This window comes from Lytechinus variegatus, chromosome 9, assembly GCF_018143015.1.
Source record: "Lytechinus variegatus isolate NC3 chromosome 9, Lvar_3.0, whole genome shotgun sequence".
Lineage (NCBI taxonomy): Eukaryota > Metazoa > Echinodermata > Echinoidea > Temnopleuroida > Toxopneustidae > Lytechinus > Lytechinus variegatus.
In genome coordinates this window covers 26,697,377-26,769,465 of record NC_054748.1, presented here as the reverse complement: position 1 = coordinate 26,769,465, position 72,089 = coordinate 26,697,377, and the positions used below count along the sequence as shown (strand labels likewise).

Sequence of the window (72,089 nt, the reverse complement as noted above, 5' to 3'; positions counted from 1 at the left end):
ATATCCCGACATTCCCCTTTTATTTTCTGCTAAATAAGTACACATTATAGTCTGCTTGTGAAACGAATGTATGAAGTTTTTTACTCTAAATTCATATTTGAGTCATATGATTCTCATTCAGAATCATAGAAGATCGGGACTGCATTTTAATATAAATGTTGTGCATCGGGGAAAGGGAGGGAAGCCTCTCGTGAGTGATTGTTGCATGTTGGACCGCATTTCGTTATCCCAATTCAGCTGCAGAGTGGAGCGGGATCTTGCGTGACTGTTCTGCCGCGCGCGTCGGCCTGGACTCGTAAGCGCTGTGCGCTGCAGCTTCAACTTTCTGGCCTATGTCGATGCAGCAAGCAAGGCGTCTCAGCTCAGCTGGCGCTGGTCGTCGCTTAGCCATATGCTCCTTGTCTTGACTTGAGTCTTGACTAGCTTTGTAGCTTTACTTCGACCTATTTCTCTTTTTAGTTTTTGTTTCTTAAACTATTGTTCTTGCGGACTTTGTGAATGAATGCTACATTTTTGTTGATATGAATTTAGAGTAAAATTTAAAACTTCAACATCATAAAAGTTAGTAGGCCTACCGGTATTTTATAATATAAAAGAAATTGACTAAAAGTTTCTGTTGTTTTTTTTCCAAGACTTTCAGAGGCCATGACAAGGCATGTGGATCCGGGGGGGGGGGGGGTCACTCAGTATATAATGCAGAGAGCGTGGGCACATGTATGTGCCATGGAGGGGACCCCCATTTTTACACTCAAATTTCTGTTCCAATCCAAGGCATAGCATTTTTGTCTTATTGAGAAAAAGAACAAAGAAAGCCGCTCCAAAGCATGTCATTTTCTTATCAAGAAAAAAGAAGAAAGAAATCCGCTCCGAAGCTTCGCATATTTTTCGTTACGCCGTTCCGGTCCGCATTGATCTGCTATAATGAGCTGCAATTTGGTGAAAAGTGGCAGCGGCAGAGCGCTGTCCGACCATCGCCTCTGCGCTAGTGCATCCGGTGGAGGCCGCGCTAGCTACATCATGCACGCAAGACCGTTTTGCATACGCACTCACACGCTGGCAAACAGGTGATCCTTTCCAAGGACCCCCGTTTTCACAAACATTTGTTCCGAAGTCCGTTCCAAGGACCCTCTTTTTTACAATAAGTCGCTCCAAGGCCCCCGTTTTTTGTCTCGTCTGCGGCACACCCCTACCACTTTTTTGGTTGAGTGCCCCCCCCCCCCCCTCCGGGTGGATATCCAATCGGCAAATCAGGTTTAAAACTAAATCACGGGTTAATTTCAATGGACCACTTTAGGGGGGGGGAGCTAGGGGCTGGGTACCGGTAATTGAAGTTTGTCTTTTTCCTAATGTAAACCTTAATTTATCAAGGTCAGGAGCCATAGTTAGGGCAGCTGCCGTAATTTAGGGGGCTTGAAATAAAAACCTGCAAGAGAGAAAAAAATAAGTAAAATTGGATAAACTTCAATCCCCCTTCCCCCCCCCGGTTTTAATGTGAATTTAATGCATCAAAACTACATATCTTCAGGCTGATTGAAAGGGCATTTATTTATAATTTCTAATCTCTGGTAAAATTTATATCAATAACTCATAAGTAATTTAATCTGACAAACCAAATGAAATAAAAAGAAGTGCAAACAACAAAATTTTTAGGTCTTACTATTGATAACAAGCTTACATGGAATGCTCATATCAACAATACTTGCAAAACTGTGTCAAGAAATATTGGAGTCATCAATAAGCTTAAATACGTTCTTCCAGCACAGGCGCTATCCATGTTGTATTGTGCCTTAATTCTACCATATCTTAATTATGGAATTCTGGCATGGGGTAATGCCTCTCAAACGAGCCTAAATAAAGTCTTGCTACTTCAGAAAAAAGTACTGAGAATAATATGCAATATGTCCTTTAGAGCTCATACGGATGAATTGTTTCGTCAGAAACGTATCCTTAAAATCAATGACCTGTACCGCTTGCAACTATTCCAATTCATGTATCAGCTAGATAGAAATAGTGTACCTAATGTCCTACAAAAGAAATTTATGAGAAACAATAGTTTACATTCATATAATACGAGACAATCAAATGACTATCACCTAAAAGTAAAACAGTATTTTCTAGCAAAACTGTATTTTTCACAGGACCAAAACTCTGGAATTCTCTGGACAGAGAAATGAAAGAGACAGCTAATCTTATACGATTTAAATTACTCATCAAAAATTTCTACTGAATTCTTATTGATTCAATCAAATATTTGTGAACTTCATACTTATCCACGGTAGTATTGATTATTTTTTGAAGTCAATATTTAATTTTGTATATAGTGTAAATACATTTGTGTTACAGTGTTTATATCTATATAATTTTATAGAATTTTGCTGATTATTTTACTCTATTTGTGTTTTGATAGGGGGTCTACATTTTACAAGCTCTGCTTTTTAGTAGGCCCCTCCACTTTTTTTTCATTTCATTGCTACGTTTCAATCCTGCATATGTTATGCATTTTTTCATTGTAAACATGATTATGAAATGTACTTTGATGATTGTGGAATATGAACATATCAATAAATAAATAAATAAATAAATAAAAAGAGGGAACATTTATTATACAGAATGCAGCACCTAACTACCAATGAAATATTAATCAATCTCCAATCATTTCTATGTTTATCAGTAATCTCGGGTAAAATGGAAGCCGAACTCGACATCGACAAGGGGCAGATGGAGTCGGAGGTCACCCCTAACCAGGAAGTGATGGGGATGCTCCTGTCACAAGCATCAGATGGAGAAGATGGTCAGCTTCAGATTCAACCTGATCCTATTGGACAAACAGTAAGTCAGATCTTTATCTCAACTTAATTTTTTTTGTTACCCACGACTAAAATCCAGTTGAAACCAATTGGAGCAAAACCAATTGAAACCAGTTGGCAACTGCCGTGGTTCTAATAAGGAAATTGGAACAACTAGTTCCAGTTGAAATCCAGAAAGAACTGCAACTGGATCCGGTCACAATTCCCAACTGGTTCCAGTTGAAACCAATTGAGAGGTAACTGGTTCCAGTTGAAACGATTTGGACACAGCCAACTGGTTCCAGTTAAAACCAATTAGATGTAACTGGATCCAATTGAAACCAATTGGATATACAGCCAACTGCATGGTAACAAGTCATTAACTTTCATTAAAAAAAATCATATGAATCTCAAATCATAGAATAATAAATGAATCAGTATCAAAATGAAAAGAGAGAGTGACACATAACCCAGCTAGCCAGCATGATAGTATTACCAGTTACTTGTAGAATGAAATAAATTTCAAATTAAAGAAAACCAAAATTCTATTTTAAAGGGAAAGGCCGGTACTGGTAGTGGACAAGAAATCCCAAGGATTATGGATCACACATTCTTGCAGGAGGACTAAAGTATCAAATGGGATCAGAAAAGTGATATTTTACGTATGTAGTATATTTGGAATAATTCTAGAGGAAAATCAACCACAATCTTGTATCCTTCCTGAGATGAGAAATCTAGAGCATCTTGAATGTGGCAGTCACTCTGCTTTACATAACAATAAGGTATTTTTTATGAGCAAAACTATGTCAAAGTAATTCATACAATAATTTCATATATAAATAGGACAATGGGCCCATTCAAAATTCAAATTCAGTAGGTGCTTGGGGGTTTCGTTCGCCCTCTTGAAGCAACAACATCACAAGCTTCATACTATTTTAACAAATTCCAGCCTCAGGATGAAGAAGGAGGTGTAGCTGTCGGAGAAGCTGGCAGAGTGGATACTGTAGGAGTACATGTAGCTGGAGAAGCAGGTGAGGGAGACGCTGGAGCTCCCGGACAAGTAGGTGAAGTAGTTGTGGGAGTTGCAGGAGAAGTAGGCGGAGCTGGCGATGCAGGAGAAGATGATAACGAAGGTGGATCCATCCTAGAGGGGACCAAGTTGAACCTGATGGACGACACCTCTAGTCTTCAGGCGGTACAACTTGCAGATGGCACCACGGCTATCATACAACAAAAAGGTAAAGTATGTGTAAGTTAGCATGAAAAAGGGGGGGGGGTCTCAAGTTAAAACATGAAGTTTGTTAACATTCCATAAAATATAGATTCATTCAATATTGTGTTGTATATACTACAGAGTAAGTTGGCCCGAAGTCTCGTCTAATTAAAGAGCAAAATATATCCATTTTAAACATAAAACCACATGTTGTTATGATGGAGTTTGACCAAGCCTGTCTTTGTGTATTTTTGTGGACACAAGATTGCCATTGCACACTAACTACTTATGGCCGGCATATATGTAAGCTATCGCACTTCATCTCAATGTATATAAAGGATATTTTATTTCTATACAACTTATTTATTCTTCTAGCAAATGGGCCTGAAAGGATTTTGTAAAATTGTAGAAAAAAAGTCAACAGCTTTTTCATGATGTGTTAAGATGGATTGAACTTTGGCAGATAAAAAAAATATGATGAATCCACCATCAATGGCTAATTATTTTGCATTTGTTTTACACATAGGAAACGGGAGTATTTTAGAAGGCCAGGCTGTACAGTTGGAAGATGGAAGCACAGCATTTCTTCATAATTTGAGTGAGAAGGGTGAGTATCAAAATATTTTCCTCCAAAGTCTTATTTGTTTTTCCACCTTAGACAATTTACCATATAGCAGGGGTTCTCAAACTTTTTCTTTGAAGGGCCAGATTAGACTCCAAGTAAACCTGAAAGGGCCAGGGTGAAGTGGATACTTAGAAAAAAAAATGTGTGGAAGCACAAAGAACCTTGCGGTCGGGTTCCTAGATGCTCTCTTGTGCAATCTTGCCCTTATTTTGGGAGCATTTAATCCAACAAATTTATAACAGTTTCATATGTTTTGACTTTCATTACTTTTATTCGGTTAGGTCTAACATGGATACACAATGTAATCATATTGAGCTATGTTTCATATTGTGACTTAAAAATGATTTTAAAAACCCAGCAGAGTCTCGTGGGCCGGATCGAGAAGTTCCAAGGGCCGGATCCGGCCCGCGGCCGTAGTTTGAGAACCCCTGCCATATAGGTTTATACACTTGGCATAATCATAAAGTTCTCGTGGCCTGAAGTCTCTAGAGTCTGGACTATGAACTACAAGATCTAGGGTTCAAAACCCAGCATAGCACATGTGTACTTTGGTAAGATGGTTTGCTATCAATAGCATGTCTCCTTAAAATGCAAACTCCATGAAGTAAATATCAATTGATTTCAAACTAATGTGGTTCTTTGACTTAAACCAACCAAAATTATATATTTATTTAAGAAACTATGTGGCCCTTGAATTAATACCTGTCAAAATTAGATATTTATTTGATTATTTTATAAATGAACATTTTCATTTCCAGTTGAGTATATCAAATTATTTGGTGAATTAGATGATGATCCCCACACTTTTGCCATGCTCCATTTTCCTCAATTTTTAATCACATTAAAATAAACAAAAATCATTTTCTTGAAACAATCAAATGGCAAAGGTTCACTCTATTCAGAATTCATTTTACAAATGTAGGTAATGGTTTCTTTCACTTTGAAATTCTTAGTGAAATTGGATATTATACCATATTTTGTGTATTCACCAATTGTTTTAATTATAAAATGAATCGAATTATCTAATATGTCCTGATATTATTGAAGGATTTTTCTCAAGGAAATGAATGGAATGTTTGATTTTTTTCATTTTCAAAGGATTTGGAGAAGGTCAAACAGTTCAACTTGAGGATGGATCAGCAGCATACATCATAAGAACAAATGCAAAAGGTACCAATTTATTTACTTTTTTCCTCCACCCCCCCCATGTTTTAAGTGAGAGTTCACCCTGACAGTAGTAAAATTAGTATTAATTCAAGAAAAATTAGTGAAAATATTTATGAAGGCTTGATGAAAAGAAATCAAAGAAAACCAGAGTTATGAATTTTTAAATTGTTTGAATTTGTTACTTTAACCCTTTTTCAACCGTGCTATTTCAAACCAGGGCTCCGTAACACAAAAGTTTGCGATGAATCGCAAAATTAAAGGTACCGCACTGATCGGTCGCTGGTCAGTATTTCAAACCAAATGGGCGTGTAACATTGATATTGATTGGTCAGTTCATTTAGCGATTAATCACTAATCTTTGTGTTACGGAGCCCAGGATATACTGGGGAGGGGAGGGGGGTCAAATTGACCCCCTCCCCATTTAGATATGGGTTAAATGCGAGCTGCTTTTCGCATATATTATGTCACATAAATTGTACGAAAGTCCATTATTTTAATGGAATGTGATTAATAAAGGATGTATGAAATGATATTTTTCATATACATGTATCCATCGCAAAAAAAAAATCGCTTTCAATTTTTCTTTTGAGAAAAGGGCAATTTGGAAAATCATATCACATGACATGGATGATCTGCTTGTCTGTGACTTCACAAAATTGAAACTTTAATTTGCAAAGGTTGTGACTTTGCTCTGCCAGGGTTTTGATGTTTACCCTAAATTAGTGAGTACACTCTAGACTAGAGTGAAATAGAGATATCTCAATATGAGTTCTTTTTTATGTTCTCTTTTAAAGTTGACAATGATGGAATGCAGGCAGTACAGCTAGAAGATGGTACCACAGCTCTGATACAGACGAATGTCACAGACTTTGATCAGTCACATAGTGAGTTGATGCATAGATAATTTGATTCAAGGCTAAGTTGATGGATGGGTAGATGGATGATAGCCATTCTTGGTCATGTGTGTGACCTAAATTTTATTAGTTATAAATAAAAAAAATATAGAGATTTATAAATAGATATGATGATTTTGAAAATAAATAGATAAAATGAGGATTGATCCATTAAATAGATAGATTGGTAAACTGATGGATTGATAGATAGGTAGGATAAATGGATAGATGGATCAATAAGTAGGAGGTTAAAAAATATATGAAGTTATAGATAAGACGATTGATGGATAGATGAATGAATCTATACATAAATAGAAAATGTATAGAATAAGATAGATCGATTAATAAATGGACGTATACATTGTAAATAGATGGATGGATAGATAGATGGATCTATAGATAGATGGATACTGTAGATATATGTTTTTCTTATTGGAGGCGTCTCTGGATTTTGGACCAAAGTGTCTGGATTTGAAATCATACCACAGCCCTGGCAAGGTATTTGCCACTCTCCCCCCAGGTGTAGTAAATAGGTAACTGTTAGGAAGGAATTCCTTGAATGCTTAAGGATCTTAGTAAAAATCATTGTTTTATTAAGCTTGGGTGAAAGTATGCAACACTTCTAAACATTGCATAAAGTGTGATATAAATGTTGCATATCATTATTGTTGTCATTTCATTTTGATGTGATTTTTTGTTCAGGTGCCTTTTCCTCAGAGGATCCAATTGATGCCCATTCTCTAAATGTGCTAGATCAATATGCAGCTCAGGTAGAGTCTATGGCCGTATTCTTAAGTCTGGTTTAAAGTTGTTGTTTAGCTATGGATAGCCAATAGTGGAATAATCATCTAACAGAAGAATTTCAAATGTATCAGCTCATTTTTCTCTAAAATCATTCTTAACTGTTTCGGAAGGATAAATAAGATAGCTTTCATCACCATTCACAAATTAAAAAGAGCACAGAAAACATAAAAAACATACAATGTAAGTAAAATTTTGAAATTTTTGGCTTTCCATAATTTTAGCACAGAGTTAGCCCATGGCCTAATTTAAACCTAGTTCAGAATACAGGCCTTTTAGTATATTATATACAATAGTGATATGGCTCCTAATTAAATGATTGGCTGAAATCTATCAAGTCATTTATTTTAGCTAACAGGTAAATTTGTTAATGACCAGTCATGTTAACTTTACCATTCAATGGTAACACTGATCATCAGCCAATTAAAATCAAGGATTCCATGCAAGTTACCATAATGGTGACTTTTATTCAACGGGTGCCATGGTTTTTAGGCGAGGCTGGCTCATCAAATAACAAGAATCTATATAAATATCTTATAAAATACGTCATCCACATGATTTTTCTCAGGCATTAGAAAAATTACCCACACATGTCATCTTTGAAAGAGTCCAAATTCACTTCAGTGGCTTCCTTTGAAACAAAGGAATATGTTCAAATTACAATTGACCATATACAAAACACTGAATAAACAGTCTCTGGAGTATTTAAAGGTCAAGTCCACCTCAGAAAAATGTTAATTTGAATCAATAGAGAAAAATCAGACAAGCACAATGCTGAAGATTTCATCAAAATCGGATGTAAAATAAGAAAGTTATGACATTTCAAAGTTTCGCTTATTTTTAACAAAATAGTTATATGAACGAGCCAGTTACATCCAAATGAGAGAGTTGATGATGTCACTCAGTCACTATTTCTTTTGTTTTTTATTGTTTGAATTATACAATATTTCAATTTTTACGAATTTGACGATTAGGACCTCCTTGCCTGAAGCACAAAATGTTAAAATAATGGAATTCCACGTGTTCAGGGAGGAATGAAACTTCATTTCACATGACAATGACGAGAAAATAAACATATTTCATATAATAAAATACAAAAGAAATAGTGAGTGAGTGACATCATTAACTCTCTCATTTGGATGTAACTGGCTCGTTCATATAACTATTTTGTTGAAAATAAGCGAAACTTTAAAATGCCATAACTTTCTTATTTTACATCCGATTTTGATGAAATTTTCAGTGTTATGCTTGTTGAATTTTTCTCTTTTTATTCAAATCAAGTTTTTGTTGGGGTGGACTTGTCCTTTAAGAAACTCTATACACCTACTAAAGCACTTAGGTTGGCCAGTGACCCTCTTCATCTCACATATACATTAACTTTTACATCAAGAAGTGATCAAGTGATCAAACTTTTACGGTGTCAGTTTCAAAATACCGGAATGATTTGCTACAGATAATCACTAGCAATTTTCAGAAAGGCATTAAAAACCCTTCTCTTTTGTAATTTAAAGGTTTTACGATTATATGATTCCATTTACTTAATTCATCGTAAGTGCTTCGGGCCTAGTGGGAAAGCGCAGTTTTAAAGGGGAAGTTCACCCTGAAGAAAACTTTGTTGTAAAAATAGCAAAAAAAATAGTAAAAAATATTGGTGAAGGTTTCAGGAAAATCTGTTAAAAAGTAAGAAAGTTATTAGAGTTCAAAGTTTTGGATTTGTGACGTCATAGACGAGCAGCTGCCCCATGTGTTATGTAATATAAAATACATGAATTTCAAATTTTGTATGGTTCCTGATGACTTAATTTTGTTTTCTATTCATGATCGGGTGTGAAATGATTTGTCTATTGATATACAAAAGGTACAGTGAAAACCATGTTCAATTTTTTAGAAAATGACATTTATTTGATTTTTTACCATTCGCTATGTATGAATGCTGCTCGCATATGACGTCACAAATCAAATAATTGAAATTCTAATAACTTTTTAATTATTTGATGAATTTTTCTCAAACCTTCGGCAATATTTTTTATTATTTTTTCTGCTATTTTTACAATAAACTTTTTGTCAGGGTGAACTTCCCCTTTAAGTAATAAGTAATAGTATTCATGTAACACTTTGTTGGTAATTGTCATCTGAGCAACTCCTACTGGAGTTGTGATGCTTTGCATTGTCTTTAATGGTCACTAGAGCACTGTTTGTTCAATTATATTTTTTTGTCACTTTGTAGAGTTCTGGTGAACAAGCAGGTTCTCTACAACTAACAACAGGAGGTCATGATTTTGCTTCGGTAAGGATCAAAACAACCTTTCTTTATATTCAATATAGAATCCAATCCAATCCAAATTTTTTAATTTTGGTTTGACCCTGTGAATGGAGATGGCAGGGTCCACCTCAAACTTGCTGTGACTGCCTTTTTTCTATAAAAATTTCTACGAAGGAGTTTTGTCTACTGATGTTCAACTATTGTTCTTCACAAGGCACAAAGAATCAATCAATGCTGGACTCGACTTGTTGAATTTTTTTTTTTTTTTGCTTTATTCAGTTAATCTCCAACACTGGTGACAAGCTTCACTTGTACTTTCAGTTATACTTTGATGCACCTTCAGTGTACCTTTAGATAACAATCTGTAATGATAATGAATAGACAAACAATGATAAACAAATGTTTCATCTTAAAATCATGTCAGTAACTAAATCTAAGTTAGTGTAACGACTAAGCCAATCTCACACTAATATCTTACACATGTACGAATATACTTTATAACACTAACCTAAATTAATTGATTATAAAATATACAAGGAATAAAGTTGATATATTGTAATAAATAAAAAACTGTATAAATAAATTCCTTAATTTTTATTTTAAATTTTCAAGTTATTCAACCAATCATTAGAAAAAGAATGTAGAGTTCCACAAGGTTCTCCTTTGGGGCCTCTTCTGTTCTTGTTATAATTATGTTGATGATGTCTTAAATATGTTTCCTTCTCAGCGTATGCAGGTTACGGTAGGTTCTGTGGGAACTACAATGCCAACCAAAGTTGAAGGGATGTCAAGCAAAACCTTTCAATGTCCGCACGAAGGTTGTGGGAGAATGTACACTGCTTCACATCATCTTAAGGTACGTAATAAGACTGAAGTAAAAGTAGATTATTAGATGGGTGGTATTCTGATAGCTGTGGTTTAGTGAAGCCTGGGTTGACTTAGACCACACTTTCATGGAATGCCAGTTGTTAATCCATTCACCAATTAAAAGATGATTCTTCTGCTGCACAAAAATTGTCGAAAAATTAATTGACTCGTGAATGGGAAGAAAAGGAAAATACAAATATAGTATGGATATGGATGATTGTAATTGTAACAAATTTGTAATTCAAAGAAATATTATGAAGCCCAGCACTCCATAGAAATTTGGTTTAAATTTCCAGTTTATACTAGGCTTGAACCTTGATTTAGTTATCAGAAAACAACTCGATGAGTTTTACCCATGTGGGATGGTGAAAACTATCTGAGTAGGATTTACACCAAGCGTTTATTAACCAAGCAAATATAAACCCTCTTGATGATATACCAATACCTAATGTCTCTTCCTATCTGTGCTTTATACCATCTTCTAGGTTCATGAACGTACTCACAGTGGTGTGAAACCGTACCGGTGTGAACACCCTGGCTGTGAGAAGGCATTTGCAACAGGCTATGGCCTTAAGAGTCACACTCGTGTTCACACTGGTGAAAAACCGTACCAGTGCGTCCAGGAAGGTTGCAACAAAGCATTCAAAACATCGGGAGATCTGCAGAAGCACACAAGAACGCATACAGGTATGTTGTTCTTTTCACCCCTAGAGGAATGCTGCTGTCATTAGGTCAAGATTGATTTGGGTTTGCTACTGCTCCTTGAATTGGCAACAATCATTGATTTTCTATTCATTTTCATACTTTGAAAAAATGTAATATGCATGTAACATGCTTTGAAATGAAATATGGCACAATTTTAAGAAGTTGCCAATTTGCATTTTTACGCATTGATATTTATTTTATTTATTTATTTATTTATTCATGCATACATTCATTCATTTATCTTCATTTCCAGCTTTATATCAACAGGCCAGCCTCTTCAGTTGACAAACTGCTATCCCTGAGGAACCTGCTTATTTTCTTTGTTTTCATTACATTGCCAACTTAGTCTGTTTACTGATTAGTCAATGTGTTTATTCAGTAGCAACACCAAATACTTCACTGGAAATGGTCTAATCTTTAATTAGAATTATCTTTCTTATCACATTTCATGTGCGATTGCCTGTACATTGGTTTTAGAATAGCTTCTTTAAAAGCCTTTGCATCAATGTTTTTGGTGTAATACCTTTTACTTTCTATTCTTCTCAGTTGATCCACCTTTGAAATATCCCCTTGAAGGTTGCAAGAATTATTTTTCCCCCAACATCAAACAATGTTTTCTTTTCTTTTCAGGTGAGCGGCCATTCAAATGTCCCTTTGAAGGCTGCGACAAAGCTTTTACCACGTCAAACATCCGCAAAGTTCACATCCGAACCCACACCGGGGAAAGACCGTACATCTGTCCGAACGAAGGATGCGGTAGAGCCTTTGCCAGCGCCACTAATTACAAGAACCATATGAGAATACATACAGGTAATTATTCAACATAAACATCAACAAGACCGAAGTACTTCTGACTCTCGCCTTGTAATCAGAGGGTCGTGTGTTCGAATCTCACCATGTCCTAGCGTCCTTTGGCAAGGCGTTAATCCACACTTTGCCACTCTCCACCCAGGTGTTAAATGGGGACCCGGTAGGATGTGAAAGCCTATATGTAGTATGCCTAGCAATTGAGTCTTGGAACTCTTGTTGGAATGCTCCCCAGGGAGTGTAGAAGGTGCATACATTGTATGCGGGCATGCAAGGATCCGATGACCGGGGTAATGATATGTCTGTAAAGCGCTTAGAGATGTTGTTCCGATGTATAAGGCACTATATAAATGCGGAATAATGCGGAATATTATTATAAAGTTCAAGTCCAATTATGAACACATGTTTTGATAATCATTTTACAACAATAATGACATGGATGGTTTGGGACCTGGCCAAGTAATAATCTGATCCACCGACACAGTATTGATATCAACATCCGTTATTGGCAAATTACAAAAACCATATGAGAAAGCATACAGGAAATATATTTCATAAATGCCAAATGTGAAGTTCAATCTCATTGTTTGAACCAATAGATCGTATATAAACAACCGTTTTAACAAATTTTGTCAGTATTTCACAGGTGTTATAAACAGTTGAACATCTGTGCTTCTTAACCAGTCACAACAGGAAAGTTGTCAGATATGAGATCTTGTAAGATGGCGACCTTAATGAAAAGATCCCCAGATGTATTAAGCTCTTTCTGTGTTTAAGACCTCTGTTACACCGGATTTCCTATGTAGTCTTGGGGCGCCCGAGACCAGTCTCGGCCAGGTTCCAGTGTAAACATACAAACCTATCTGAGACCCCTTCTGAGCAAACTCGGACCACCTTGCGATGTGTTCCGAGTCCAGTCTCGGGGTGCCTCGAGACTGCTTTGGATTCGGTGTTAATGCAAACCTGCCCGAGACGGGTTCGCTCGATGCACAATAAGTGGAACGATTATCCAAACAACACATACAGCGCGCGCTTGGCGCCCTGCCAAACCTATCTCGGAGAGCTTTAGTAATTTGGTGTAAATGTACAGAAAGCTGTCTCGGGGGGCGCCCCGAGACTCGTTACAATTCTGGTGTAATAGGGGGTCAAAAATTTAGGTCAACTCTTTGGAAACCAGTCTCGGGGCACCCCGAGACTGGTTTCCAAAGAGTAAAGAATAAATCTGGTGTAACTGGGGTCTTCGTGGCAACCTTTATTGAAGGAACACCTGTCTATAAAGGCCATAAATTTGGTTCCCTTTAATTGTATTCTGAATCAAAACATGTACTCTAGGGACCTGTCTACATAAAAGATTACCTGCTCATGAAGATTGCTATTCTTGAATCCCTTGGGCAGTCTGACCGTTTGACTGTCAAATTAGTGGCAGCTCAAGCTAGCGGTAACAAAATTTGTGCTTTGTATCCCCTGGAAAAGATGCTCTATTAATCCAGCTATTAATTTTATTATAATGTGGGAATAATCTTCTTTTATTGATACAATTGCAGGAGAAAAGCCTTACGTCTGCACTGTTGTCGGCTGCGGCAAGCGTTTCACAGAGTACTCGAGCCTCTACAAGCACCACGTGGTACACACGCACTCCAAGCCTTACATGTGTTCGTCCTGCGGGAAGAACTATCGTCAGATCTCCACGCTTGCCATGCACAAGAGACAGGCCCATGGAGAAGATCCTCTGATTGAGGGACTGGAAATAGCCATCGCACAAGGTGAGTTTGAGTTTGCGATTGATCCGATCACTCGCAACTATGGAAAGCCCGCAAGATCAACATTCAGAATGCATACATCCATTTAAATTGTTTTCTGAATGTGATGTACAAGACTCATTTGTGCTCCATTATAAATCTTCTATGCATTATTGTTGATATTCCTCGGCCCTGTGTCACAAAGGGTTGCGATCACAAACTATGGAAAGCAGCAACATCGACATCTAGATCAATATTTCAATTCATTAATAAAAAAAAATTGTTTATCTATTTCTTTATTTCAAAATTTATTTCACAATGTACGGTATGAAAACATGAAAACAATATAGCGGATTGGACAGATAAAGTGGAAAAGTAAAAAATAATTTCTTGAATATAGTGATGTATATATGCATTTTTTGTTTTATGTAGGAGATCGTCCAGACATAGTATCGTTACTAGGAGCGCCTCCGGCCAAGAAGGCCAAATCAGAATACCACATCGGTACAGTGAACTTCCAATCTCAGGATAACGCCAATGATAGCAATTCTCATGATCTTTCAGACACACTCAATGCAGCAGGAATGGTAGGAAAATCTATGAGTGGTGGTGATGGTGGTGATGGTAATGATGATGATGATGGTAATGATAATGATGATGATGACGATGATGAAGATGATGACGATGATGATGGTAATGATGATGATGATGGTAATGATGATGATGACGATGATGATGATGATGACGATGATAATGATGATGATGATGATGGTAATGATGATGGTGATGGTGGTGTTGTTGGTTGTGATGATGAGAAGACAATGCCAACATTGATTAAAATGACAGTGATACATACATTATTACTATAATAATCATGAACACAATAACCATCAAAGTGTAGAATAAAATAATCTCTTATCCTTCTTCTTCCAACCTCAGAATCAGTCAAAGACTATCATCCTACGCGATGCTAACGGACAGACACGCCAAGTGACCATGGTCTCCGCTCTCAACCGTGAATCTGCCGTTGCTGCTATGAAGGCTGCCGTTGGCAACCATGCCATGTTCCAGTTTGTATCCGATGGTTCTCTGGCTAATCTCACAGATATGGTAAGCTCAGCCATCAACATGGGCGGAAATCCCAGTGAGACGGGGGACATGTCCCCCAACCCAATATCAAATGTCCCCCTACTATTTTTGGTCTTTTATGATGGAAAGAAATTTTTCATTCAAAATCGAAATAAAACATGTATTTTGGACGAAATGACCTTACATTTGGTGAGAACCTTTATTTTTTTAGCTTGCCAAATTTATTCTGGTCAAAGTGACCTTACATTTGGGGTGATAGCCTTTTTTTTTGGGGGGGGCTTGTCAAATTTTCCAGCCCCTGGTCCCCCCCTACCTTTGGGGAGAGATTTCCGCAAATGGACATCAAAATTAATCCAGTACCCCTATTTATTTAGTTTGGCTTTACCCGTGCTTGGGTAGGGGGAAGCAAACTGAATCAATGGTACGATGTAACTGTCAGGAATGTGCAGGTGGACCACTGCAATAGGCATTCCCACTTGTATACGAATACTGCATTGTGTTCCTAACTCTCTTCTATATGAAGTCTCCATTTAACGTCCTATCGCATAATGTCAACACTGAATTTTTAGTGTAACAATATTTTGATGATATTGTCATATGTACAGCCCCGTATGAAATACAATCTTGTTAAATTTTCCATTATTTCTTATAATACTGTATCCATCTTGGGAGTTCAAGCCCTACTGCATCAGGCCTAAAGACATTAATAGGTGGGAGTTGCTGCTACCCAGTTTGATCAACGATTTGACGGGGAGAGCAGTGTTGATCTGGTGCTGCTCGGTGGCTGCCGGGCCCACGATTAATTAGTTAATTAGTTTTCTGAGGATTTCTATAACAGATATCTATTTCGAACGATAAAATATTGATTTTTTTCTCCCCCTAATTTTTAATCTTAAGCAGCAACTCCAAGAGGTGATGGCTGTCAGTGGAGCGCTAGGAGAAGAGGATGAGGAGGGAGGGAAGCAGGAGGAATGCACAGCAGCAACACAACTCTCTGCAGAAAACACAGAAGCAGATCTTGTTGGCCTTCATTCATGATAATTAGCAATACAGGGTCTGGGAGGGAGGGGGGATGGGAGTATAATGTAATTGCTTCTCAAATAATACATGTTATACATGCTTCTATGTGACGTATCTGATGAAGAGGGGGCGGGGGTACAAAATTTTTGGTATGGGAGCTTTTGTTCTTGTTTCTGTTGTAAGAAATAATGTTTATACTGACCCAATTTTCTGGGGGGAAACAATGTTTTTTTCAAATTTATGTTATGGAGTTTCCTGTTTCTTTATGAAAAAAAATAAAGGCAAAAATTTTGCATAAATGGGCTTTGCATACTTGCTGCAGAGTGAAAGGTATGGTATTGACAAAGCATCTCTTTAATGATTATTTTTCAGACACCCATGGCTCGTATTCTGAGCTTAGCTACCAAAATCCTTGCTTTTGACTGGCTCAGCGCATAGTTGTCAATGAAATTCACTTTTTGTTTCACAAAGCATTACATGTATATCGACAATATTAATTATTTGTAAATAGTTGTATATAAAACTAAACTATTTTGCCTTGTAAATGATTTCGAAAGGAGTTTAAATCCTATATGAATATAATTTGTAAATGATGGAAACAGAAATCATTAAATATTGATATTCTTTCCTACATTGATGTTTCTTGTGAAGTTATTTTCTTAAGAAATTTGATTATATCAATTGAATTAGGTTGTGTGGAAGAGCCATGGTGTAGTGGTTCTGACTCTCGCCTTGTAAACAGAGGGTCGTGTGTTCGAATCCCACCGCGGTCTAGCGTCCTTTGGCAAGGCGTTAATCCACACTTTGCCACTCTCGACCCATGTGCTAAATGGGTACCCGGTAGGATGCGAAAGATATTGTATGTTTGACTTTGCCAGCACCATAATGTGGCTGCGACGAATGCAAGGAATGCTCCCCAGGGAGTGGAAATTGTGCACTTCGTGCTTGATTGAAATGAATCCAATGACCGGGGTAATAATATTCTGTAACACGCTTTGGGCCATTCTGGGAATAGCACTTTATAAAAATTGGCTATTATTATTGTTTATGAGGATAAACTAGACATAAATATGGATGGAGAGAAGTTTAAGGTGAGGAGTGAGGAGAGGGGGATGGGAAAGGGGAAAAGATGAGAAAGTTTTATAAAAATTATGAGTAAAGGATTGAGAAGGGGGAGAGTGGGATAGAGAAAGAGATTGATGGTGATAACCGGGGAGGGGAAGAGAGAGGGGGGGGGGGATAAAATAATTAGAGTGGGAGAGGGGGAAAGGCAAAAGATCAAGGAGTGTTTCATCAACATTTTTTTCGAACAAGTTGTCAGATCTAACAACTTTCCTTGATTCTGATTGGCTAAGAGGGCACTGTACCATGGAAACTGTCAGATAAAATTGAATAACATGAAACACTGCCCAGGTCTCCCGTCACAAACACCCTACACGTCAACATCCACTACAACAACCTCCTCAAAACCTCATACACCCACAGATAAACCTCACACCTCTGTCCTAGATATTGCCCGCTCACCCACAATAACAACCCACACATCCTAGACACCCTCAAACTTCACACCCTCGTAACACACACCCATCCTTTAATCCCACACATTAACGGGGAATGAAACCTTTGGAACGAGTAGCCTTATGTCAAAGCAGAAAAATTCAAGAATAAGATCAAAGAAAGTTTGAGAAAAATCAGACAAATAATGAGAAAGTTATGAGCATTTGAATATTGCAATGCTATGGCGATCCTCCCATTGGCAATGCGACAAGGATGTGTGATGTCACATGTGAACAACTTTCCCTTTGATAGACTATAAAATACCCCCAAAATGTCTCTGCTTTTTCTTACAGTGATACAAACTTTTTATCAACGATGTATTCTTTAAAAATCTGTATTACTCGCCCTCCTATAGAAAGAACACATGATCTATTGATAGATGTGATAAAAGAGGTATTTTAACTGAAATATACGGTATATACTAAAGTAATGGGGAGAGTTGTTCACAAGTTACATTAGACATCTTTGTCGCATCGCCAATTTGAAGATCTCCATAGCATTAGTGATCACAATATTCAAATGCTCATAACTTTCTCACTATTTGTCCGATTTTTCTCGAACTTTCGTTGATCTGTTTCTTTGATTTTTCTGTTTTCACACAAGCTATCTTGTTCCAAAGGGTTCATTCTCCCTAAACAATGATCCCATAGACCTTCCTCAACCACCTCTCACCTCACTCTTCCACACCTCCTTATACCTAACACACCCACCAATACACCCCCACACACACCCATACTATCCTACACATCAGAACTACAATCCCCCACACTTCACATCCTCGTACAAGACACCCATCCTCACAATCCCACACATAATGATAACAATGATTCCATACCGCATACATTGGTAATTCCGAAGCTTCGTTATTGCAAAGGTTCGGATATTCTGAAGGTTCTTTATTCCGAAGGTTCGTAAGTCAGAAAACGAAATGAGGTTCATAATTGCGAAGGTTTGTTAGTCCAAAAACGTAATGATTAACAAACCTTATTTCGTTTTTGGACTAACGAACCTTCGGAACAACGAACCTTATTTCGTTTTTTGATTAACGAACCTTCGGAACAACAAACCTTTTTTCGTTTTCGAACTAACGAACCTTCAGAACATCGAACCTTATTTCCTTTTCGGATTATCAATCCTTCGGAATAACAAACCTTCAGAATAACGCCAGAAATGTTCGGATTAACAAACCCTTTTACGTTTTCGGATTAACGAACATCGAGGTATAGGCAATTTACGTGTTTCGGAATTACGAACCTTCAGAATGACAAAGTGTAACCATTCCATACACCCTCCTCAACTGCCTCTAACCTAACACACTTCCATACCCCCTTATACCCTAAACACCCACCCATACTAACCTACACATCTGAACTATCATCCCTCACACCCTCGTAACACACACCTATCTTCACACTCCCACACATATCAACAGTGATCCCACTTCAACGGCCTCTAACCTCACACACTTCCAGAACCCCTTATACCCTAAACACCCACCCCACAAACACACATACTATCCCACACATTTGAACTATCATCCCCCACACATTTCACAACCTCGTACCACACACCCATCCTTAGCTTACAATCCAGCACATATTAACAATGATCCAGCATACCCTCAACTGCCTCTAACCTAACACACTTCCATACCCCCTTATACCCTAAACACCCACCCATACTATCCCACACACCCTCGTAATACACACCTATCTTCACACTCCCACACATATCAACATTGATCCCACACTCCCACTTTAACTGCCTCTAACCTCACACACTTCCATACCCCCTTATTTTTTTTTTCATACTGTTTTATTCTGATTCCATGAACAAAAATATAACATTTCAATTTAACATTTCAAAACACATAAAATAATATTTCACATTTCATATTTTGACTTTTTTCACTAACTTAATACTTAAAGGAGAAACAATGAAATCAATTATAAAAATGGTCGAAAACACCACTCCCCCCCCCCCCCCGCCCCAAACAAAAAGTCTTCCCTTGCTCATTTGTGGAGGGCGATTTATACATGGAATACAAAGAAAGAACAAAGGAGACCCAAATCCAAAACAAACCAATAAACAAATAGATATACTGACACTAGGATCCCCTTAAAAAATACATATAATATGCCTAACACTTTTCCTTTCATGTATCAAATATTCAACAATGATTTAAAACTATATGAAATTACTTGGCTTGCACTCATCAAAAACAAAGCAAATCAAAAAAATAGACGAGTAAAAAACAAACAAAAAAAACATCCCAAAGAATCACCCATCCCAAAGGAAAACTTCATTTTCCCTCCCCCCAAATCACACATACACCCACCCTCACATACACACATACACCCTCACACACACCTACACAGTCACTTTCTCCCAAATCACACCTGGATATCGCCCTCAGTCCTGCCATTTCGGTACATTCTCTCCCATTTTAATAAATGCTTGTCTAACTTGTTCCTTTTAATAGCTATTGCTTTTTCTTCATTTCGATATTCTACGACTCTCTGAATACTCTCGTCTTGAGTAGGAACTCTACCTTCTGACCTTGATCTAAAAATGATATATTTCATTAAAAAGATTACCGTGTTACAAAATTTCACTTCAAGATCGGATCCATTAATTCCCACATGTATATCTTTCCACTCTGCATTTTGAAGCTTTATCAAACTAAGTTTTTCAATGACCCTCTGCCATAAAGCTTTAACATCATTACAAAGCCAGAATAAATGTTCATAAGATTCCGGGTTATGCTTACAGAATGAACAGATATTAGTATCTATAAAACCAAATTTGAACAAATGTTCGTTGGTGTATATTGCACCATGAAGTAATTTATATTGAAATTCTCTTACTTTTGGTAAGATTATTGTGATTCTAGGTCTTACAAATATTCCTGAGATTTCTTTTTTTGGGACATCAAAATTATTGTGGCAATCCCTTATTTGTAAAGTATAGAGATGTTGTAAATTTATTACAAAATTTTCATAAACCTTCCAAGAAGGTACATCTTTATAGAAGGTACACCCTTATACCCTAAACACCCACCCATGCTACCCCACACATCTGAACTTTCATCCCTCACACCCTCGTAACACACACCTATCTTCACACTCTCACACATCAAAATTGATCCCACACTCCCACTTCAACTGCCTCTAACCTCACATACTTCCATACCCCCTTATACCCTAAACACCCACCCATACTAACCCACACATCTGAACTTTCATCCCAGGCAAGGAGGTCCTAATTGTCAAATTCTAAAAAATTGAAATATTGTATAATTCAAACAATAAAAAACAAAAGAAATAGTGAGTGACATCATCAACTCTCTCATTTTGATGTAACTGGCTCGTTCATATAACTATTTTGTTAAAAATAAGCAAAATTTTGAAATGTCATAACTTTCTTATTTTACACCCGATTTTGATGAAATCTTCAGCATTGTGCTTGTCTGATTTTTCTCTGTTGATTCAAATCAACATTTTTCTGAGGTGGACTTGACCTTTAACAATGATCCAACACACACTCGTCAACTGCCTCAAACATCACACACTTCCATCCCCTTACACCCTAAACACCCACACATACATCCAACACACACCCATCATCTCTCACACCCTCTACCACCTCAAACCTCCAACCCACATACACCCACACCCTCACATCCACCTCACACATAATCACACCCACACTTTAACAATTACATGTACTGTCAGAGACATTCAAACTGTCCACCATACAAAATGTGATTACCAACTTATTTCTCTTTTCATAGAATATTTTATTACAATTAGGAAAAGAATATATACAACTTTGTCAGTGTTTTATACATTGAAAGCACAGGCATAATTATAGTCATCTGACTACCGGTAATACACAAACAACCATACATGTACATTCTTTTGAAAACTCAAGTTGCTGAAATCAAGAAAAATATAGCCAATATGATTCTATTTCAATAGTGAAAAGAACTTCACTTTTCCAAAGTGTATAAAGATCTGGACAGAACAGCGGAAAAAAATAGTTATTCGACATTGTTACCACCAACAACATAAACATACAAATAAAATTAAAGTACAAATTAAGCCTCCATTATTCTAATCTAAGAAATAAAAATATAGGTAGAGTTAAAGTGAAAATTAAGCATCGATTATTCTAAACAAAAACGGGAAATATGTGTACAATTAAAGTGAAAATTAAGCCTCCATTATTTGAAACAAAAAGAAATATTACAATAAAAGTGAAAATTAGGCATAGATGATTCTAAAAGATGTCTAACAAATCTTATTAAAATCAAAACAAAACCAAAAATCCTATCAACAAAAATCAGAGTGAAAATTAAGCCTGCATTATTTGAAACAAAAGAAATACGATTAGAATTAAAATTGGGCATAAATTAATCTATAAGATTTCTAACTAAATTAGTAAACTTTTGTAAAAATCAAAACAACAATGTCACCAATAAGAATTTCTTTCATAGAATAGAAAAAAAATATATTATGTACTACAGTATTTCACGATTCTGTTCACCAAATAAATTTACACAAAACGTCATGTGAAACAAAAATAAAACCAATTAAAAAAGGTCAGGAATGAATAGCAAATTGCTAATGACACAGATCAAATAACATCTTCAACACCACTATTCTCATTCTAAACAAAATCAATAAAAGAATCAGTTATCATCAATAAATAATGAAAAGTAATTTAGAAAATAATAAATTCATCATCAATGTAAGGATATACAAACAGATATACAAACACGTACTGTATTTTCACCATCCAGCAAGATTTATTTTTTTTAAATATGTTTATCAGAATTCTTTGATACTGTAACAATTTAACAAATAATGAGAAAAACAAATAACAATTTGCAACACTTCTATATGTTTCATACAGTGATTCAAAGTGCTTCATACTTGTCATCCTGACTTTAGCAGGTGGGTGTTTCATAAAGCAGTTCGTAAGTTAAGAGCGACTTTAAGAACAACAGGTGATCCTTTCTTATGTGCTAAATAATTACCAATGAACATTTAATGGGGAATATCAATTACCACAAGAAAGGATCACAGTCATTGTTAAAGTCACTCTTAACTTATGAGCAGCTTTATGAAACAGACTCTGGGTCTACCCTAATGTCTACATATACTACATTTCAAAACTTGGTATGTAGTATTCAAGTGCAGTAGCATATAATTGTGTATTTATTGTGTATATATTCAATCACACGTTTGGTAGTCACATTTATTCCCTTGAAATTTCAGCTAGGCAATCATTCATACATGGGGTTTTCCCCAAATGACATCACTGAAGCAACACCAGTGAATCATGTGACTAACCACCTGACTTGATCATGAAAACTATGCAGCCCAAAGAGATTTGCTTGACACATATCCCCCTATATTTCGAATAGCCTTCTAGGGCTTAACAAGAAATTTGCAATAAATTGCTAGCATTTTTTTATTATCCCAAAATAAAATCATAACAATGGCAATCAATTGCTTATCCATACTTGATTACTGGTCTGCTTCTCGCAACAAGAAGCAAAAATTAATTTTGTGATCGATATAATAGTCACAATCGATATATCAGATATTAGCAATCGATTGAAAATATTTTTCTTGTAACACCCACTTGTGCTGATAGAACTGTATCCACAGAAGGCCAATCATGTCATATTCCTAAAAAGATCCAGCTGCATCCTGTGCCCCATTGGGTGATTTCAAGTTCGGTGTTGACCTTTTGGTGTTGGTGTTGGGTCAATTTTTACACAAGTATAAATGAAACCAAACATAAAGTGGAGATGGTCCTGAAAAGTCACTTACTTGAGGCCTTGAGCTGGCAATATTGTTATAATCTGTGTAAACTTAGAATAGGTTTTGGAGCTGGGAAGAGGAATCCAAATTGTGCTTCCAACACCCACTCCAGACTTGAAATCACCCATTGTAAAGAAACCAGTTGGGGAATGCCACTTTGCAAACTGCATGAATAACATTCACAACATGATCTCCCCATTCCTTAACCAACACATACACATACTTCAAAATAATAATACACAATAGTAAGACAGTAAATACAGTACTCCGTAGCATAAACACACACAGTACTACCCTTTTCTTTTGATATCATTCAGAGTACATTTAGACATCACAAAAACTTATCACATTTCGTCAACCTTTACCTCATAAAGATAAGACGAAACAGGTGATTCTGTGCTATGTCAACTTTGTCGAGGGAACGGGTTGATTCAGAGTTTGGCGTTAACAGGGCTTGGTATTTGGCCAGATTTTGCACCAGCCCTATTACAAAAGTACATGTAAATATATGTATAATACAGATTTGATGTTCTTTGAATGTTTCTATGATGGATAAGAAAGTCATTCATATCATCTTGAACCATGGTAATTCTGAATTAGCTTGTTTCTTCTTTTATACGAAGGAAAAAAAAACGAAAGAAATGACACTCTCCTTAAATATGTCAAATAACTTTCTCTAAGAACTTCCATTCTGATGTGCTCTTCTTACTCTGATTTACATGGTAAAGTTTAATAATTGCATGTATATCAATCACCCACTACTTCACCATCTCTCAATGTTGCACGTCATTATTAACACTACAACTAGTTTTGAAAACTGTTCAATTTGGTGGATTCATGATATGGTGCATCACTTATCCGTTGCAGCGAACAGGCAGAAATTCGCAGTGCTTCATGGGAAAAAGTCGAAAATAACCAAAATTAATCTCTGTGGCGCACAATTATGCTGCACTAGCCGGTGCGGCTCGAGCTGTTCCTTCAAGCTCTTCTTTATTCTTTCATTCACTTAAGACAGTATGCCATGATTAGTTAAATATAGTTTTAGTTTGTCAACCTGCATTCATAAAAAAAACCCAGCTTGGTCCACCATCAGTCATATTACAATACATGTACATCAACACTGTGCACTGCCTACGTGCAATGTCAACCCGAAGTTAGAATGTGACCCCTCTTTTTTTCCCTATGACTAGCTTTGAAGACTACTTACCCAAACTAATGGGAGTACTTTATTACCATTGCACCGTACACACACGTACACACTATTTCATTGCTTAAATGTACATTGTCATGCGTCATCAAACGTACATCTCGATATTGCTGCATGAAATATACAAACACCAAAATAACCAAAAGCTACAAAATTCCACTGATTCAATTATCCATAATCCAATACAAATTCATAAGAAAAGTGAAAAAATATGTATATCATCAACAGAACACCACCCTAAATGTGTAGGCCTAAAGATCACAAATAACTCGATAATTTCTTTTACTATTTCATCCATGTTCATTTTTTTTTTTAAGTTAATTTTCTTTTGCCCAAAAGGAGCAGATCATTTAGCCTTAACAGATATCCATTAAATAACTTTTTAATTACATAAATACTAACTAATGGAATATACATGTGCATGACCGTATCTTGTTTTAATCATGCATCTCCTTAGCTAATGTATCGCCGATACTGCTCATTAACATTTTTTTGAGTGAGAACAAAAAAATTAAACAGTGTATTTTAGCCTTGCTAAATCTTTGTATACAGAACCTTACCTTTTCAAGGAAAGGAACTGCATTTCCTATGGAAGTGAATAAAAGAAATATCAAAATCATATCAAGATTAGATTGGAATGGATAAAAATATTTATCTAAATTAAGAATGGTTGGGAAGATGGCCTACTTATATTTTAATGATGATGTAATTACAGAAACAAAGAACAAAATACGACATACACTGTTGTGCCGAAGAATACATTGGGTCCTAATATTCAAGCTGCATTTTGCTGAACAAAAAATTAATCTGCAAAATTCATTTTTAATCTACATGCAATAAAAACAACCTCAGTCATAATAATGTGAGCATGCACTGAAACCATAATTTAGTTTTTTTTTTATTGCTATGCCTTCAGAATAAATATAGCTCTTTATGTAATCTAATTTTGAAATACCTATGATGTCTGTTGTTAAAGGACAAGTCCACCCAAACAAGAACTTGATTTGAATAAAAAGAGAAAAATTCAACAAGCATAACACTGAAAATTTCATCAAAATCGGATGTAAAATAAGAAAGCTATGAAATTTTAAAGTTTCGCTTCATTTCACAAAACAGTTATATGCAAATCTTGGTCGGTATGCAAATGAGGGGACTGATGACATCACTCACTATTTCTTTTGTATTTTATTATATGAAATATTTTGATTTTCTCGTCATTGTCATGTGAAATGAAGTTTCATTCCTCCCTGAACACTTGGAATTCCATTATTTTAACATTTTGTGCTTCAGGCAAGGAGGTCCTAATCATCAAATTCGTAAAAATTGAAATATTGTAGAATTTAAACAATAAAAAACAGAAGAAATAGTGAGTGAGTGACATCATCGACTCTCTCATTTGGATGTAACTGGCTCGTTCATATAACTATTTTGTTAAAAATAAGCAAAACTTTGAAATGTCATAACTTTCTTATTTTACATCCGATTTTGATGAAATTTTCAGCATTGTGCTTGTCTGATTTTTCTCTATTGATTCAAATCAACATTTTTCTGAGGTGGACTTGACCTTTAATAATATATAGGTACAATAATGATGACTGGCAATAATGCAACTTATGAAGTGCTTTTATCCACTATGGCAAGTGCTCAAGGTACAAATTGTAGTTATGACCCTAGCTGCAGCACAGCAAGTATCTTAGCCCACAAGTACCCATTTACAATTCATGGCTTGAGTGCAGCACAGCGTGGATACATTTCTTGCTGAAGGAAATGACCCCAAGTCGGGGATTTGAACCCACGACCCACTGTATAAAAGGCTTGAGTAAACCACGACACTCCCACATAACGTACTTCAAATAATTATAATTTTAGCTACATGCAATTAGAAAGAGCAGCATACATTATACAAATAGCGAATAGGCATGAGTGCGATGGTGCGAGATTTCGCATGAGGTGAAAGAAAGATGCTCTATTCAACGAGGCGTTAGCCGAGTTGAATAGAGTGTTTCTTTCTTTCACCGAATGCGAAATCTTGCACCATCGCACCAATAAGAATATTCGCTATTTGTGTTGTACAACGCCTCAGACTTTAGCGAAAATATCGGGGAAAAGGGAGTTTTTTCTTGGAGTATCCATGAAAAGTGAGCAAAAAAAATGAAAGCAAAAAGTAAATCCCACAAGCGCACATGACCTCGGGCAGCATTGTGCATGTAGCCAGCAAGCTATGCGCGTATTTAACCTTCATTTACTGAGCGCAATGAATTGAATCGTATTGTGACGTCACCCAAAGCCATGCAACTGTACATTTTGGATGGTACGTCTTGCATGCAACGGTACGAATGTTTGACATTCAGCCTCCCATTTGCTTTTTGAAGGGAGGTCACGTGGTACCAATCGAGCCAATCACAACTTGTATTTAACTATCACTATTTACTATATATATATCTATATGGTACAGGACTAATTGTTCTTGTAAACTTATCTCAGGTACTACATTTTTGGGGACACTACATTATTATTAGACGTGCAAGTTCACTGTATAAAAATTACATAATATCAAAACATTCTGCAACAGAATCGTCAAAGCAATGTACAGCCAAAAATAACCAATACCTGGGGAGCATTTCATCAATATTTCCATCCGACAAGTTGTCAGATCTGACATCTTTCTCTGATTTTGATTGGCTGAGAGGTACTGTTACTATGGTAACTGTCGGATAAAATGGGACTTGTCGGATAAAACATCCGACAAGTCCTTTCATGAAACGCCCCCCAGATATCCACTAGTACATTTGTAACTCGGGCTTAATAACGGTAATGACGGCTCGATGCCACAAATAGCATTTGAACAATGATCAATTTAAAAAAAATTAGATTTCTATATCTTAATGCTTCTTTCCTAGGCACTGCATGATGCATGTTAAGTTAGAATACACCGCTCAAAGTTTGTATTATACATGTACATACTACCGGCCATAGTGGGAGGACATGTACACAGAATACAATATGTTTTGCACAAAGACTGTACATGCATTTGCATAACTATAAATGATGTCTTGCCAACTAAAAATAGTATGCCATTTTTGCACTGAACAAAAGGAGATTGTGAAATTCAAAAAGAATATATCATACTTTCTAGTGCATGAGTATTAAATAGTATATGTACATGCATGTCAAAAGTACATGTACATAAAGCAGAAAATATGTTCCCTATTCCGATACACATAACCAATCTTGGAACTATGTCTCTATAAAAAGGAAACACTTTTCCATCTGCAGACAATTGGTTTCTGTAAACTAAAAAAAAATCAGAGAATTTCATTTTAGTAGGTCTGGAGTTCAATTCTTAACTTTTCATTTATTATCACAACATATTTGAGTACGCAATATCAGATGTGAGAATGATTAGCTGGCAACATTTACCATCTACCCGATTGATGACATGACACGAATACGCACACATGGGACTACTCTTTAAAACATTGACAAATAATGGGTGCTGCTCCCGACGGTGACGAGTAATTAGCCACAAGCACAAAATGGTGTTAGGTGTAAGGAGGGACTACAGAAGGAATGTCTGTGATTTCAGAAGGGAGGAAATAAGAAGATAGATAAAAGACAGTGAAAGAGAAATTGCTAGTAAGTACATAGAACACAATACAGCTATGGCAGAAAACGTTAAAGGCACGACATATTCACCTCAATTATCTTCTGAAAAATATCAACATTAGTACTTATAAATGCTACTGATAACAATTTCACAAATAAAACATTTGCAAAGTAATCATCGGGAATGCTGATTCTCTTGCAAACTTAACATGGCACTACATTTTTTATTATGAAATCATGTCTAAAATCATATCATTTTTCTTTCTCCTCATATATGGTTAAGCAGGTAATATTCTCCAGCAATATAACTTACATGTAGATAACTATGACAGCCTAATATATGAAGGCAATTTATATATACAAACTTTCAGCTAAACTATTAATAATCACCTTCACACATTATTTCTGGGGGGATTTACATCATACATTCTCGCTTTTATTTCTTTACCAGAATATAGAAGCGTGTTTTCAAGGTGCACTTTTCAATATATATAAAAGAAAATAGTATACAAGTGCATGAATAAATTATAGCAAATCTTGAAAAGTTGTAGTTGATTTCAATCCCAAATATGAACAGACTGTGACACCATGATTGCTCAATTAGATTACAAATCACGACTGGTGGTCGTGTCATAAAGCCGTTCGGAAGTTGAGAACGACTTTAAGAACTGCTGGTGAACTTTTCTTACGTGCTAAATGATACCCAATGAACCACAAGAAGAATCACCAGTCATTCTTAAAGTCACTCTTAACTTACAAACAGCCTTATGAAAAGTGGTGATAGCATTTCAGCGATGACGTCACACTTCGGTACTCTATTAAGGTTTCCACGATGTGAAATTATCTTTAGAGTGTTAAAATTGATCTTATTGATAATGTGCATCACATCTCCACTTCCACTATGTGAATACCCTGTATGACACTGTTCTTATACAATTCATTGAATCAATCTCAAATCTTTGTGAGACTGGACCTTGTTCTAAATTAGTTACAAAAAATGGAAATAAAAAGTTTCTAAAGATAGGCCTACTCTTAGACATGCTGTACCGTTTCAGCGACACCGCTCCCTCGCCAACGACGCCTCCCGAAACACCGCCTCTTCAGCGCTAAAAGCTGCAAGGGATACAAAGGAAATAGATGATACATCAGCATAACATGATGTAGTTTCAATTCTTCAGAATTAAGACTATTCGTTACAATATTAAAACCAGATTTAAGATATTCCAATTTTCAACATTAAAATTTAGAAACATAATAAAAATAACAACATGCAACATTCTCATCTAGCGCTTTCTACAAATGTTATCTTTAAGTGGTGCATGCTACCCCGGCTTTAGCATAGCTGCCAGTAAGACGCTATCAAGGCATCACTCATTTGAAGCTGTACTATAAGTGATGTAACATTAAATGTTATTACTGATGTGATATTTTCTCATCACATGACAAGCGTAAAATGGATAGAGAGAGACTGGGCCATGTCTTACAAAGAGTTACAATTGATCCAATCAATCTTATCTGTATGGAAATCCATCCATACCATAATTTTTTTCTACTTTGAAAAAAAGAGAATCGCACTAAATCTTCAAGAGAATATGAATGTATGATAATACACCAAATCATATCTGGAAATTATTTGAACAAATTTGCATTTTAGATGATGACATTGCAGGCCATCCATAGATGATCGGATCAGTCACAACTCTTTGAACGACGGGCCGTGGTGTACTTACATGACTTGAACAAAAAGACACGGCGCTAAATGTGATAAGAGCTGCTAAGGATAGATGAGTCCAGAATCGTAACCAGTCTCTATATCTCCTCCTGCAAAATAATACCATACACAGATAAATTTTCACCTTTTTCTGGAATTGATGATGAATTGCTCCCAATCTTAATCAAGACTTTGTTTCCACCAGCCATAAAGGATTAAAACGGTAGATTCCAAGAACTTGATATATGAACTTATATAATAACGCTTGATTTAGTGCTGAACAGATATTGCATCAAAAGTTAAGGGGACGAATTCCAGTCATTCTAAGATTAAAGCCCTGTTAAAGCTAATTATGACTAAAGGTCTGGTCACCCTGCCTGAGCATTGTTGGAGCGGTCGTGGAGCTGAGAGAAAAAATCATCACCGCTCACTACCGTTCACCATTTTCAATTTCGATTGTTGTTTTTTGTTTTCGATTTTTGTTTCCGATTTTTTCCCCCAATTTTGTGAGCGAAATTCGACCCTCTTTCCCTACTGCTCCACGACCGCTCCAACAACGCTCGGGCGGTGTGACCAGGCCATTAGAAAGAAAAATCAAGCAACACTACAGGTAAACCTCTCAATACTGAATGGCATGTTCTAAACAAAATCACTCAAAATACCCTACATGAAGCTACACTTGCTCCCTAATCTGCAAAGTTCACAATAAACATATAAATAAATAGCAATCGAATCTGATAAGCAACGCTAATATATTAACTTAAGTTATATTTCTTTGTTATCTTTATGTTAGGTAGTTAAGCTGGCTAAGTTAGGTAGTTAGTAAGTCAGGTTAGTAACATTGAGAAGTTACTTATGATAGCTCCAAGTAGGTAGTATAATTTAAAACTCTTAGAGGAAAGTTAATACTGTATATTGGATTGTCATGAAGTCAAGCTATGCTTGTAGTGGCAACCCCTGCAACCTTGTTCAATCGATATGTCACAGAAAATACAGCCTTTTTTATTGTTTTGCTTGTCATATATTTTGTTAAATACAGTACTCTGTTTATCGTATTTTCTTTGTTAATTTGCGTTTGAAAAAGTTGCAGAAAGAAAAAAAAAATAGAAATTTATCAACTACATGATTCAGGTTAAAAGAAATCATAAAATTTATGTAACATATTGTTACTATTTATAGTTGTATTGTTATTATCAATGGCCCGTATTCTGAAGTCAGGTTTAACTTAGACCATAGTCTAACTCTGTACTACCATTATGGGAAGCCAAAAGTGTCAATATTTTTATAAAGTTGTGTGTTTCTTATGTTCACCGTGTTCATTCCTGATTCATCGATGGTGAAGGCAATCATCTATTTATACTTCCTACACAATTATGAATAATTTTGAGAGCCAAATGTGCTGAAATATGATATCTCTATTGTTGGCGATTTATGTAGCAATTGGCCATCCATACTTAAACCACAACTTTAAACCTGAGTTTAAGATAAACCTGACTTCAGAATACGGGCCTATGTATGTAATCGATTGTACTGATGTTTTTTTTACTCAATATGTAGAAAATAAATTTAATTGAATTGTCACATACATACTGGATTGCTGGTATCAAAAACTTACCAATCTCTGAGCTCGTCTATATGAAGAAACCTATTCCTATAATCTCGTGGTAGTTCAAACTGAGACACGACTGGGAACAAAGACTCGTAGAAATCCTGGAGTACTGCTTTCACCATGTACGCATCGGAACTCTTGTGGTCGATGTTGTCGTTAAGACAGACAAATTTCCTAAGGATGGACAACATTATAAATAGTCTTGAAACTTCATTCATTCACTTCCACAAGACATGAATAATATCAAGGGGGTACCTCTTGTGATCGATGTTGTCGTTAAGACAGACAAATTTCCTAAGGATGGACAACATTATAAATAGTCTTGAAACTTCATTCATTCACTTCCACAAGACATGAATAATATCAAGGGGGTACCTCTTGTGATCGATTTTGTCGTTAAGACAGACAAATTTTCTGAGGATGGACAACATTTATAAGTCCTTTTGAAAACTTTATTCATTTTCATTCATTCATTCACTTCCACAAAACATGACTAATATCAGGAGGGTGTTTTACAAAGATTTCAGTATGACTTAGAGTCGCACTTAAATGCAGACGCATACACGATATGATCATGCGATCAATACGCAGTAGAGCTCATCCTCTTTGCATGATCTGGGGCCCGTTGCAGAAAGAGTTGCAATCAATCGCAACTCTAAATTCATGCGCAACTTGATTTTCAACCAATCAACAGCGCGCATTTGGGACTTGCGATTGATATTTTGACTTGTGTTTAAATGCAGCTCTTTCTGCGACGGGCCCCAGACCAATGCGGCCATGCGTTTTATAACATACGGAACTAGGCATTTAAGTGCAACTTAAGTCATACTTAAATCTTTGTGAAACACCCCCCTGGATGTGACTCAGTCTTTCTTCAAGGTGTAACATGTGAGAAGCTGGACCGATCCACTTACTTGGGATGTTTGCGAATATCGTCAAGTTGACCTATGACCTGCGAGACGTTTGTTTGGATCATCTTGAACGCTATCTCCTCCTCTCCCATGATCTCGTACCTATCAAACAAAAATAATTCGCAAAATAAAAAAATACAGAGGAAAATATATCTTGGGCTCCTCCAGACATGGGGAGTGTTTCATGATACATCTTGTCAATGATTTTCAATGACTAATTTGCTCTAAGCCAATCAGATGCAAGGATTTTAGTAGCTTATAACAGTTGTCATTAAAAAATCACAGACTATTTGCTTCATGAAAGGCTCCTACAGGAGAGTGTTTCATGCAGCGTCTTGTCAATTAATTTCACTGACTTATTTGCTCTGAGCCAATCAGATGCAAGGATTTCAGTAGCTTATAACAATTTTCATAGGGATGGTTATTCATTGAGGTCCAACTCAAACTGAAGCAAGACTTTTAATACAAGTCACACATACTACTACATACTGTACATGAAGTTTAAAAGTAAAAGTTGACTAAATACAGTAATTTACAAACATGTACAGGTAGGTCAATGTAGTTAATAATGTTGGTTAATTCTACAACTGTTCATGAGTAGTACTACAAGTAGTACTTACTTATAGTTGTATTCACATGTATATGAAGGTCAAAGATATTTTTATATAAGATTGGCTGAAGCAATTCTTACTTAGATATATATGTAGGTCAAAAACATCATAATGCATGTTGTCAAAGCAATACCTATACATACATGTACTGTACATGAGGGTCATGGGGTTGAAATAAAAGTTGGCTAGCCTAGAGTAATACTAAATGGTACTTGCACATGCAGTTATAATACCAACTTGTGCATCCTGCACATATAGGTCAACAGACTTTAATACATGTTGAATGAAGTGATACTAGCTTTTAAATATAGGTCGATGAGCTTGAATACATGTACATGTTGCTGTGATACTTGCAAATACACTATACATGTAGGATAAAGGACTTATGTTAGTTATTCTAACTGATACTCACTTGTACATAGTTTGACCTTTGACACTTCCTTGCATCTTTTCTATCAAAGGAGGGCAGTGCATCAATAAATCCTTAGTTACCTGAGGCTGTTTGGATCAAGTAAAAAACATGAACAATAAAAGGGTAGCCAGCTAGCTAGCTATATTTAGCTTGGAAACAAGACCTGCATGTGCAAGCCACAGAAATTTAAGCCAAGGAATTTATTTCAGCAGTGCATGCAAGCTAGCTGGTTGATCTTTCAGTTTTACATCTCATTTTAATTTTTCTCAAATATTTGATCAGCCAAGTGTTAGTTTTTATTTCTATAAAAAAAATCCCTGAATTTCGTCGGTCAGAATAATGATATCGGAATTGAAACAGAACGAGCGATCGAGTATCCATCCCACACCTGAAGTTCATTTTCTCGTCGGTGCATATATCGTCTGCTGCTACTCATCATGAATTGATTTGGGTACATACATCAATTGGTTCAGACAGATCATTTTACTTGTTTGCAAGCACATGCAATCATTATTCTAATCATTATATTTCGAATTTGTTAAGTGAGAGAAGACACTCTCTATCATGGACTTTTTTCATTGTTTGGCCTGTTTGTTGACTAACAACAGTTCATGTTCGTTCCACTCTCCATCATTGGCGCAATTCCCCTAATTTTCCTTCTTCCATATCGCTTAGTTGTAAACTAGAGCTAGAATCTTCATCATCAATATCTTCTTCTTCAACAACATTTGTTTCGAAATCTAAATCTACACATAAATTCTGGGCTTTCTTCCATTTCACGATCCAACTACTTAGTGATAGTGTGGAGAAATCGCACAGGCACTGGCATTCGCAGTAGGTTTTGCATGCAAATGGAGCTTGATGTGGGAGAGCCAATCAATTCTCTTGTACCGTCATACACGTCATCAAATTCGAGTCAATTTAGGGACCGATGCATGGCATATTTTGGAGAGGCATTTAAACGCTTTCTATTGGCGATTTCCACCTTCCAAACAGTTTGTCTGCTAACTATTTTAATATGTACATGTATGACAATATGATTTGTATAGCGCACATATCCACTTTGCTAGGTGCTCAAAGCATTCCTATATCATCATGGCAAAGCTTCATGTAAGATCCGACCGTACTCAGCTACCGATTGTTTGCTAAAAATGATCGGTTGCTGAGTAATATGAAATGCTTTCACATCATGATTTCATCGGTCACTGGGTACCAGGGTTCACTGCGACCATACCTAGATGTGAAAGCAACGTTAGATAAATAAACTCACCATTTTTTCTTCATAGTACTTTTCAATAGCCCCCTCTGCTGGTGCGATGAGTTTAGTCGACACGTTGACTGCGCAATGGATAATCATTCCCTCTAGGGAAGTCAATGTCTTCAGGTCAAGGGGAAGCTCATAGAGCCGTGTTGCCAAGGTGCGGATCTCTCGATCAGAAAGCACACTGTAGGGATAAAAGATATCATGATCAAAATGATGATACAATCGAATATGGTAATAGTGACCACCTATGTAAATGGACCACTCCGTACCTGCTAGTTGCCATTTTGAAGATTGAATGGAAAAATATTATTATTGTTGCAAATTTGATGGTTCAGAGGTAGAGCAATAAAATTATTGCCAATTTAAGCACTGACCAGAGAAACATACAAATCATTACAAAATTTAAGATCAAAAGGAGAAACATACAAAGCGTTGCCAATACGAGGATTGAAAGCTCACTAATTAGGCAAAATAATAGTAAACAATCCTGCGACTTCTGCCTATAAAATGAACATATTCACTCTACAGAGTGGACAATGTGCTGATTGCCATTATACAGTGAACTCACCCCGATCCATCCGTATCGAATTCATCGAAAACCTCAGTGACGTTGACGATCTTGGGCGTGCCCATGAGGTAGTAGAAGTAGGAGAAGGCATGCTGCATGTCCCGGGAGTGACGCAGACGATGGGACGATGTGATGTCATATTCTTCTTCAAACCTTTCAAAATCAAACAAAACTATCATATTAGGTGACCGCCAAGCTCAAACACAACTAAAGTCTACAAAAATTACATGCATCTGTAAACACTATTTGGACTTGTTGACTTCTCTTCAATTTACTTATTGTTGTTTTTGTCAAGCACAAAAACAACAATAAGTCCCCAAAAATTAATGGTTAAAGTATTGGTAAACAATGATTTGACTTTGAACAGTCTGAGCTGTAAGGTTCGAATTGTTACCTGCCTCGGTTTTTTTTTGTAAAAATGAATCCCTAAAAACTTTGCACCTGAAAATTATTATTACTTATAATGCTTAAAAAGGTGAAAATGTAAAAATTACCAGAAACATCATCACAATTTAATTTGACACACTGAGTACTATATATGTGCCACAAATGTCCCCTGCAGAGAAACTGAATGGTGATTTTTCAGTCACGGACATCTTGGAATTGTCTGGACTACTTGTTTTATTTCTTCCTGGGTGATATTTAATCCATACTGTATGATGGTCCCATGGGTCCCATCTCACAAGGAGTTGCAATAGATCCAATCAACCACAAATATGAAAAAGCTAGCAACGCAAACACCTAAAATGCATATTTTCTTTAAAAAATTTCTAGATGTGATGCATATTCATACATTCATCATCTTGACCATTCAGTATGCCCTTCTTTGTTTACAAAGGACGTTGTGAAAATGTTCTCCTATAAAATAATTTCCTCCTATAAAAGCCTCTTAATTTACTATCTATTGTCCACGGCGGACGGCATTTGAATATTACTGAGTCAGAAAGAAGAGGATCGAGGGTATTTGAATTCAGTTCATCGTGGCTTAGCCGTGAACCAGAATAGCTTGGTGGTTAAGTCGCTGCCCGTAAAGTAGTAGATGGCAGGTTCGAATCCCACTGGTTTCGATTTTTTTACTTATGATCTTATGATATTCAATACAGATCAAGCATACTGATCTTATGATTTTCATTACAGATCGAGCATACTGATCTTATGATTTTCATTACAGATCGAGCATACTGATAGGATTTATGCCGAAAATTTGTTAACAAATTGCAAATTTTCTTGTCAGAAAAATTATGACGATGGATTTCCATATAGTTGAGGTTGATCAGGGTCCCGCCTATCAAAGGGTTACAATTGATCCAATCAAACTCAATTCAATTGGAAATCCATATTTGTCATAATATTTTCTACAGGACATTTCAAGAATGTCCTTTGCAAATAAAGAGAAGCGCACTGAATTTTCAAGAAAACAATATAGGAATAAACATCATAGTTAGAAAATGTTTGGAACAAACATGTAAAACAAGTGGAATGCCTCTGGCTGTCTCACCTGCATCATGCGATTCAATATAGGAGCAGTGCTGACTTTGAAAACTACTATAAAATAATTATTCACAAAAAAACACCATTCATATACAATACTATACTACGTTCATTGACGTTTGACCTTGATCATGTGACCTAAAATTTGTCAGTGATATTTGATTACCCTATATCCACATTTTATACAATATATCTATAAACTGTGAAAGTTATGACAGCAATCTAATAATTACCTCTAAAATGGCCAAAGTTCAATGAGCTTAAATGACCTTTGACCATGGTCATGTGACTTGAAACTCAGGCAGAATGTTCAGTAATACTTGATTAACCTTATGGCCAAGTTTCATGAACTTGGTCCATATACTTTCTAAGTTATGACATTTCAAAACTTTAACCTTGGTTAAGATTTCAATGTTGACGCCACCGCCGTCGGAAAAGCGGCACCTGTAGTCTCGCTCTGCTATGCAGGCGAGACAAAAACTGTAAAATGTAAAATAGATGTAAAATAAATGTTGATGTTGCTGGCTTTCCATAGTTGAGGTTGATTGGATCAATCATAACTGAACTCTTTGCAAGACAGGATCCTGATAGATCATAAATCTCTTTGTAAGATCTGGTCCTGGGGCCCGTTTCTCAACACCTGGACAAGTTAGTCATATCTTTATCCACCAACCACGGAGTTAGTTCCAATCTTACTAAACCCGTTTCTCGAAAGGCTTTCTAACTAAAATAACTTGATATCGATATTATCGGTAAAAAGAGCAGACGAGACGTAGCCTTAGTCACAAAATAGCATAATTTTCAAAAAGAAAAATTACAACAAAATTGCAAATATTGTGATAAATTGGGAATTACATCTTTTAAAAATAATAGCACAGGTATATTATGCACCATACATACTTAGACCATGAAGACTAGAGCATTCAATTGCTGAGAATATGGAATTATGAATAATTGATCTCGTGACTAAAAAATCACATGTGGACGTTGAGATGGGTACCCCCGGGATATCCAATTTTAATAGTTTACGAAAGTAAAACCATAACGGTTTTCGTTGTAAAATGATGATAATTATACGGTATTTTACGATTCCAAACATCATCAAAATATAGTTTAACAGTTTTCTTTTAAATCTTAGATACTAAAACTTACGTTTTGACAAATTCTATGCATAAATTAGAGATAGAATTTATCAAAATGTTAATAGGGGTCTGAAAATGACAAATACGAGTCCATTTATGGATGACCTGACGTGGTTGAATCTTTATCGATTAAATTATTTTACTATTTCAAAATGAATGGTTTTGTGGAGTATTACCAACAGTTTTTGTAGATTCTTTGTATTACAATGATCATAGAATGCATTATCCAACTTGTGTTTGGATGTAATTTCAACATCTATGATTGATTACGTAAGATTATAATTTTCACATTTCTAGGCACTTTTGCATGTCATAGTCTACCCACGTGATGCCACTACGTCATTAAGAAAGAAGTTGTGACAGGTTCGGAGGTGTCATAAATATTTAGTGAGGTTGTTGTACCCGATCTTGGTAAAGAGGGCTTCGTGAAACGGTTAGCGGACAAGTAGCTCACTATCTCCGATTTAGTCAAGAAGTTAGACTTATGACGGTGTTGAGAAACGGGCCCCTGGTCTTGACTTACTCAGCCTGCAGATCGTTCATGATGCCAACGTCCACCATGTGAGGCATGTGGGCGGGCACCTTCCTGGCCTGGTAACCAAACTTCTTGTTGAAGAGCTTGTTGACATGCCTTAGAGAATCCCCAAAGGTGTCCAGAAGACGGCGTTGCGTACCACTCTGCGCCGAATACTGCTCCATCCTGTCCTGCTGCTCAAGAAGCTACGAAAAAAAAGACATTGCAAAAAAAAGAAAATCAGCTTTAAAGTGTGTTGTCTCTCATAGACTGTGGTTTATAAAGAGTTAGTCTTAGAATATATGTTTTGAAATAAAAATCAACAATGCAGCAAAAAAAAATTAAAGGAGGGGAGAAAAAACCAACAATATATGTGGTCTATCATCGACTATATTTTATAAAGAGCTAGTCTTAACCATGAAATATAATTCAATTTTGAGATATAAATTGATATAATATATAAATATAATAAATAACAGGAAGTTGGCTTCCACTGTAACTAGTTTGCCAGACTCTAAATATGTATAGCAATGGAATCATTATGGTGCTATCTGTGGTGATGACTATTTGAATTCTGTCCCTCCCTTCTCCTTAAAGATTTCATTATTTTTTCATATCTTTATTATTTTGTTTCATCAAATCCATTCCATCCTTAATTATATACATGTATTACAGTAATGCTTTATTTCTACCCTACTTTGAGTGCATATTTGCATATTTGAACTCGTATAACCGTATACACCTATATGTTCAGACTGTCGGTGTGTCATGTAATTTCAAAAGGCTGATATAGGTAGTGTTTTGGGTCATTCCATGGCATGTTTCATGGTGTGGCCATGATATCTACTTAGAATTTCATTTGAGGCTATGACAAAAGATTTTTCCTTTTTTTTTAAACAGTATACCAATTCATACCTTGGTGAGATTATTGAAGCTGTCAGTCCGTTCCCAAGGCAAGAAACTGCTCTTCCGATCCTGATCTTTCTTCTGCCTCAAGGCTGCCTCCTCAGCAAGTTCATTCCCCTCTTGGGGAAACACAGGATGTTCAGGCATACCGCCACTCCACTTCTGTAGCTCATGATAGGCAGTGACATCCTGCTTCTTGCTGATATCTGCAGGGACTACTTTTTTCTGTATCTCATGATCCAGGAAACCACTTGTGATTCTCATCACAACATGCTTGGCCTTCGTGACCCAGGAAGATTTGATCTTGAGGACATCCCTAGGATCTTTAAAGAGGAGAAAACCTGGGTCAGCAGCACTGTCCAGAGACACCTTCTCTTTGTCTGTGAGTGATAGAAGTTTCCTGAAGCCTCTGTCATTCCTTCTGACATCGCCTGCATCGTCTGAAGGGTTCCGATCATCCTCGAAGTCAACTTCTGCAGCATCTGGAATCTGGAATGGAAGGTTGTTCTGTTCCTTCAACAGATTCCCAACGTTGTCGTTGTCCATGAAGTCATTCTCATTCCCTGGCTTCAAGGCTAGACCATCCTTGTCCTGCAACTGATCTGGTTCGTGCAGTTGCCTGTTCTTGGTTTCCTCCCCATTGATGCCATTCTGGATCAGGTCATTCTTGATTTCGATTATCGGTTGTGCATCATTGTCACGATGCAAGTTGACAGGTGGTTCCAAATCGTCCACTTTTCTGACCTGCTGGTTAGAATCGATACCTCTTCTAAGTCCTCTGTTCATGTCATTGTGGTCTATGACAGGTTGATCCAAGTCAGCTGGCTTACCTAGTGGATTATCTAAGTCATCCATCGGTTCAAGATCTTGACCGACACCTGCCAGCGGTTTAGCATCAAACACTACCTGCTGTTTCTGCCCTCCAATTGGTTGCTTTACATAATTTTCTTTACCCATTGGTTGATTCAGATTTCCTTGCCCTGCTATCACATCAGGTATACCCTGGTTAATCTGGTTTCCTTTGTGTTCCTCAAACTTGTCTGCAAAATGTTTGTACTTTTCTCTTGTCTCCTCCAGTTTGGGGTCTTGCTTTTTCATACCAATACCCTGTTGAAGACCAAGCGGATTATCATCACCAAGGTTCTTAAGACCACCATTGATCCTGCCCACCTTTCCAACACCTTGCTCCTCCAGTGGCCTTCCAGGTTGGTGACCTTGACCACCCTGATTCTGCTCAAAGGGCACTACTGGTTGCCCCAGATTAAGTTCCTGTCCTAACTGGTTATCAAGCCTTTCACCTTGATGAAGTCCTTGCCCCACATTTTCACCAGCATTTGCATCAGCTCTTCTTTGTTCATGCCCCTGGCCAAGATCTGGACCTCCAACAGCTGGACCCTGTCCTAGACCATTCCCTACAGGAGCCTGTAATCCTTGCAGAGGATTGCCAGGTTCTTGTTGCCTTTGTTGTCCAGGTTGAATACCCTGTCCAAAACCTCCATGAGCTTTGTCTCCAGGTTGAACAACCTGTCCCTGATTTACAGTTTTCCCTGATTTATATATGTTGGCTCCAAATAAATCATTATCAAAAGCATCAGCTTCCTTTCTCAAGGCTCCATCATTACCAACGGCCTTAGCAATATCTCCAAAGTTCTGACCACCTGCCGGATGATGTACATTCTGCAAACCAGGCTGTCCATTATGGTTGAATCCTTGTTGAATACCTGCAAAGGTGTTACCTTGAGGAACTTGTCCAGCAGCTTTTCCCAGCATCTGCTGCTGAGCATTGTTAAGAACAAGGTTCTGTTCTCTGGGAAATTTATCTTGAAATATCCCTTGATGAGGTTGGTTCCTGAAAACCTGATTGTCTTGTGGCTGTCCTGGCATTTGTCCTGGTAGCTGTCCAAGGACTCCATCATTTTGATTCACTGGAGCTTGTCCAAGAGGCAGCTGCCCCAATCCTAACCCTCCATTTTGTGCTTCTCCTAGCTGTCCAACTGGTACCGGGCCATTTCCTGCTTGCAATCCCTGACCCATCTGCTGATCGATAAATTGTCCTTGTACTTGTCCAAAGCCTTGTCCTACAGCTCCTTGTTGTTGAATCTGTTGACCCTGTCCAAGGTCTCGTTGCCTTGGTATTTGGCCAACATCTGTGTCTTTGAAGACTTGACCTTGTCCCAACTGCTTTCCTGCAAGTCCATTCCCAACCTGATCCCTGAAACCTTGTCCAGCTTGCCCACCCTGCCCAAGCTGTGGAATAACCTGCTGATTGAACACTCCTTGACCATGCTGTCCAGGTTGTCCACCAAATGCTCCCTGAGCCCGTTCTCCCCCAATAACTTGTCCTTGCACCTGAACCTGCCCTTGTCCTTGACCTCCACCTAGACCTAATCCTTGTCCAGGTTGTTGAACAATGTCAGGGACCCTTCCCAATCCGGCATCGGTATCAATGATGGGTTGTTTGCCACCTGCTTTGTGAAGTCCTTGGGCCACTTCTCTCCTGCGCTTGGTGTACTCTTGTGAAAGCAAGTACTGGGCAAGTATCTGGGATCTGATGCGGTCATGCCCCCTCTTGGTGATATCACCTGTATAAAATGAAAAAAAAACAACAACATAAGATTCAGTTAAACAGTTTCCATAGATTCATTGATAGTTTACTTTCCTTCCTTCTCTCTTTTATTTGTTCTTACTTGTCTTTCTTTTTCTTTTGCTTTTTGAAGATTCATCTCTGTTTTGCTTCGTTTTATTTTAGGAGGTAAGTATAATGTCCACAGAACAAAACACTTATCAGACAGAGACTAGTATTTAATACAGTCCAAATTTCTAAAGAAATGCTTGCCTATATAAAGGGGAGTTTCACAAAGACTAGTGTACCAAAAAAGTTGCATTTAAATTCCCAGTTGCATGTTGTATGAACCTTAGAGGACACATGCTTCTGCTTATCAATCAATGAGATATCTTGTAGCCATCGGTACTTAACTCTTTGTACGACACGCCCAGACCACCCCCCCCCCCCCTGTAAATCAAATCAAATCTGTAGTAGAGATAATCTAAGAAAACAGTTCTACAACTTGAGCAGATTTGCCGAAATCATGTTTGATTGTATCATCTTACCGTCCTCCAGCTGCTTGGATAATTCTTTCAGCTGATTTGCGATATCATCAGTGAGCTCTTCTTCCTTTGGCTCAAAAGATATAGAGATGTCTTTCTCTCTGGCTAAAGGTAGCTTTGGACCTCTGAAATATGAAATAAAGTAGATGAGTTGGTTAAATGTCGTTTAGCTTAACCAGATTGCTGTTAAAGAGAAAATGAATGTCCTTAACCTGAAAACCATAACACAAAGTTAAAGATTGATCATTGATTATTATTATTATTTGTTTGGCGTCACCAGTGCCTGGGAGGCGAAAAGCGAACTGAATCACTATGACCCGCAGGTCTCTCCTCCCGATATAACTGACAGGAGAGAATGCAGGTGGACCACTACACCGGGGTTTCCCCTACTCTTATACGAATAGTGCAGTGGGTTCTTAACGTGCAAAGGTGGTGACTCTCCTCCACACAGGGCCTCCATTTAACGTCCTATCCGAGGGACGGAGTGTTTTCCATTGTGACATAGCCTGCATCTACGGGGTGGACTCGAACTCACGATCTTTGGTTCGACGGGCAGACGTGTTACCGACTGAGCCAACACCGCTCTCATGTTCATGATTATTCATACAATGTGTTAAATGGACTCACTCAACTGGTATTCCTTGCTTCTGTTGCTTGCCTCTCTTTGTTTTTCTGATATTTTTGTGTCCCGTAAGAAACGCTACTCATTTTTGTTGCAACTGTAAAGGATATGCAATCGAGGCAAGTTACACTCTAAGTCTGGGTTCTTTATCCTCTTCTAGTACAACTTGAGGATCATCATCAAGCATAAAATTTCATGTCAACAGGATGTCAAATGTTGTCAAAATGTCCTGTAAAACACAAAATGGAATTGCCCTCTTTACAAAAAAAGATGTTTTAAGATTTCTGCTATGCATTTTGTTTCAGAGCCTTATTCTTCATGATAATCTCACCTCCTTCCTTCAGAAATGTCCTCAAACTCAAAGGCCGGTTCTTCCTCCTCCTTCCTCTTCTCCTCATCTGTCTTGCCATCTTCTTTCGCTCCCTCCGGTTGCTTCAACGCGAGCAGCTCTTGATCCAGGTTCTTATTCTCTTTGGTGTTCACAGTCACATTGAATGTTACCTGGGGAGCATTTCACGAAACAAAAGTCACAGAATTTAGTTATAAGCTACTGAAATCCTTACATTTGATTATTTTACAACAAATCTGACAGAAAAATTCAGTGACCAGGTGTTTTATGAAACAGTCCCATGGGGGTGCATTTCATGCAACAGATAGTGATTTTCACTGACAACTATTATGAGCTACTGAAATCCTAGCTTCTAATTGGTTCAGAGCAAATTAGTCAATGAAATTATTGACAAGATGCTTTGTGAAACACTCACCTGGGGGAGCATTTCATGAAACAAAAGTCAAAGAATTTAGTTATAAGCTACTGAAATCCTTGCATCTGATTGGCTGAGAACAAAGTAGTCAGCAAAAATTATTGACAAGATGCTTCATGGAATACCAGAAATATTCCACTCGTTAGGGCCCATATTCCACTCATTTGCGATTCATGGAATATTTGCCCAAACTATTGGAATATTTCTGGTATTCCATTCAGAGCCATCCAATATAATATAATTTTATTTTTCTCTGGAATAATAAGGAAAGAAAAAGATCAAACTTTTTATAAGCTCCATTATTACATCTTTGGTAGATTTCTGGCATATCTTCAACAATATGTTTCTTTTCTATTCTCTTTATGAATTGAGCTAAACCAAATTGAAATCTGGGTGAAATTCCCCTTTAAAGATCTACTTTATTACTTACATTGAGTGGGCTGTCATCTTTAGTCTTGCCGGAAAGGTGAAAGGTCAATACACTTTCTGACATGTTCTTGTAGAGAAGAAGGTGAATTGTTTTGAACTTCTGAGCGATGGTAGCAGTCCGGACGATATCATGATTGTCGTATTTCCCCTCAGTGATCGTCGATCCCTCACCAAAAATTGGAGTCGCATTGAAATACACTACCAAGAGGCCTGATGGGGAATCATGGAGTAGATTTTGATAATAAAAAAAAATATATAGGACCCATCTTAATAAATAGATGCTCAAGGCACTTCACAGGAAATTAAAGCCCCCCCTCTAAAAAATAACATTGTATTTTAAAACTTTAACAATGAATAAATAAATGGACAAACTTATACAGGTATGAAGTTCCTGGGCCGAAGTGAAGGTCCTTTCTCCATTGACTTTTCAATGGTCAGTATTCAATTGATTTTTGAACCGTTATGTAAATATGTCACTATAAGCAGCTAAAAATGAAATGAAACTTTATGTCATTTGGCAATGATAAAGATAAGGAAATTTTGTTTTTAACTGGTTAATTTTCAGTCTTTAGTGAATCTGATTGTTTTATGTATTTATTTCTCACTGATCTGCCAGCATTTTTACTATATATGAAATGAACCTACTTCTTCTATACGAATTTACAGAAAGTAATAATAATAATAGGCATTTATATTGCGCCATCTATCTAGAAATAATCTATCTGAATCGCATTGTTCTTATTATTATTACCCCAGCTTTAGCTCAAGCTGCCTTTCAGCGCTCATGCATTCAAGGAATTAATCTTGTCGGTTACCCATTAACCTCACCTGGGTCGAGTGCAGCGCAATGTGGGTAAATTTCTTGCTGAAAGAAACCACCCCATCTGGGATTTGAACGCACATCCCACTGATTGAAAGACGAGGGTCGTAACCACTAGACCACGGCGCCCCAAAGGTAGAAGCAGTAGGAGAAGAGGAAGTACTTACCTCTTGGGAGAGTGATTTGCGTTCCAGACCCTGTGATGAGTACGGAGTAGATGGAATGAAGGTTGGTCTTGCCACAATCACCGGCATCAAAACCACATTGGGGTACATTACATGCCTGATGGAAAGGTTGAACACAAAAGGATATAATTGACTGACAACAATAACAATAATGATAAACAGTAATGAAGATTACAATACAATAACAAGAGAGTGCCTTTATAGAAATTAGATACAGTGTGTAACCATCTTAGAAATGAGGGTATGTTACATGCATGATGTAGGGTTGAAGAAAAAGACAGTAACAATTTAACTGAAAATGATGATAAGAAGAAAAAGAGGAGAAGAAAGAAAAGAGGAAAAGGAGAAAGAGGAGGAGGAGGAGAAGAAGGAGGAGGAGAAGAAGAAGAAATAGTAGGAGGAGAAGGAGAAGAAGAGGGAGGAGAAGGAGAAGAAGAATAAGAAGATGAAGAAGAAGAAAAAGAAGAAAAAGAAGAAAAAAGAAGAACAAGTAGAAGGAGGAGGAAAAGAAGAGGGAGGAGAAGAAGAGGGAGGAGAAGAAGAGGGAGAAGAAGAACAAGAACAAAAAGGATAAGAAAAGGAAGAAGAACAAAAAAAAGACAGTAACAATTTAACTGAAAATGATGATAAGAAGAAAAAGAGAAGAAAGAAAAGAAGAGGAAAAGGAGAAAGAGGAGAAGAAGGAGAAGAAGAAGGAGGAGGAGAAGAAGAAGATCAAGATCAAGAAGAAAAGGAAGAAGAAAAAGAAGAAAAAAAAGAAGGAGAAAAAGAAGAAAAAAAATAAGAAAAAAAATACGAAAAAAAATAAGAAGAAAAAGAAGAAACAAGAAAAAGAAGAAGAACAAGTAGAAGAAGAAAGAGGAGGAGGAAAAGAAGAGGGTGGAGGAGGAAAGGGAGGAGGAGGAGGAGAAGAAGAAGAGGGAGAAGAAGAAAAAAAGACAGTAATAATTTAACTGGAAATGATAATAAGAAGAGAAAGAGGAGAAGGAGAAGGGGGAAGAGAAGATAAAGAAGAAGAACAAGAAGAACAAGAAGAACAAGTAGAAGGAGGAGGAGGAGAAGGAGAAAAAGGGGAGGAGGGGAGAAGAAGAAGAAAAGGGAGAAGAAAAAAAAAGAGAAAAGAAAAGAAGAAAAGAATTTACAAAAAAGATAGATATAGGGATACTGACCTGATCACAATATTTGTCAGCTATCCATCCATTTGCACAACCAGTGTTACAGTACACTGCAAATTAAACATAACAATCAATAATATCATCATTTTTATCCAGAGCCTGAATTAAAAATCATGCTTGTTAAGGTTATACTTACAGTATAAATCAGTTTTTAATTTATGAGACCACAGTTTATGATCAAATTTATCAAACTGTGATAAACGCACCCATTTAATATCGGAAGCTTCCTCAATATATGTGCTGATTTAAGCATAATCAATGTATGGAATGTGCATAGATTTATTCTTTGGGGCTTTTATGTCTATGTGAATGTGCAATATGAACACATCAAATCAAATCAAATTTGGGGATTGCTGAAGTCCATCATTTGAAATGTTGTTCTTTTTTGCATCTTTAAAACTGTTGGTGGTGCATACTTTCTTAGTCTGAATGAATCAAATCAAATCAAATTAAATTAAAACATTCAAATCAAATTATATCCAATCAAAACAAATCAAATCAAATCACATCCAATCAAAACATATCAAATCATATCTAATCAAAATAAATGAAATCAAAAGGAAATCATATCCAATCAAACAAAACAAATCAAATCATATCCAATCAAGTCAAAAAAATTAACATCCAATCAAGAAAAATCAAATTAAATCAGATCAGATCAGATGAAATATCATATCAAATCAAACCAAACAAAACCAAATCATGAACATCTACCGTTACTCACTTTGTTCCATGTTGGTACCGCCTCCCATGCCACCTCCGATAGCAGGTCCCTGGGCCGATACACCTGGAGACAGAAGAAGGCAGTAATAACTATATAACAATTATACTTGCTTATAATGGCCCTAAAACTTACTTCAGCAGAAGTCTCCATATGCTCCACAGTGATGCACCGTAATAATCAAAGCCTTAGCAACGCAGCAGGTCCCTATTTACCTCACCTGTTATCATTTTATAAATCTAATCGGTTGTAGTGACTCTATCGCAAAATTGGACTCAATGATAATTAGACGAAGTGGACATTAGACCAATTATAGTGTAGACCAAATGGTAATTAGACCAAATGGGTTTAGTCCATGAAGTATCAGAATATCTGAAAACTAGACCAACCGCTTGTGATCCAAGCCAATATTAACCTGCTTGTACAGCTGGAGAGTAGAGAGGTGCAGGTGTAAATGAAATGTCAGGTGACCAATCCCCCAGGTCACATGACCAATATCCATGTCAGGTGACCATTTACTTACCTTTGCAGTCGCCTCCGTCCCATTCACATTCTGAATTATTGCAAGCTTTGTCACAGTAATTATCCTTGATCCATGATGATGGGCACCCCTCAGCACAATTTGGAACAGGCCAAGTCAAATACACCTAGTAAAACAATAGATTCAAAGTCAAATTCATATTCAATCATTTCTAACAGAAGAAATTTTTTAAAAATCATTTTATGAAGAAATTTGACAATGATTTTTACTAATGTGTTATTCACTACTGAAAATCCTTCCATCTGGGTCAAATTTGAATTAATTGTTATGCCTTGTCTGATTTGTATTCTCATGAGTTTTCTGATATTGTTTTCATATTATTGTTTGTACTTGTGAAATATGTAAAATAAAGTCAAATCAAATCAAATCAAATCAAATTTCATAAAGATTTGTCATAAAATCAAATGCACAAATTCTATGACAAATTTACGTTCAGTCAATCAGATTGAAGGAAGTTAGTAGCTTGTAGCTTTTATTGCAAATTTGTCATCATAACAAGTTTTATGAGATGGTGCCCTGATTTGCTAAGGAAACAATGTCAGAGAAAACCACTACAACCCTCATCACCATCACAATCATAATTACCACCACCACACTACCACTCCACCATCATCACCACCATCACCACCATCACCATAGCCAACACCACCACCATCATCACCACCACCACTATCACCAAAATCATCATCATCACAATCATAATTACCACCACCACACTACCGCTCCACCACCACTACCACCATCACCATAGCAAACACCACAACCATCATCGCAACAGCCACCATCACCATCACCAACATCATCACTAGATCATCATCACCATCACAATCATAATTACCAACAACACACTACCACTCCACCACCACTACCACCATCACCACCATCACCATAGCCAACACCACAACCATCATCACAACAGCCACCACCACCATCACCAACATCACCACCATCATCACCATCACAATCATAATTACCACCACCACTCACCACCACTACCACCAACACCACCATCACCATAGCCAACACCACCACCATCACCTACATCATCACCACCATCATCACCAGCACAATCATAATTACCACCACCACACTACCACTCAACCACCACTACCACCATCACCATAGCCAACACCATCATCACCACCACCATTATCACCAACATCATCATCACCACTACTACTATCACCACCACCACCATCATTAAACTATAACCCCCATTGCCCCCACCACTACCACCACAACTATAGCTACCAACATCTCCACCACCATCACCACAGCCACCACCAGAATCACCACCATTACCATAACCACCACCAAAACCACACCATCCATATCCCACCATTACCTTCTGCCCCGAAGCATGGGTGTAGAAATCATCCGGCCAGATATCCTTTCCAAACATCGTGTCGTCATTGAGGTAAATGAATTTCTTGGAGAGTCCTGGTATTCGATGCAGATGGGATTCAATGGCGGGAGAGCTGAAGGTTGGTAAGTGGGACTTGTTTACAAATATCTCCTGCACATAACAAAAAAAAACTATATGATCAGGGAATGTACTCACAATTTTTAGCATGCAATAGCATATCCAGCATCAACCATGACAAAGAAATGTATGGGCCCATGCACAAGCATAATACAGTTACTATTGCCCCCCAGACAATTGGGCCCATTAAAGGCTTTGTAGGATATGATGCTGGATACGCGCCTGCCCTGCCACATTTGTTTGTATTGAAAATTAGTGGATTTTCTTGATAATCTGTAGGAAAATATGGAAAATCCTTGCTTGGAATATAATCCACATACACAACACAAGATGCATTACTGTTTTACAAGGCATGTACTGCAAGTATTTAAAAGAGAAAATGAATTACTATGATTACATAGATTATCATAGATTATATGTACAATTGCACAAAAATTTGTCCTTCGCACACTAAAGGATTAAAATGTAAATACCAGTTGTGGTTGCGATCACAAAATAAGTTTGAACAGAATCAAATAACACGAACCGCAAATAGTTAAAATGTATAAATAAAAATTTGTGCTAAATGATTCTGGCAGAAAGTGTGAAATTGCTGAGAAATTGACAAAATGGTACTCCAGCGAGATGTTGGGTCTTTTTCCAAGCAATAATGATACACAGTTCCACAATTGCTTATCTGTGTTGGTGATTTTCATCCTCTGCCCTACGGGTCATGCTAAAAGGCAAGTTAACACCACCAATAATCCGCAGTTAATCTTAACCCTAAATAGACTGGGCTATTTCGACGCCTAAGAAGACGGGGGGGGGGCTGATTCAGCCCCCCCCTATGATCTCGGCCGTCGATCGCGCGATCGCAACGAAAATTGGCACACGAGTTACCCATGGCATTATCTACAAAACTATAACATCAAATTCTGCAAAAAATCTCATGTCTCATTAATTATGCTAATTTATGCGTAAAATCATAAGTTTGCTCTAATTAATAAAATAATGCCCCTGAAATGCTAATTTTTGTTTCACATACTCTAGATAGGCATCTGATCAAATTGATTTAAAAAAAAATTCAAAATCACTTTTATTTTCTTATGTATTCTATTGTTTTCTAAATTTCTTATGTATTTCATTGTTTTTCGACTTTTTGTTTTTTATTGTTTTTTCAATGGAAATTGTCGGGGACTTTATTTTGACCACAAAAAAGATAAAATAAATTTATTTTAAGCAGTAAAAGGAAAAATAATGATACATTTATGAATTTTGGTTAAGAACACTATTTGCATTGGATTTGTACACAAATTCACGTTTTTGAGTAATTTGGGGTCTGCATGCACTTACGAAATGTTGCGTAATTTTGGAACCGCGTACCCGGGGGTCACAATTTTGGTCTCAAAAGTTGCGCAAGACTTGAAAGTAAGAAGTCAGCGAGCGACGCGGTCAAAAAATTTTGCGCGGAGGATTTATCACGAAAAATGTCGAGGGGGGGCTGAATCAGCCCCCCCCAGTCTTTTTAGGGTTAAACCACTTTCTTTTCTCACGTTTTTGCAAAGAAAGCTAATCCCACCTATAATATGGAAAGATTTCGCCTTGCAAAATAGGAGGGTTAGTCAAGCAGTCGCGGTGCTAACAGTGAAATTTTGGGTTAAGAGTCGCAAGTGGGAAAAGAAACCAGCCACGCGAAAGAACGATCCTCCATGCATGCCCGAGGGGCGACGGGACCAGCTTTATACATGAATGGTACCATGGAAATACCCTAAGTGTGTTACATTCCCAATAACACATTTGCACCTGTGCATTATTTGCATTATATTCCTATATCCAGCAAGTGCACTATGGTACTTACATCATGAGAAACAAGAATCAACCTCGGATTGTCCAGGTTCAACCATGACGGTATCTGTCCGTTAGTGACAACATACACACGGCGTATCCAGGGTGCGTGTTTCTCCAATGAACGGAGCGAGTATCGCAATTCCTGTAATCCAAATAATAAAAGAAAACATTTATTTGAAACAGAATAAGAGCCCAAAACCTAATATTTAACAGATTTCAGACATAGAATTTACAACTACTTCTTCTTCTTCAATATTTATGAATTGGGAATAGGTATAACATTTACCGGTTTCAGAGAAATGATCATCAACCATGGAATTGTAAACTTTAGAAAAAGTCTTGTATTAAATCCTGTCTAAAACTTTGTTAACATTCATTTACCTGGATCATATTGTACGCTTTTCTCATATTCAATTGTTAAATAAGTGTATTGACCGTTTTTTTCCTTTTCAATGATTAATTCTTTGGAAAATGTGAATTTCATTGTCAAATCTGATTTAACCTCCTCTATTAGTAATTTCTTGTTGTACTTAATGAAAGTTCTTTAAATTTAGTTCCTATGCATTAGAAACCTAGTTCCAAGGATCTTTACAAAAATCTTGTCATCTTCATTACGAATATCAAATACTAGTATAATGTATACCATAATACAGTACACCATGAAAATGGTCTGAATTTTAATTTAGCATGATTATTTCATATGAAATTTTAAAAAATATCCTATGTAAAAATGGGCTGGTGAAGTGCAAAGGCATAATGCTGAACATAATGAATGGACCTGCCCACTGCTTAACTATACATCATTTCATTCTTACCTCATTATCTTCAAATCTATTTGGTGCAAAATCATCACCAGGTTTAGACTCCTCCTTAAAAAACAAAGAAAACAGAAAGAAAGAAATCATTATCAAAATAGAAATTCACTGCCTATTTCATGCATTTTGTATTATTACATTGAGCTTCAAAATAAAACGTGCATATAATCTCATTATTCATAGCTCAGCGTCTAGTGGGATTCGACCATTGACCAGCTTCATACAAAATGTTTGCTGATGTAATAGACTGTGGGATGGACAAGGAAAATGTCTCTAGTTTTTCATTTCCGTGGGGCGGCAAATACAACCACGGTTCTTGGACATGATAATATGTAAAATATTATGAGTGAATACATGCACAATGTTGCCATCGGTAAATTCTGCTCCTGACCTCAAAATTAAAATAATAATATGGAAAATCGTACCATTGATTCGACTGGAAATTCCGCCATTCACCCCGTGTGTTAAGGACTTCCGTGAACGCGCGCAAGCGTGCACAATGCATGTAACCTCGTTCGCGTTTTATTTTTTTTTATTCGCTGTACATGATATACGTTATAATACAGAATGTACGATGGCGGATAAGATGTCGTCGTCTTCGTCGTGTTTTGACAGCGAAAATGACGATTTATCACTAGCAAATATATGCTACATGCACGTCTTACCCAAGGAAAGAGGGCCAGTAAATTCCTTTCAAGTAAAGAGCTAGAACAAATTTAAGCCTATGCTGCATTTTTATTGATGTAGACTACCTGGGACTTCAGAATAAAAATAGCTATTCGTGCAGCAGAGAAGTTTGCGATTGACTTGCATGCAACCCGGCCCATCCCAGGGAGCAGTGGCTTAAGGGGGGGCAAGCTATCCCCCCTGGCGGAGTTCACCGGGAACTTAAAGGGGGGAAAAAAAGGTGGAGAATGAAAGGGGAAAAAAGAAAAGGGGGAGAATGAAAGGGAAAGGGGAAAAAGAGGAACTGGAAAAGGAAAGAAAGAAGAACAGATAGATTGTCATGAAAAGGTGATTTTATTTTTTTTAAATAAGCATGCAAAATCATAAACAAAATCTTGTTTACCGTGGCGTACAGACCAAGAAAAAAAAAGGAAAAGGAAAGAGAGAAGGGTGAAAAATATGTTATCTTCTTTAACATTTTGTCAAAATCTGAAATTGGATTTTTGTAATAAAAATGTATAATTTTTTGCTCACTCGCATTGTTTTTTTTTTTACCCGATACACCATATCGCCCCTCAAAATGTTGCCCCATGACGCCATTGCCTGCCCCCCCCCCCTTTTGAGAAGCAAAATACTAAAATTTGTAATGTAAATATGCCATTAAAACAAAGGTGTGCCCCCTCTTGAAATTGAAGACCCTTTTTTTCGTGTACGAAATATACTTCATTTGTGGGTGAAAACCTTTATTTTTATTTTTTTTTGCTTGTCAATTGGTTGAAAAACTTTTTTTTTTGGGGGGGGGGGGGCTGGTCGAAACTTTCCTCTGAAAAATTAGCCCCCTTTTGGAAAATTATGGATCTGCCCCTGATAAGACCGGAGATTTTTTTGCTCTTGCCCCTCCTGCATGGCCACCGACCCGTTACGCTCCTGCCCAGCCCGACCAGCATTGCAGCAAGATCCGAATGGATCAAACTAACGTTATAGATGTAACGCGTCACATCTTGCTCAGAGCTAGGTCAAACATCGTTCGTATCACCAGCATTCCAGCAATCAAGCTATCGAAGGTGAAAAAGATACAGCGGATGATTTTGAGATGGTGATCCTTGTTATAGCGATCTTTGTCCATGCCAAAATTGTTTCACTTTGTGCTTTTGCATTTCATTCTCTGCAAAAGTGAAGCGGTACAAGCTTTGATGATTTTTGTATAGGTCTAGATTTCTTAATTGAATCGATACATAATGTGACTCATGTCATGACTTACTTCACCGCCACATTTACAAGCCTATGAATAGAAGACGAAGTAAGTCATGAGTCACATTATTCATTGACTCAAATTAAGAAATCTAGATGTAGACCTATACAAAAATCATCAAAGTTTGCACCGCTTCACTTTTGCAGAGAGTGAAATGCAAGAGCACAAAGTGAAAACAAATTACCTTCGATCGCTTGATTGCTCAATGCTGGTGATATACGAACGATGTTTGACCTGGCTCTGGGCAAGATGTAAACGCGGTAGGCCTACATCGAACATCTATATTTATTTTGATCCATTCGGATCTTGCTGAAATGCTGGTCGGACGTCGGGCTGGTCTCCCGGGGCCGGGCTGCATGCAAGTCAATCGCAAACTTCTCTGCTGCAAGAATAGCTATTTTTATTCTGAAGTCCCAGGTAGTCTACATCAACGAATGCAGCAAAGGCTTGAATTTGTTCTAGCTCTTTATTTGAAAGGAATTTACTGGCCCTCTTTCCTTGGGTAAGACGTGCATGTAGCATATATTTGCTAGTGATAAATCGTCATTTTCGCTGTCAAAACACGACGAAGACGACGACATCTTATCCGCCATCGTACATTCTGTATTATAACGTATATCATGTACAGCTAATAAAAAAAATAAAACGCGAACGAGGTTACATGCATTGTGCACGCTTGCGCGCGTTCACGGAAGTCCTTAACACACGGGGTGAATGGCGGAATTTCCAGTCGAGTCAATGGTACGATTTTGCATATTATTATTTTAATTTTGAGGTCAGGAGCAAAATTTACTGATGGCAACATTGTGCATGTATTCACTCATAATATTTTACATATTATCATGTCCAAGAACCGTGGTTGTATTTGCCGCCCCACGGAAAGTCACAATTTTAGCGACCATCCCACAGTCTATAAGACTTGGTCTAACAGCCAACACCAAACTTGAAATAAACAAGATATTTCAATTTATGTGACATTTGACCTATGTCCCATCTGTCAGATGTCAAATTGTCCCAATGCTACTTGCAAGCAAACCTACAATCATCTTTGCCCATGGGGACTTAAAGCTTTCATCAAGCATCATGAGCCCACTGCAAATGGTTACTGCTTAAATTAACTCTGAGAAATGAAAGTGATTTTTCCATTACGATTCAAAAACGCTTTAATTTCTGTGTGTGAACATGCTTAAGAGTGGAAGAAAATGAAATGAAACTTACATGCTCCATATTCCAGGCAAGATAGGCCTTGTTGACTTTCAGACTACTGCTTGTGTTTGTCTTTTCTGCCTGTGGGGGAGACAGAAAAGAAATGTATTATTTTATGTAAGGACTCATGAGGGGGGGGGGCAATATGCCATTTGGTCTACATCTGCTTTGTAGGGAAGGGAAAGAGAAAAGTAATAAAGTATTACTCCTGTCATCCACATGACGTGGAAGAGGAACCCAAGATTTTTGTGTGGAGAAAGAGAGAGGAGGGGGGGGGGGGCAATATGTCATTTGGTCTACACACACTTGGTCTACTTTCCATTTGGTCTCATTAAACATGGTCTCATCCTAGTTTGTCTGCAACCAGTTTAACTAATTATCATTTAGTCTTACTGTCATTTAGCCGATATACATGTATCACTTGGTCTAATTTCCTGTTAGGCCATACCCATTTCATCTAATATCCACTTGGTTTAACATACCTTACTCTACATGTATATGGTTAGATTAATTTTTTATGAACTAAATTTTCATTTTAGAAAAAATATGGTAAACATATCGAGTGGAAATGATCATCTGGCATTAGACTAAATGAGTATTAGACCAAGTAGGGTTTAGACCAACTGTAGTGTAGACCAAATGACAATTAAACCAAACTGATAGTAGACCAACAGGGTTTAGTCCATGTAGTATATCTGAGAAGTACACCAACTGCTTGTAGACCAATTGCATATAACCCAGCTGAGTATGTATGTATGGTAGGGGGTCCTAAAGCTACGCACAGCTCATCGCGCATGCAGTTTTTAATGGCAAATGCGCACTTTGTGTGGAATTGACTACAGAGTCACGAACGATTCCTATTCAATTTTTTCTACAGAGGCTGCAGTAAATCTCTAAATGCAGCTAGAGAACACCCACAACTGTTTTGAATTTTTGAGCTATATATTCTTTAATTTCATATTATCCTATAATAGTATGAACATATTTTAGAAATTGAGGCACAGGAAATTCTATTTTTCTGCATGATAAATCGAGTGCGTAGCTTTAGGACCCCTTCTAACATCGGGCGGCGAATTCAAGAGGTGTTCGGAAAACACGGCGGGATTTTCGTATTAGTGAGTTTTGTGATACTTTGTTCTTGCTTAATGATCTTTAGAATATTTGCCACAAGTTAGCGACAGATAATTTGTTCAAATATTAAAATTGGCATAGTTTCTATCGTTTGTAAACAAAGTGCGTAGCTTTAGGTCCCCCCATCATACATGTACTTCATCAAGCCTAGTTAAAATCATGCTTTTGAGTATACAGTATGTTGGACAAGACCAAATCATCCAGTTCTTGACTACATCCTATAGCAACTCAACAGATACACTTCTTGGGCACCATTCTTCACAAGAATGCTTTGACAGTGGCCCTTACTAGTGCTGCCAAAGGAAGGAGGGCATGTGGATGCCAGCTCTTGGCATCCCTGACATACGGTCCATTGACATCATACGCTGATGAGGGAAACACATTTTGATCGACGTCAGATTCTAACATGCCCATTTAACGGAATCGATGAATTTGCACACAATAGAATAGAAAATACTAAAACAGGCTGAATGTTGGACATTAGTTACTCACGTCTGATATGAGGTCATTTATAACATCAGGGTCAGTAATAAAGACGATGGCAAGACCAGCTACATTCTCTAGCAGAACCTGCATCGGGAAGAAAAAATGATAAAAGGAATTAATGAGAATGATATTCTTCCTTTCACTCTCCTCCACCTCCCCCATTCTTTTCCCTTTCCCTCTTACTCTTACATATTTTCTTTACCAAATCCTTGTCATCATTTTTTTGTTCCTCTTTTGTTTTAGATCATTCTTTGTTTGGATTGTTAATCTTGTGCATGAACAACAGTACACTAATCACATCATGTATTGACCTATTCAAATTCAAATTCAATTCGGTTTTATTAAAAAATACTCATCAAAAAGTCCAAGGACTAACAATGTGAGTTTACATTTTTTAAAATACATAACAAAGAAATAAATAAATACATAACATGCAGTGACTATTAAAGAAGAAAAACATTATGTTTAAAATGCAAAAATAGTATAAAAAGAAATAGAATGAGGAGTTGCATGTAATAAGACAGATTTAATTTGTGTGTATATATAAACAAGTGGAATGCCTCTGGCCGTCTCACCTGCATCACGCGGTTCAATATAGCAGCAGTGCTGACTTTGAATACTACTCTAACTCGCACAAGATGTTCAGTGATACATGGTTACTCTTATGTCCACTTTTTATGAACTAGACCAATAAACTTACAAAGTTAGGATGGTAATTCAACAGATACACCCAATTCGGCCAAAGTTCATTGACCTTACATGACCTTTGACCTTGATCATGTGACCTGAAACTCGAACAGGATGTTCAGTGATACTTGATTACTCTTATGTACAAGTTTCATGAATCAGATCCATAAACTTTCAAAGTTAGGATGGTAATTCAACAGATACACCCAATTCGGCCAAAGTTCATTGACCTTTGACCTTGGTATGTGACCTGAACCGCGCACAGGATGTTCAGTGATACTTGACTACTCTAATGTCCAAGTTTAATGAACTAGACCAATAAACTTTCAAAGTTATGATGGTAATTCAACAGATACCCCCGATTCGGCCAAAGTTCATTGACCCTAAATGACCTTTGACCTTGATTAACCTTATGGCCAAGTTTTATTAACTAGGTCCATATACTTTCTAAGTTATGACGTCATTTCAAAAACTTAACCTCAGGTTAAGATTTGATGTTGACGCCGCCGCCGCCGCCGTCGGAAAAGCGGCGCCTATAGTCTCACTTTGCTTCGCAGGTGAGACAAAAAACAGGTGAGGAGCAAGAAAGGGGAGCAAGAATGGCAAGAGTGAGCATGTGAAAAGATGAGAATAGAGAGGGGGTGTAGCAAAAGATAAAGAGGGGAAAAAATAATAAAGGAGGAGAACAAGAAAGACCCACAAGTAAACAATAAATTGCAGATTACAAATATAAGAATGTGGAAAAAAAAATGACATGATGGCAATCATAATAGACGAGAGAGTGGGAAAGAGCAACAAGGAGATAGAGAGAGAGGAGGGAGAAAGACAGAAAGAGAGAAATAGAAAGGTCAGACATAGACAGAATCTGAAAGGACATCATATCTATTATCTAATCATAAGTTCAATAAGTAAACTAGATATACATAGAAAAAAGGTAAGCATCAATAATAATGAATACTAGTCAGACACCATATGAAATGGAGAAATACAAAAATATAACATTAATGATTTGCAATACTGATTCACAAAACAACAATAAAAGTCATGTACTCAGTAAAAAGAAGTTTCAAATGAAAGGTCACTGATGAAAAATAAACTGCAGCTCAGTATGGTGGCGCAAAAAAAAAATACAACTCTGCGATATGAGTGCTTTATTACACTGTCTTGGGTTGTTTTCAAGTAGAAACTTTCCCTTGTGTACAGAATGTATGTTTATTCTAAGTTAATAAAGATATCATTGCATGCATTGAGCTACAATGCAACTCTGCAGCAACAGAGCTGATTATCACTGTTTTGCTTTTTAAATAGAAACTTTCCCTTGTTTGTTTTTTCTTTGTTGTTGTACAGTGCTCACATTTTGTGCTTTTAAACCAAGGATATTAATCAATACAGAAATTAAGAAGACACTTCGCCTACCTCTCCAATTTTCTCCTGGTAGGTCTGGGCTATCCTATTCTTCACTTGTTCTTCTGTTGTATCTTTTTCCACACCCGTAACAAGTACTCTGTCTTTCAATGCAACACTTCCAGAAACCGTCCAATCGGAGGTCTATGAAAAATATGGAAAAGACATTTTTTGAAATATAATGCTGATGCCACTATTTTCATATCCAGCCAGACAAATCTGTTGGCCTTTAATAATGAAAGCAGAAGTAACATTTATGTAGGCGTAGCTTCCAGGGAATATAATTTTCTATCATTAGACAAACATTCTCAACCAGTCCTCTACAGTCCTATGTAAAAACTTGTACACAAAATATTTTTTGTGAAGCAATTTTTGAAAAACTTTACAGCAAATTGCGATAAGTTACCGGGTAAATGATTCCCTGGGCTTCAAAAAATTTCAATTATTTTCTTGTTTAATTACATAGTTTTATGACCCAGCTTTTGCTTTCAAAGACCTTCGAAGTCTTTTTTTTTCTTTTTGTTTTTAACCCTAAAAAGACTGGGGGGCTGATTCAGCCCCCCCCTCGACATTTTTCGCGATAAATCCGCTGCGCGAAATTTTTTGACCGCGTCGCTCGCTGACTTTTTACTTTCAAGTCTCGCGCAACTTTTGAGACCAAATTTGTGACCCCCAGGTACGCGGTTCCAAAATTACGCAACATTTCGTAAATGCATGCAGACCCAAAATTACTCAAAAAACGTGAATTTGTGTACAAATCCAATGCAAATAGTGTTCTTAGCCAATATTCGCAAATGCATCATTATTTTTCCTTTTACTGCTTAAAATCAATTAATTTTATCTTTTTTATGGTCAAAATAAAGTCCCCAACAATTTCCATTGAAAAAACAATAAAAAACAAAAAGTCGAAAAACAAAGAAATACATAAGAAATTTACAAAACAATAGAATACATAAGAAAATACATGTGATTTTGAAATTTTTTTAAAATAAATTTGATCAGATGCCTATCTAGAGTATGTGAAACAAAAATTAGCATTTCAGGGGCACTATTTTATTAATTAGAGCAAACTTATGATTTTATGCATAAATTAGCATAATTAATGAGACATGAGATTTTTTGCAGAATTTGATGTTATAGTTTTGTAGATAATGCCATGGGTAACGCGTGTGCCAATTTTTGTCGCGATCGCGCGATCAACAGCCGAGATCATAAGGGGGGCTGAATCAGCCCCCCCCCAGTCTTCTTAGGCGTCGAAATAGCCCAGTCTATTTAGGGTTAAGGGGCACTTTTTTTGCTTTCCATGGCTGTTTAGGGCATTTTTTATATTTTTCCCTGCCTGCCCCGTACTTGGTGAGAACTATGCATTTAATAAAGAATTGATTTAAAACTGCCAAAGTTAAGCTCAGTCTAAATATTATGATCGACCATATAGCTCTATATCAATTTACTATTTACCTAGACATTTAACATACAACACCAGGGGCCTGTTTCATAAAGGACTTGCAACTGTTGTAGCTTTGCCATAATGGCAACTGCCATGGTAATACGGCAACCAATCAAGGTTACCATGGTAGTTGCCATAATGGCAAAGTTACAACAGTTGCAAGTCCTTTATGAAACGTGCCCCAGCTCTAGTCTTTTTTAATACTTACAATGTATCCTTTCGATAATGTGTAGTTCTTGTTATTCAGTGTAATAGATTGTATTGCTTTCATCACTGCTTCAACTGGAAAAAAAAAGAAGCAGATTAAACATTCAAGACATGTAGGTAGACAACACACAGCATAATGAAACATTGTTTTAAGAAAACTTTGATTCTGTATCCAAAGAAATAGTCACACGCACCACGAACCGTCCTCTCTGTGCACTTCGATGCGAAAGTTAGTTTTGCAGAGAACGCATTAAAAAAAGGTTTTTTAAAACCAGCAATAAGTGCACCTACAAGGAGAGCAAAATATTTACCGGTGTCTTTGTTCGATAGTTCAGGTTCCAGAGTTTCATCCCGTATCTTTACATTTTCTTGAAGTGAATTATTTACGCGACAGTGGGCATCATAACAGAGAGGACGGTTCGTGGTGAAATCGCGAGGCGCGATAGCGCACTGTATCTGCACAGAGAGGACGGTTCGTGATGCGTGCGACGAAATATAATGTTAGCGAAGGCTTCAGAGACCTTTGATTTTGTGCCATGAAAATCTGGGAAGTCATGATTTCACTGACAAATTTTCTCTAAGCCAATCGGATGCAAGGATTTCAGAAGCTTGTAACATTGGTCAATGGAAATCACCAGCTATTTGTTACATGAAATGTTCAAAAGATCCGTGCCGGCCGCACAGAAACGTTGTTGTTAGCCTAACAGAGCGCTAACAGTAAGCCCATTCACATTTTTCAGATTGAGAGGTCAAAACACTTACTGGTATTCCAATGTGTACATGTAAGTAATGTATTATTGTAACAATAGGCATCGCTGCTACATTACCGGCTGTATCAGGTCCTCTTTTAGCGCATCGTTAGCGCTAACAAGGTTTCTGTGTTGTCAGTACTGGGCCCTGTCTTACAAAGAGTTACGATTGATCCAATCAATCATAACTCTATGGAAATCCATCAGTGTCACAATTTTTCTACAGGAAATTTTCAAAATATCCTTTGTAAACATAGAACACGCCAAATTGGCAAGAAATCAATGAATTCATGGATATACATTCATATCTAGAATTTTTTTTTTCAAACGAACATGCATTTTATATGTTGACTTTGCTGGCTTTCCACAGTAGCGATTGATTGGATCCATCACAACTCTTTGTGAGACGGGGCCATGATCTTGTGCATATGACTTCAATCACAGACGAAAAGAAACAAAAAAAAATAAGATAGCAGGATTAACAAATTATATCATTATGGCCAGGGTCCTGTAACACAAAGGTTGGCGATTAATCATATGCTTGATTTTTACGATTGATTGCAAGTCAATGCAATCAAATGTAGAAAAAAGTTCTACGAAAAAGCTATGTGTTACAGGCCCCAGGGCTTAAAATTAATCCAAGGTTACCCAGATCTTGTATGGCCTGTTGACTTATAGCCTCAGTGCCCTTTTTGCTAGCCTTGGATACATTTGTGCCCTTATTGAAAATTTTTCCCAATTTGTGCTGTATTACAAAAATGCGCCATTTTGAAAAGTGGCCGTGCCCAAAACCAAGGGCCCGAATACGATTATGACGAAGTCGATGACAATTCAGAACTTACCTTCTTCTCGTTTTGAGAACTGAAGCATTGTATTTGTTTTTCCACCTTCTTTTGTGAGGTTTGAAATCTTGTTGACCTTACGTAACGACTGTTCTATAGAACTGAGTTGACTTATTGTAAGTGACTTATCCAAAAATGGGCTTGTCATTATGGCTGAACTGGCTATACAGTCTTTTAACCTGCACTGGAAAGAACTGATGAGAAAAAGAGAGAGAGAGTGAACAAACAAAATATAAAGTAAGTTCTATTGAGAGGCCTATACACACACAATCATTTTGAAACATAAAGGCCTGAATTCACAAAGGTGGTTTTGAAAACCCACGGTTGAGTCCATGGTTTATGCAGATTTCCTGTATAAATAACGCTTAATTTAGCGCGTATCGGGCTCGTGTACAAAACATGTTTAATGCTGATGCGCGCATTTGTCACAGTGTGCCAAACTGCCTCCTGTTACCATGGTTAGATACGCATTTCATTCATGAGTCCACTGTTTTTATTCATGAGTCCACTCATCATGATAATTCCCAACTACTACCTTCCTCATTATCTTCATCACCACCATCATTATCATCATCCTTATAACCATAGCCTTCATCATCATCAAAATCATCATCATTACCATTATCATCGTCACCGTCACCATCATCACATAATTTAAATTGTTGTCATCATCACCATCATTGCTATCATTACCCTCGTCAGCATCATTACCACCACCATAATCTTCATCTCCATCATCATCATCATAACCTTCATCATCATCAGCATCATCATTATCATCATCATCATTATCATCAACACCATCATCATCATCATCATCATCACCTTCATCATCACCATCATCATTATCATCAACACCATCATCATTATCATCAACACCATCATCATCATTATCATCATCGCCTTCATCATCACCATCATCATCATCAACACCATCATCATTATCATCATCATCATCATTATCATCAACACCATCATCATCATCATCAACACCATCATCATTATCATCAACACCATCATCATTATCATCACCATCATTATCATCAACACCATCATCATCATTATCATCATCATCATCCTCATCATCATCATCACCTTCATCATCATCATCATTATCATCATCATCATTATCATCATCATCATCAACACCATCATCATCATCATCACCTTCATCATCATCACCTTCATCATCATCATCACCTTCATCATCATCAGCATCATCATTATTATCATCATCATTATCATCAACACCATCATCATCATCATCATCATCATCATCAACATCATCATCATCATCAATTGACACACTCACCTTGTGCTATTTTTTATTTCATCAGGGGTTGTGGCAGTACTCGATTCAATTTCTTTCTTTAGTAGCTCCAGGTCTTTTAAAAGCTTTGGATCCGAGCCATTCACCCATGTATACACTGCATCAATGGGTATCGGAAGACACATCCTATGCAATGAAAACAAATAAATGAGAATTATTGCTTTTTTTTATTCAAATTTCAAATTCAAATTCAACTTTATTTCCACAGTTACAAACATACATATGTAGATATATATATACAAATTATTTACATCAAAAAATTATTACACATGTGGAGGGGTCAAATAAAGCACAACTGTTTTTATAAATTGGCGCTATACTGAAAGCAATAAATGATATTAATATGTGTGATATGAACAATAACAATATATAACAGTGTATTAGCTCATTTCATTCCTTCTTACTTTCTTCAAGTCATAGAATGCTCACAAGTCTTTTAAAAGTCTCATAATTTTTTTAATTAAACATTTCATGACAAGCTCTGTTTGAATTTTTCATGACCAGGGCTCCATAACACAAAGATTAGCGATCAATCGCTAAATGAACTGACCAATCAATATCAATGTTACACACGCATGAGGTTTAAAATACTGACCAGGGACCAATCAGTGCCGTTCTTTCATAGTTGCGATTCATCGCAAACCTTTGTGTTACGGAGCCGAGAATACATGAGCAAAATAGCTGTAATACCATTCAGGCAATAAAATTTAAATTTGTAATGAGTAGTGTACACTGTACATGTACTTGTAACCCATTTCTTATTGACTGACTTTGTTCAATCTGTTCTGATTTTTTTTTAATATCTAACTCCAATTTCATGGTTTATGAGCAAGAAATTGAAATAAAAATAAAATAAAAAATAATGTCATGTACATGCAAATGCAATACCGAGGGGGGGGTAGCATGTCACAAACGTGTACACAGAAATATTTTTCCCTCTCACCTGTTTTCAAATGCTGTGTTTGCAATGTTGTCATGGTAAATATTGAATAGCCTTGAGTATCTGTCTTGACTCCATTCAATTGCCACCTGTACACAAATAAAATAAAAGGATAAATTACACATTTACACACATTCATGTTCCAATTGCACTTCTCTTTCTTTCTTTCTCTCTATCTATCTCCCAACCCCCCACCTTCTCTCTCAAAATACATAAACGTGTGTGTAGCTGGTTGATCCAACCTGCCTCCCCCCCCCCCCCCCCCCCCCCCCCGATCTCAGTGGCCATTAACTGTATCATCCAAATTTGGGCAAACAAGGTACGCATGTCAAGAATGTAGATCTCATTCATTTTCCAATTAATGCATGAATACCATTTTTTCTTGAATTCTATCATTTCTCACTTTCTTGCTTAACTTAAAGTGATTGGTTAACATTGGTTTGACTTTTAAAAAATCTGAGCTAGAAGGTCACACTTGTCACCTGTGTCTGTGATATGTTACAAAAATGAAGCCCAGAAAAAATTGTGTTCGAAAATAATTATTTAGTGCTTCAAAAATTGAAATATAAAGTGACCGGAAACAGCATCTTAATTTCATCCCATACACTTATGTGTACTATTTAGGCGTCTATAAGACGCCTATTTACAAAATCAGGGTTTGCCTTGTAGTTTTAGCTTTTCATTCTCAATAATGGTTGTTTTCAGGGTTTATTAGTTCTAATACATGCACCTGTACACATGTTTCATATTGGTTTGAGAATTTTTTAAATCGGCTGCTGACAAAGTTAAACAATACCTTTAATATTACATTCTTCAATGTTTTATCCCACAATTCATAAAGGTGAATATTCAAATAAGTCCTTGAGTGGGGAGGACCTAATCCCCCCCCTGTTCTTCAGCACTACATTGTATTTGCACAAATTTAATTTCTTTAGTACACTCTACATACATGATTGTAATTGAGGGAAAAATCTGAATAATTGCACAGCTGGTAAACAAATATGTAAAGTCAACAGATATTGTGATCACGACACAGATTTACCATGTGCTATTTATTTGCCAAACATCTTTTCTTTCAATATTGCGCAAATAGTTTTGAAGACTAAGTACACATACAATAGTCTCCTATAATAGTCTCCAAAATGTCAAGTACATGTACCTGAAATCAATTAATCCTGTAAATATATGTTTGTAAAGGACAAGTCCACCCCAACAAAAACTTGATTTGAATAAAAAGAGAAAAATCCAACAGGCATAACAATGAAAATTTCATCAAAATCGGATGTAAAATAAGAAAGTTATGGCATTTTAAAGTTTTGCTTCATTTCACAAAAGTTATATGCACATCTCGGTCGGTATGCAAATGAGGAACTGATGACATCACTCACTCACTATTTCTTTTGTATTTTATTATATGAAATATGAAATATTTTTTATTTTCTTGTCATTGTCATGTGAAATGAAGTTTCATTCCTCCCTGAACACGTGGAATTCCATTATTTTAACATTTTGTGCTTCAGGCAAGGAGGTCCTAATCGTCAAATTCGTAAAAATTGAAATATTGTATAATTCAAAAAATAAAAAAAAAAATAGTGAGTGAGTGACATCATTGACTCTCTCATTTGGCTTTAACTGGCTCGTTCATATAACTACATGTATTTTGTTAAAAATAAAGCGAAACTTTGAAATGTCATAACTTTCTTATTTTACATCCGATTTTGATGAAATTTTCAGCATTGTGCTTGTCTGATTTTTCTCTATTGATTCAAATCAACATTTTTCAGAGGTGGACTTGACCTTTAACCAAGAGAGCTATGAACACAACTTTCATGAGTTTAAACTTAATCTGAATTTGAACATCAATTTGGCAATAATCATTCTGAAATATGATCTTTTAAGATCAATAAGAAATTGTTGTTGTTACTAACAATCTAAATGAAAAGTCTATTACTTTACAAACATCTCACCAAATTCATTAATGCCTGAATCTTTTGTTATCGAATAATGGCCATCATTATTACTTCATCTTAATCTGACTGAAAATGGCTCTCAGACTAAAAATGGGTAAATTTCGGTAAAATCAACTTTTAACTCAACAAATAATGATTTCAAAGTACTTTTTTTAGGGGAAAAACAAATTGCTTGCCCCCCAAAAAAACATACAGACACCAAAACCATAGAAAAGGACCACCAAATAAAGAAGTTGTGGCCAAAACTGTGATTTGGGGGGATTTTGGCGGCCATTTTGGATTTTGGCCCAGCAGGTTTTTTTTTCTCGGACCCAAAACAAAAAATACTGTTATTTCATGTTAAACATTGCAAGGAATAAAAAAAATGTGCCATATTAAAATAACCAAAAAAGTGTTTTTGACCCATGTATTTCAGAAGCTAAAATTCAGAAATTTTGAATTTGCCAGAGTCTGAAAGAGCAACTCTTTGGCTCTTACCACTGACAACATGCATGATTTTCTTTCAAACAATTTGACTATTTACAGGATGCTATGTCAGGAAAGCTTATCCAACATCATTATTTGAAAGTGTCAGTGCTAATACAAACGAAGAATGGGAAATTTCATTAAAGAAACGTTGTTTATGAGCTACTGTGTATTAGGCGAGAGTCATGTCAGAATTTTTCTGTTCCGGAATCCACATGTATTGTGCTGCTTGGAAACCGGCATCCCGATAAATGAATTCACGAAGAGGGAAGTAAAAAAGAAGTCAGATTATACAATATTGATTTCATCTTTAAACAAACATTCATTAAAAAAACAAGAAAAATCAAAGAACTTGCCAATGTTTATGTGGCCATCTTGTTCTCTTTGTTAGTAGCTAAGCTACAAGACGCATAAAGAGTATGCTGCCCTCGTAGCTTAGCTACTTACAAATAGAACAAGATGGCCACGTAAACATTGGCAAGTCTTTTCCCGTCTTCTCATGACATTTTTCTCGGTGGTCACCTGAAATGTAACAAAGATTCCTGGGTTATCATTGGCAAGACTGTACTCGCTAATTATGCTAAGATATTCAGAAGAAGAAAATGTTTAACAATTTGTTATACTTTATTACATTGTTTTATCGGGATACCGGAACCCGCACACATCGGACAGAGTCCGGTAATCCATCCATTCCGACCCAAGCCTACTGTAAATCAAATTATTCATGTCAAATGAAATTTATATTGAATTAAAGAGAAATTCCAGCTCTGGTAACGATCTACAAATGACTTTTTACAGAATCTAATATAATGATCACCCGAATGTCTGTTTGTATGAATAAAATATATGTGCCAAAGGATTCTGGAAGAAATTGTGGAATTGCTGAGAAATAAGCAAAATAAGCACGGATTCGGTCACTTCCGTCGAGTCTTTATTCCAGCAATAACAATACACTGTCCCACGTGTGCCTATGTGTGTTGGCGATCTTCAATGTGAACGTATTTCAGCTTAGATTTTATGATTTCACAAAGTTCAGTTTATGTAACTGTACCAGATCTAGATCCACGATGATAGAGTCATACTTAACCTTGGTTTTACACACTTTCTCAGGAACTTAGTGTTTTACTGCAACTACTATCATTTAGCTTTAAATCCATAGTCGTGGAAAACTTAAAGCAACTCCATGTAACACCACCCAGTGACTATAATAAAACTGTAGTGAATAAAGCTTACCTCTCCAAATTGAAATGCTGAGACAATGACAAGGACTATACCGCTAAAGATGAGGAGAACGCCGTAGCGATGAGAAAGGAATGTATACGTCTGCTTCTGTACTATTTTAAACATCTTGCTTCATAAGTTATTACGGTGCCTGGCATGAAAGAGAGAAAATGCAGTTATATTATGAATTCTTAATATGAATAGCAATAATTATCATCACCATTATGATCATCATCATAAGGAGGAGAGAGAGGAGGAGAAGAAGGAGAATAAGAGGAAGAGGATGAAGGAGAACAAGAAAAAGAAGATGAAGGAGAACAAGAATAAGAAGAGGAAAAAGAAGAAGAGGGAAAAGAAGAAGAGGAGAAAGAGAAAGAGTAATAGGTTAGTAGTAGTAGAAGTAGTAGTAGTAGTAGTAGTAGTAGTAGTAGTAGTAGTAGTAGTAGTAGTAGTAGTAGTAGTAGTAGTAGTAGTAGTAGTAGTAGTAGTAGTAGTAGTAGTAGTAGTAGTAGTAGTAGGAGTAGTAGTAGTAGAAGTAGTAGTAGTAGTAGTAGTAGAAGTAGTGGTGGTAGTGGTGGTGGTACATTGTAGTAGTAGTAGAATAATGCTAATGCAAGGTTCCTATACAGACAAACCTTGCACAGTGAACAGGGGCCATGGAAGCGGGGGGGGGGGGCCCTCTTTTTTCCAAAACAATGTACAAAAACGTAAAAATTACCATATCATTGTGATTTTCTGCATGGTTTGCCCCCCCCCCCCCCCCACTTTGAAAACCCCTGGTGAATGTCCTGTGACTGTCGATTTTCAAAAATGGTTGCTGACTTTTTGAAAATCTACAGTCACAGGAAATTGCTTAATAAGTAACAGTAGAAATGTTTGCTTGAAATCAGTCTAAGACCAAACAAACTATGAATTGACAGTATTAACATACTGGCCATTTTATTTCTGATTAAAAAATTGCTTTTGATGAGGTTTGACTGTAGAGAATATGAGCTGTATGATGGCGCTAATCAAATTCACAATAAACGCTATCCTTTTGATATTTGAGGAAATAAGAGAGCAAATAAAATCAATACCATCTGATCAGAAGAGTCATTGCGTTTACTCTTCATCATCAATGATGGAACATCTTTGGAAATGCATTCTTTAATAATTAAAAAAAAAGAGAAAAAAAAAAACAATGTATACACCTTGAGCATAACCAGCAGTTAGTTTGTAAACAAGCAGATCTATACCTAAATGTCCACACTTTCTGAATCAAAGACTCTAGAAATAAAAAGATGGGACAAATTTTGTGTAATGCTTTACATCGATATGCGGGTGAGATGGAACAAGTGTCTACCAGTAGTCTTTCCCTTATATCGTCTTTGGTTTCATGTGCCCTCTATTGATGAAAATGGCTGTCCACTAAATGCTACATGTTAAGGACCCTCCTTAACAAAAGAAAAAAATTAATAAATAGGTGAAAAAAGGGGCTTCATATCATGAAGTCTACTACAGCCACGTGCCAGCTTTGTAACAAGGACGATAAAGACGGAGATCATTTTGTTGGATCCTGTGCATATTTCTTATCTCACAGAGAGAACACCTTCTTACAAAACTGAAAAGAAGGCATATGCAAGATGAAATATCATGCCTATATGACCCCTTCAAGAACAACAATTATAGTAGAGACTAGAGTGGTACTCTAACAAAGCTTTCTTAATCTTCCTTCTTCAGTTTGCTGTCAACTTGTAACAGATACTCTCGTTATTTTTATCTAAAATTCATATGACATACTGGTAGATCTATGAATTGATTATGTATGGTTGGAACTACCCCTTATCGACCACCTAATCTTCTAAGCATCGTATCTGCAAAAATATTCATCAATTTTACCCAGTTTTCGTCTCATTTGCGCAGAAAATTGAGCAGATCAGATTCCCATGTTTCATTCGGAGACTCCGATTCAATCCGCGTATATATCGACGAATACGACGATTTTACATTTGCTCATTTGCACCCGTCTTTTGAAACCGACCACCCGCGATACACTAGTTTATGGCTGATTCTTGTCGCGGTGGCAAAATATTTTTACTCTTCCAAACAGTTCTATGATGTCAACATGCTAAATAATCGTCTCACTACTTCCACTGCGAGCTCCAGCACATGATTCGACGATTGACGACAGATATTTGTTCTAAAGCCGTTTCCTATCGGATTTCTTGGTTTTTTTCAGCGGGGTTCGGGTCTGGTCAATACAATTTTTACTTTTTATTGCTTCTTTTTTTCTTTTAAAACCGTTTCTATGGACACTGCGGCTACTCTCCCTCTTGTATCGTTTGTAATACGCAATAATTTTAACATGCGCAAGGTGGTCGGTTTCAAAAGAGTTGGTCGATATGTGGTAGTCTCACCATACATGTAATTCAAACTTCAAATGCAATGTAGGCCTACTGGATGGATGGACTACGTTATCTCCAACGAAAGTGGAGGAAGAACAAGAAGAAGGTGGTAAGTTTCATAGTATGTCATACTCATACTTGAATTCTTATAATTTATTGATAAAATCCATTTAGGACCTAGATCTATCTCATGTTGAAATTGTTGTGTTGTGCCTGTAATTTTCATTTGGACAGCGCATGCTATGAAGTATGAACCCATGGGTGTGTACTACGAGGAGACTTTTTAGAAATTTTAGACTCTATTTCATTTCGTTTAATGACATTGTTTAAATAATGACATAATGTCACTGTCACTGATTGATTTTAAAAATCATACTTTTTTTCTTTTATCTGTTTATTTTTCAATTTCTTTGAAAAAAATTAGGCCTACCAACTATTATTGCATTTCGACAATAAAAACCAAGAAACTTTAATAAAATTTCATTTGGTTCGGCAGGTTGAAGGAATGAGGGCACCTGAGCAATAATCACTTTGCTCTTTGGCTGGCCAATGTTTTTTTCTGGCGCGGCGTCTGGCGCTGGCGAGATCTGAGGCTGAGCTGTAGGCATTTTATGCATCAACAAAATATTATACGTGGGACTGTACAAAATACTTACGCGAAACAAGACCTCCCAAGCCAAGCTTTTGGCATACCATCACATAAGAAATAATTCTATTAACAATGTACTTCAAGATTTAATTAGTTGACAATTAAATAAACAAACGCTTAGAAATAAACTCACCACACTAGAAAATTTGAGGTTTAATCAATTGTCTCCGAAATTTTGGCACGGACACCACATAGCAAATCCAATGATGTGGAATACGTTGCCAATTTGCTATCCTTTGATGATGATAATATGAACTGGGGCCCGAATGCGTAGCAGAAAGAGTTGCAATCGATCGCAACTCAAAATATCATGTACAACTTGATTTTCAACCAATCAACAGCGCACATTTGGGACTTACGATTGATTTTTTGACTTGCGTTTAGATCTAAACGCAACTCTTTCTGCAACGGGCCCCAGGCCTAGTATAGCTGTGGATGAAGCCCATAGATGATAGAGATATATACATGTATACTAATAACGCGTAATTAGTACACCTCTCTATGGCATAGATAGAGGTGTCTCTATGACTCCGAGCCAGGGTACGTGTGTAAAATTAAAGGGGAAGTTCACCCTGATAAAAGTTTGTTATAAAAATAGCAGAAAAAAATAACATAAAATATTGCCAAAATGGACCCAGCACTTCTTCGGGCGGGTTCGGGCGTCGTAGAGCCAACCACTTATCTGAACCCTACCCATTCTAGAATAGCCTGAATAAAAAGGCACATTCATCCTAATCAAATAGGATCCTATCAAATATTATTGATATTTTTACAGGCCTATATCTTATTATTATAATATTTTATTCTTAAGATAATTCCGATGATCAATGTATGAATTTACGCTACTGATAATGTGCAAAATCGGATCATCCATACGATAAACTTTCTTTTATAGGCATTATAATGATACATGAAATATATTGACATTTTCCCTATAATATTAGTTTGAGTCCGTTCACAAATTGAGCAATATTGTCAAAAGCCATATTTCTATACCATTATTGTAATTCAATTCAGGCCCCACGTCTGCAAAGTAGAAATATGGACTAACAAATGAAATATGCCTAACTATGGGTAGGAATATATATAACCCTGTACATATAGGCCTATGATTTACCCCTCTTTATTCAAATCAACTTTTTGTTGAGTTGGATAATTCATTATTTTTTTAGGTACATATATATATATATGTCTAGTGTTGATACTTTAATATTTTTCTAACACTCCTCATTTTTTATTATTAAA

The 72,089-nt window shown here is 36.8% G+C and overlaps 2 protein-coding genes across 4 annotated transcripts in view; one reads left to right on the top strand and one right to left on the bottom strand.

The window, feature by feature from the left end:
• LOC121421587 (zinc finger protein 143-like) overlaps positions 1-16,130 on the top strand; it is a 16,553-nt gene extending 423 nt beyond the window's left edge. Inside the window, exons 1-15 of one of the 2 annotated variants that reach the window (XM_041616340.1) lie at positions 1-68; positions 2,672-2,829; positions 3,736-4,024; positions 4,526-4,606; positions 5,723-5,794; positions 6,586-6,675; positions 7,387-7,454; positions 9,713-9,772; positions 10,476-10,604; positions 11,101-11,302; positions 11,951-12,130; positions 13,672-13,890; positions 14,299-14,453; positions 14,806-14,976; positions 15,856-16,130. The exon at positions 1-68 is cut by the window's left edge and continues 33 nt beyond it. In XM_041616340.1, the coding sequence (XP_041472274.1) occupies positions 2,686-2,829; positions 3,736-4,024; positions 4,526-4,606; positions 5,723-5,794; positions 6,586-6,675; positions 7,387-7,454; positions 9,713-9,772; positions 10,476-10,604; positions 11,101-11,302; positions 11,951-12,130; positions 13,672-13,890; positions 14,299-14,453; positions 14,806-14,976; positions 15,856-15,993 (1,998 nt within the window). In that variant the 5' untranslated portion in view covers positions 1-68; positions 2,672-2,685 and the 3' untranslated portion in view covers positions 15,994-16,130. The remainder of the gene's footprint in view (positions 69-2,671; positions 2,830-3,735; positions 4,025-4,525; positions 4,607-5,722; positions 5,795-6,585; positions 6,676-7,386; positions 7,455-9,712; positions 9,773-10,475; positions 10,605-11,100; positions 11,303-11,950; positions 12,131-13,671; positions 13,891-14,298; positions 14,454-14,805; positions 14,977-15,855) is intronic. The other variant, XM_041616339.1, reaches the window with a different exon arrangement.
• Positions 16,131-27,926: 11,796 nt separating this feature from the next.
• LOC121421584 (N-acetylglucosamine-1-phosphotransferase subunits alpha/beta-like) lies at positions 27,927-71,087 on the bottom strand. Of its 2 annotated transcripts, none has more exons than XM_041616336.1 (29): positions 70,978-71,087; positions 67,824-67,962; positions 64,159-64,244; positions 63,198-63,341; positions 61,886-62,079; positions 60,296-60,369; positions 58,653-58,784; positions 56,556-56,633; positions 54,945-55,013; positions 51,809-51,862; positions 51,004-51,135; positions 49,029-49,199; positions 47,666-47,789; positions 47,146-47,208; positions 46,416-46,471; positions 45,229-45,343; positions 44,243-44,451; positions 43,380-43,549; positions 42,430-42,551; positions 39,328-41,900; positions 38,422-38,618; positions 35,266-35,418; positions 34,704-34,878; positions 33,434-33,519; positions 32,414-32,512; positions 31,506-31,673; positions 29,910-30,000; positions 29,210-29,292; positions 27,927-28,147 (listed from the first exon to the last, which is right to left on the bottom strand). In XM_041616336.1, exons 2-28 carry the CDS (start codon positions 67,935-67,937, stop codon positions 29,212-29,214), a joined length of 5,730 nt encoding a protein of 1,909 aa, XP_041472270.1. In that variant the 5' UTR covers positions 67,938-67,962; positions 70,978-71,087; the 3' UTR covers positions 27,927-28,147; positions 29,210-29,211. The 2 variants fall into 2 exon arrangements, with proteins under 2 accessions (XP_041472270.1, XP_041472271.1); XM_041616337.1 differs by having other exon boundaries at positions 29,227-29,292.
• Positions 71,088-72,089: the final 1,002 nt, after the last annotated feature.

Bases quoted from the DNA above. Each gene is read 5' to 3' on its own strand.
- LOC121421584 (XM_041616336.1), bottom strand. From the start codon at position 67,937: ATGTTTAAAATAGTACAGAAGCAGACGTATACATTCCTTTCTCATCGC. The intron at 47,790-49,028 runs GTAATGGTGGGA...TTGTTTTACTAG, and splicing joins CCCATGCTTCGGGGCAGAAG to GTGTATTTGACTTGGCCTGT. The intron at 32,513-33,433 runs GTGAGTATCAGT...TTTGTTTGATAG, and splicing joins AAAGGTCAAACTATGTACAA to GTACGAGATCATGGGAGAGG.